The following is a 72,089-nucleotide window of genomic DNA, read 5'->3' on the forward strand; positions in this document are numbered from 1 at the left end:
TGACCTTCAGCCAAATATTGAATGGAGCTCAAAGAGTTTTATGCAAGAGTTGGGGGGAAGGAGTGAGAGACCAAGAAAGGATTTGACCTCCACAATGAAACCATCAGAGTCAACTGACCTGGACTCTTGCATGATGCCAGAATCTGAACCATAAACCAGAGAGTACAATGGCTGAATTTACCCTGGACCCTTGTACCTGCACATACATAGCAGAAGTGCAGCTTGATCTTCATGTGGTTCTCCCATCAACTGGAATGGAGGCTATCCCTGACTATGTTGCCTGCCTGTAGATCCTGTTTCTTTACTGGACTGACTTCAATGGGAGAGGAAGCTGCTCCTAATCCTGTAGTGAGTTGATGTTCCAGGGAAGGTTGGTACCGGGGGGGGGGGGGGGGGGGGGGGCGGGGGGGTTGTACTTTGCATTTTCAGAGAAAAGGAGGAGGATAGGGGAGTTAAGTGAGGAAGGGACAAGGATGAACTGGGGATTATTATTGGGATGTAAAGTGAAAAAAATAATTAATGGACATATTTAAAATAGAAAATGACAGGAAAACAAAACAAAACTAAAAAAAAAACAAACAAACTTGTTTACCAATATTTTATAGTCGCAGTTCACCTTTCCCTGGGCTTTGTGTTATTTCCCTCTAGTTCCTTGTTTGATGCATTTTTTTGAAATACGGTCACCCTGCAAAGTGAGAAATGAATGCTAGACTTCTTCTTCTCCTCCTCCTCCTTCTCCTTCTCCTTCTCCTTCTCCTTCTCCTTCTCCTTCTCCTTCTCCTCCTCCTCCTCCTCCTCCTCCTCCTCCTCCTCCTCCTCCTCCTCCTCCTCCTCCTCCTCCTCCTCCTCCTCCTCCTCCTCCTCCTTCTTCTTCTTCTTCTTCTTCTTCTTCTTCTTCTTCTTCTTCTTCTCCTTTTCCTCTCTTTCTCCTTCTCTGGCTCCTCCTCCTTTCCCTCCTCCTTCCTATTCCTCTTCCCCCTCTTCTTTTTTCCCTTCTTCTTTTCCTCCTTTTCCTCCTTTTTCTCCTTCTTCCCCTCTTCTTTAATTCCTTGTTTTTCCCTTTTATTTGAACTGAAGTTCTAGAATTTCACTATGGTAGTCACAGAGTTATTGGCAGTGTTGAGAGAACTGTTGTAGTGACAAGAGAAGACATCTCAACTCCAGGGTAAAAAATGATATTTTACAGGTTCTTCATCTGACTTGGAACCTTAAATTTAGAAAGCAACAGAGGAATCACTAGGAAGTGTGAAACCCTAACCTCTGTGTACTCAGAAACAAAATTGTTTGTGAATTCTTGAGTGCCAATTTTTGATAACTGAACTTAAATGTGAAATGGAGAAAAAGAAAAAAGAAAAAAAGAAAAAACAAAACAAAACAAAAAAAAAACCCAAACCCCCCCAAAAAACCCTTCCAAACCAAAGCTTCAGTTTGTGTGTTAGATTAGTAAATATACAAAGTTTCTCTAAAGATTCACTACTAAGCAAAACTACAGAAAAACATGTTTATATAAATGTAATCAAATAAACAAAGCTTGTATTGCTATTTCTTAGATAATTGTGCATATATATATTCATTACTTCTTGACCATTTGAACTAAAACTAAATTTCTTAACCTTGTATTTTGTTCCTAATTTGATTATTTAGGCAAATGAGTTCAAAATTCTGCATATATACTCTCCCTCTATGATAATTCAATAAATGACAAAGAACTTCAACATCAGTGAAGAGATTTAATTAGAATGGCACAATTAAAATAAAAGAATATATGCAATGTTATGCTATATCTAATAAACTTTTAAATACTTTTTGTACAGGGCATTTCACCTAGAAGTGAAATAAATAATATAAATATGTCAATTCTTATGTTATTTATTATCTGGGGCATTTCTACCTGTTAGAAAACTTGTAACATATAAAATGGAATAATTCAGCTATTACCTTTAATCTTCCATATTCAAGCAATTCATTTTGTTTAAATGTGAAATTATCATTAAATTTATAGCAATGCTCAGGGCAATAGAACCAATTTGTTATTTTTTAAGTTGAATAAACTACTAAGGATGACTGTTAGATATTTTGTTTAGAAATTATATTCTTGTAAAATACAATCTTGTTTATTCCAACAACATACTTTCTGTTTTACCCCCCTTGTTAATTGTAATGTTTACCTTTACAAAAGTTTATACCTATGTACCTTTGAGAGTGCATTTACTTTAAGTTGGTATTGTTAATTTACACTGAGTGGTTGCTCAATGTAAAATTTAAAAAATCATAACAGAAATTCTTAACAATAAATTTTCAAAATTTGTTGGACTAGAAACATCATGATGAACATGTATGAATTAAGAACACATATATTCATTTTGTAGAGCTTATCTTGTGGGTGTATAAACTGGAGTAAAGGGACCTGCTGTCAGTTGTTCTCTGCATTTTGACCAGTTCCAGTATGGCAGATAATTTTATGTCAGCTTAACACAAACTAATTTAATCTGAGAGGAGGGAACCTCAATTATAGAAAAATGCCTACATAAGATCAGGCTGAAGGCAAACCAGTTGGGCAATTTCTTAATTAGTTATGAATGGGGAAGGCTCAGCTCATTAAAGGTGGTATCATCACTGGTGTAGTGGTTTTAGGTTCTGTATGAAAGCAGGCTGAGCAAGCCAGGACAAAGCCCATAGGCCACACTACTTTGTGGCTTCTACTTCAGCTCCTGACATTATTTTCCTGCCCTGTTTGATTCCAGGACTGACTTCCTTTGAGCTTGAACAGAAACATGGCACTGTAAGCCAAATCAACCCTATCCTTTTTAACTTGCTTTTGAACATGGTGTTTCATCTCAGCAAGATCTAGACATTTAGGTTTATGTTTAGGTAGTGGTTTTCTTCTGCAAAATGGTTTTTTTATGGAGCATGAAATCTATGATTATTGCAGAAGATAGCAAGCAATAAGAAGCAGAGGACTATAAAACTGGCATAAGATGTCTTCCCTATCGTGTAAGGAAGCCACAGAATATGGCTCATTAAACATAATCTGAAAATTCATTACCATTACTGACAAGTTAGTGTCTAGGTGGGAAATATCATGAAGCCTATATCTAGATTAAGACCTATAGGCAACTGATGACTATCAAGAAAGAATTAGACTTCACAGGAAACTGAAGGCTGAGAAGAGAGAATTAATTAGTCCTAATGAATGAGCCTGTACTTGGTTATCTAGTGTTATGCAGCAACAATAGTATACTCAAAAAACCTCCACATACAGCCAATCCTCAATAGACTTTATAATATAATATAATATAATATAATATATAATATAACATAATAAAATAAATATAATATAAATATGTGTGTGATTATATGATGTAAATAAGAGGGCTTGAATATGAGGAGTCAAGTTCATGAAAGTTTTGCAGGGAGGAGTAGGCTGAGAAAAGCATTGCAAACATATTTTACTTAAAATTTTAAAAGGATCAAGAGATATTTTTCAAGAAAAAAATCTACTGGTCTTGTTGCACAGAATGAGTAATCAGAGAAAAAAAATTCAGACTATAGCTTGAGTGATTAGACAGTTTTCTGAACTGATTTTACCTGTGGAAATCTAAACGGACTGCAGACGGTGGGGGTGAAGCTTATTCATTCCACAACAGAGCTAGAACAAAGAGAGTGACTACACACTGCACTGCTTGGTCCATAGCTCAGCTGCCTTGGACAGCTTTTGATAGACTATCAATGTACAGAAAGATCATCTCATATCAAGTATTGAAAAGTATATCTAGACTTCTGGTTTCACAATTATATTGGGGGGAGAAAATTAAAGTCACATATTGATTGCTAAGTTTGTTAAGGTTTAGTTTAAGCCAATGGCAAACTTGGTAGTTATGAACAGTTAAATATAATGTCAATATAAGTCACAAGTCACATAGACCCATTCCACTGAAGATAGTTTTAAACAAAAATATTTTCCAATATCATTGTACACTTTGCACCATTAAACATGGGTACACATTAAACCATTAAACATTCCTCTATTACAAGCTTATATATCCTTATTTAGAATTAATTGGTTTGCTGGGATATTTTTGTTTATGCTTTTAAAAATTATTTTATTGAATATATACTCTTCTTTCATATGCCACATCCTAACAGCACTTTGCCATTCATCCATTTCTCCCAGTCCCATCCCCCTAACTGCCTTTTCTCCTAGACTTGCATCCTTCTGTTTCTTCTAAAGAAAAGAGAGGCTAAACAAGACAAAACGAGATGCAATAACGCAAGGCAAAAATCTCACACTGAGATTTGATAAGGCAACCCAATAGGAGGAAAAGACTCCCATGACAGTCAGAAAGTCCTGGTCTCTCCTATAACCCCACAAAAAAGTCAGAAGGAAATATGGTAGAAGTCAAATGGGTAGTTGACACCAGGAGAATGCACTGAACCCACTAAACCAATTAAGCAGGGCTCACATGATCTTGCAGAGACTGAAGCAGCAGCCCTAGGCATGCATGGACCTGCCACAGGTCCTCTGTATATGTTTTAGGACTGCTAGCTTGGTATTTTTGTGGGACTCCTAACATATTGAGTGCAGGAATGTCTTTGACACGTTTTATTTTTTCTTTCCTTAATGGTACACATGGAAGAAATATTCAATTCAAAATGCTTTACAAAAAAAAAGAGCTTACAATAATAATTCTAAATTGTCATTATTTTAGTTTGAGAATTTATTTTTTATTGAAGATATTCTTCATTTACACTTTAAATGTTAGACTCTTTCCCAGTTTTCCCCCTTCCCAGAAAACCCCCAACCGATCCTCCCTCCCCATGACTCCAAGAAGATATCCCTCTGCCCAACCCACTCCCACCTACACCCACTCGATTTCCTCATTCTGTGGCATCTACCGATATACCAAATATAACATATTTGAATCATAGACTTCCTACCAACTGAAGTTCTCCCATGTCACTCACTTCCTCACCCACCCTACTACTTTTGACCATGGGGACTTCCATGGACAGTGGTGAATATACACTCTGTGAACAAACATGATTTGCTCTCTTAAGTCAGTTGTGAATATCTCTTTGGCTATGGGTAGATCTTATGTATCCTTCCTCTCATCTCTGCCAGATCTTTATTTGGGTTGATCCTGTAAGGTCTTTTTTATGCTGTCAGTATCTCTAAATTTACCTGTTGATTTTCCCTGATGTATCAGCAAAATAATATTTCCCTAAATTTGTATCTGATATTAGTTTCCTTCATTATTGTTTTAGCTTTTCCTTCTATAATTATAAAATTTCCAATGTAAAATACAAACTCCGTTTGCTGCAGAGGAATGTACAGTGTACAGTTTGCTGCAGTTTGCTACAGTACTGAAATACAGTCTTTTTCTTGTGTCTATATGTTAAAAGGGTAATTAGTTTCTAGAATATATAACAAATAAAGGGAATACTTAAAAAAAACCTGGATCGATAAATGAGCACATGAAGGATACAGACAATTCTAAAAAATGGGCGAAGTACAAATGACCAATAAATATATGAAAAACATTTAAAATTCTTGCTCATAAGGATAATACAAGTTAAAATTACACTTACACTCTATTACTTCTTTTTCCAAATTGCCATTAAGAAACAATTGTTAAGAAATGCTGGCAAAGATATAAAGGTGGTATGGCGGAGGAAGCAATACCCTTGCTGGTGGGGGATAATTGAGTTCATTCACTATGGATCATCTCTGAAATTCTTCAAACTCAAAAAAATGTATATGAGGAAAGATTAAGATTAAGAAACTTTATCATGGATGAGCTCTTAACCCTGATTTTTGTGCATGTAAAACATTATTCTTATTTCCAGCAAGTCTACAAATAGAGAGATCTGCTAACTCCCTGCTTCTGCATAGCTAGGTCCTACCACCTAAGCAAGAAATAGGACATGTTTCATAAATGTTTTGTCATTAAGTTCACAAAAAGTGGTATTTCTGAATTAATGTCACTCAGCACAAATTTATACATCAGCTCTATCATAAGCATTATAGGTTTTTTTCAGAACATAGTTACAAAGGCATAATTGACAGAAATAAACAAAAAATCAACAATAAAAGCAATTTATCGTTCAATCCATCTTCTATCTACCTACCTATCTGTCTTTTATCTATCTGCCTATCTATCCATCTTCTTTCTTTCTTTCTACCTATTTCTCTATCTAGCTACCTACCTACATACCTATCCAGGTATCTATTATCTATGTATTTAAGATTTGTCTGTCTATTCTAAGAGCTTACTTCTAAGAATCACTGCCTTGAATCTGCAGCATTAATTCACCTGCACCTGGCTACTAGTTACACACTACTTTCAAATGTCCATTTCCTTCCCCTACTGATTCTTTCCTGTGGGTAAAGTAAATGTAGCCACTTTAACTTGGATTAATGACCCTTCAAAACCATACTTGAGCTTTGCCTTACATTTTTTGCTCCTTACAAACTGACTCTTGATCTTTCCTCTGAATAAACCTCGAGTTTTTCCGCCTGTCTGACTTCTCTTAGATAATAGGCTCCTGTAAACGTATTGTCATTTATTTTTGTTCAAACTACACCTTCTGACATAAGTTCAGACTTTCCATTTCTCTGAACCATTGTTTTCAAAGCTGAACTACAGTTCTCATGCTGTCCTAAAATAAAATTGCAATTGTATTGATAAGTTCATTTTAAGACAATATAAGTATGTGAGCATAAATAATCCCTGGTCTTATCAAATCTACTAGAGGAGTGGTGAATATTCCTGTCATTGAAAGTAATAAGTTTCCAGGGTCACAGTAATTTTTTGAGTGAAAGTAATCAACATTCCTCTTTTATTTTTAAACTTTTGTGTGTTTTAACTTTATAACTTTTTTACTTTGCCTGTGTGTATATGTATGTGTGTGTGTGTGTGTGTGTGTGTGTGTGTGTGTGTGCGTTTATAATAGAGATAGTGCTGGTTTATATATAGACATTATTATACATTATTATCTCTAAGTGTGTGCAGATGTGATTATATATGTAAATGTGATACATATGTGTAGCCACATGTGGGAAATTTAGAACACAACCGCATTTAGGCAGGCTTCTTCAATTGTAATTTAACTTGGATTCTGCAATCTAACTTCAGTCAGTCGGCTTTCTCAGCAAGGACCTTTACACATTGAGCCTTTTCTCAAGCTCCTATAATCACAAAAGAGAAGAAAGATTGTGCAGAAGATTAGTGAGTTTGTTATAAACCCATGTCTTCTGCGCATGAAAGAAGCTATACCCATGAATTCTTACCAACACAACTCATTAATCCTGAGTTGAACAAGGTCAGCAATATAGACATTAATGTGGACAAGAAAAATTTCAGAAGCACACCAAATCTGCACAAAGAACTACAAGAAAGCAAAAAATGTTGAGAGCAAAAGGAAAGAGCACACAAATAGAGTAACCCAATACCAGATAGTCAACACTGAAAACATACATAGGGGTAAAATTTACAGACTAAGAACTCTGAGTTTATATATTATGACTCTATGAATGACACATACATGCATATATATAAAATCATGAAATGTCCTGGAATAGATGCAGCAAATGCAGCTGGCTGATGACAACAGAGAGGGCGAAGAAACTATGTCTTTCCCAGGTCAAGGTGTTCCTTTTGGATGTATGCTCCCTCCTTGTGGTTTAACCAGTTGCTGTAAACCAAAAAGCTTAAAGTCCAAAATTCCTCTATCCTCTCATTTAATGCCGAGGCTTAGAAACGCCCACTTGCAGTTTTTTTTTTTTTCATGTATGAACCGCCATCAACTAGACCTTGTGCTTTACTTTCCTTCCTGTTCCATCAGGGAGGCTTGTGGTTCAAGCTCCAACTTGAATGAAATTCCTCCTGTGCTTACACCAGCATTGTGATTCCTGCTGGTTTATACAATCTGGTAAAAAAAAAAACACTACAAATGCAACAATTAATTAAAAAGAGGCCATGAGTTTGAAAGGGATCAAGGAAAGTTTGGAGTGAGGAAACAGAAGTGGAAAATGGTTTATATACTAATCCCAGAAAATGAAAATGAATTAAAAATAAAAAGTAAAAATAAGAACACAGACTTTTTTATAGAGTGTTTTAAGATAATTTAAAGTAATAATTAAATATTTGGATATTCATATTGGTTCTATGTATTGCCTATAATAAATCCTTTCTCCAATACTGGGTAAATATGTATCTGTACATACTGATAAAATGTATCTGTGTTTTAATATACATTTATTTCTCTTTTTATGGCCAAGTATTCTTAAATGTCCCATTTAATATTTTTTTCATAAATATCTAGGTAAACATTATCCAATACAAATGACAATACAGTAGCCAACACAAGGCTACAGCACACTCAAAAATGAAAGTAACAATAAACCAATTGCTTAAGAGTTTTATATTATTTATATATAAGATTGAAGAACAACTATATGGAAACTGGTTAGGAAAGATATATGTCTCTGAATAGACTTTAAAAGTTTTGAAGCACCATAGAATAAGGTAATGTAAATTAGTTATTAATGTATTCATAGATTCTGCCTATAATATATCATAAAATTATTCTATTTTAATCAGTCTGTGTTACTATCAAATATATTATTTCCCTTCAAATCTAATTATCTACAAGTTGAAAGAAAATTATTATTACTTTAGTAGCTTCCCATTTAAAATAAAAATTACTAGTTTTCACAATGAACTATAATGCTTTAGTGTAAATTCTTATAACATAGAAAGCAAAATTATTTTAACTCCTCTAAATTGATGATATTTTCTTAAGAATGTGGTTGAAGAAAATAAAAGTAAATGATGATTTTGAATGATATTACATATCAGATTATCTCCATTTCACTTTTATATTTTTATTGAATTTTTAAATAAAGATAAATGTTTAAATAATTTTCTATGTACTAGCCTGTTTATGATTAAATTATAGTATATTTTTCAAATTTTATAAATAGTAGGAATGATTATATAAAGAATACCCAGTATAAAAATGTTAGGGCATTTATCTTACTATCAGGTAAAGAAAAACATCGTTGAATCATCAATTAGATGGTATTTAAATATAAATAATGTAATATGTTACAGTTTTTCTCATGGATGTAGAATTGATTTAGTCAAAATTATTAGGTGACTTAATGAGTTTCTAGGATGACGTATTAGTTAAGTGCAATTGTTTGATTTCTTGTAAACATCATATAAAGAAACCTATTCTTTTTTATGTTCATAATAATCAGATAGTAAGAAGTTAATGTTTAACACAGATCACTCACTACTTTTTTCTAATGAATATTTTGGTAGTACTAAATGTAAAATTATTGTATAACAAGTCAAACACTAATTCATTGTCTTTGATAATCCATGTTGTAGTATAATTACTCTTCTAGAACCAGACAGAATGTTCACTTCGTTGCTATCTAGAAACAAAGAATAGCTTTTTCTTGAAAGGAACATATAACAAAATGAGCATAATATACTGTGGTACCATTTCTACTGTACATTTATAGGAGAAGCTAGAGAGTCTTATGCCACAGACTCATCATATACATCCTCAACGCTTTCTTTTTCTTGCTTTTCTCTAGTTTTAAGCGATCTTTTGAGATATTAATGCATATATGGAATATATTTAACTGTAGGGTGATTCCATGATACAGGTTTCATTACCTAATCATTCCTGGTGGCTTCTGCGGTGACACAACTACTTTGGATTGCCATATTCTCCAGTAAATAACCCTCATCTATGTTCTATAAATAACTTCAATCCATGCACTGGTTCATCAAGTTGTATACTGTTTGAGTTATACATCTGTCTGTATACATTTGTTCATGTCAGAAAATTGCACAAACACTGTGAGACTATAAACACACTGGTTTCCTGTCCAACCACTACTACCACCATCATGGTTTGAGTAATTGTCCTTCAATAGCCAATATCGACAGTTCAAAATATCATGATGATTATGAGACTCCTTCAGAATTGAGGTCAACTCCAGTATAACCAAGGAGTCCAACCCTTACTACCCCTGTTAGTCCCTATTTCGGTTTCTATACCTTTGTTTTGCTATCCCTTTTCATTTTGCCTTTTCAGGTGTAGTGATGCAGCAAGAAGTAGTTAACAAGATGCCAGTAATTTGATACTGGCCTTTCCAGATGCCATTCTTGTGAGCCAATCCATTTTGTTCATGATATATTATCCAGTCTGTGGTATTCTGAGATATAATTCCAAAACACAGACTAGCATCATCATAGGAACTGTCATTCCCACACTGAACATTTCACTCAGAGTGCCATTGAAAATAATATTTTTTCTAATCTTCACTGCAATCCTATGAGGACAGATAATCAATATCACACAGGGATTATAGGAAAATAATTTTCCTGAAGCTCCAAAAGTACTAGAAGATAGAAGGTTATTTTAAACCCATATGTATCCTACCCATCAACACTTGTTGTTCAGTCATTTTTTTCAGTCAAAACATTTGGTGTTTGCCCCTAAAGGCTTTTAGTAATATAAATGAACCCATATGTGATCCAAATTTATTGTTGGCTATTCTGTATAAACATTTGAACTAGTGGACACTTGTGCTTATGAATACCTTACTTCATCATCATAATCATCAACAACAATAACAACACTGTGCTTGTGAAATGCAAAAACAAATCAAAATATAGAAATACCAAAAATTGGAAGATTTCTTCTGTGTTCAACAACAGACTTATAGCCTAGCACAGAATTATTTCTCAGTAGAAATCCAAGTACCTGGTTGCATTAAAAAAAATTGCAATTGGTTACAATAATCCATACTGGTGTTATTTCTGGGAGCTACATACTGTTATTAGTCCAGGTGGTTCAGACAACCATTTTGTTGAGATTTCATAAGTTCACTTTCACCAGCATGTTTAGAGGACATTATCTGAAAGGAGTGAAATTGGTATTCTGGCTCTTCCTATGTTAACCAGCACAAACTGCATGTAAATCTGCAGGCATTAACTGCAAGGCTTATATGGCAGTTATATCAATCTATCGGGGTTGAACACCCTAAAGTAACTTTTTGTCTGAAGGTTAACCCAAAGATGGTTATATAAGCCTCTAAGCAAAATATATTATTTGTAATTATTAGACAGGCAAGATATCCTTAAGGATGCAATAATAATGCTCTGATATTGGAGATAACCAGTAATTATGTAACTATGAATAATAAATGCAATTTTAATAAGAATGGATTTATGTTTGGTACTTTAAGTGCAGCCATATAACCATGGATGTAAAATTCATAAACCCAAGAGGGAAAACTCCTACTGCCAATTTCTCAAAACAATATAGTTCCTAACTGTATTCTAAATATTTATTCATATACCCATAGACTGGCCCAGCTTGTTCTCTTCATGAAAGACACCTCTTTTTACAACCGACAGAAAATATTAAAGAATTATATTTTTATCGTTTTACAGATTGAATAATTTTCTGTTATTTTTGACTAATTTTTTATGTAAGTTTGTTAAATATGTATTAACACAGTTGAGAGTTTAGAAGAGGAGGGGGAGTAGCTAGGAAGAGGAGAAGGAGGGGAAACTATTCATATTATTCAGAAAAGTTCAAAACCTCATCTGACAGAGAGGTTATTTATAGTATCAAGGAATAATAATCTAAACAGTGACTACCCTAGATTAAATAATCTAAATAGTAACTATCTCAGATTGAATATAAAGTTGATAACTATGATGCTTAAGTTCCAAAGTCCTCTCTTATATTCTATTATTATGTTTATTATCAATTTGTTTTATATCTTCCTCATATTTCATGAATAAATTGTCAATAATTATTCGAGATTTGTCTTATGAGTTTACATTTTTATAAGTCAAATAAGTCAAAATAAAACTTTAAAAACATTTTTACATTATCTATGATTAGCTAAACTTGATACAATAGAAAGAATATAAACAAATGGTAATATATACAAACTACTAATAAGTATTACAAAATGTTTGTTTATAATACCGAAATGTTTAATTTAATAAAAGCAATATAATTAAAAACTGAAACCAAAGGGTCTATAAAGAACAATGTTTTAAATTAGTTACTTTTATTTATTGACATTTTGATTGAGATATTTTAAATACTTTTTCAAAAGTATACATGAAATAGCCTTCAATCTTCTATTCTGTACAGAGAGTTGTGATGTTTATAACATGGCCTTTAGAAGGTTAAGGTGAACAATTTTAAACTGCAGTTCTAAGAATGTTGTATGCAATTACTTTGCCAAATATTCATTTCTCAGACAGTTTATTTCTTTTTTTTGAAAAAAATTCATGCAGTCTTCATTCTTTTCAGTATTTCTGCAGATTTCATGAAGAAAGAAGGGTTGATTTTATCAGAGGTATATACATTCACAATACAACTATGCTTATACATCATTCTAAAAATGACTGTAGAGAATTATTACATGCATTTATAAAGATCTAGATAGCCATTTTAAATACATGATCAATAATTTGTTTAGGTCATTGATTCTTTATGGAAAGATTTGTGATCAAATTTTAAGATATTTAATTTATTTTTTAGATCAGCATATAATGTAAGTTACTGTTACTGTATGTCCAAAACATTTGTGGACATACATTTAGCTTTTAGATAAATTCTAAAAGAATTATCATGCCTAAGAACAAATTTATCCAAATAACTGAAATGTTTTTAGGTATAACTCCAAGATATTTCCTTGTATTTAACTGCAAATCTATCCATTATTGCTATACATTTACCAATATTGATAAACATTATTATAACTTGCTGATCTTTTCATTAACATATTCTGAAATATAGATATACTAGAAAAATGCATATTGTCAAAAGTGATAGTTTTTAGTCATTGAATAAGCAATGTAATTCAAAAGTAGTCGATCATTTCAACATTGATCCTTGCAGAATAGCAAGTGTGATTAAAACCTCTATTGTACTTGAACTCTGTTAATTTGGTGGCCAAGAGACTCCACAGGTCAGCATGCAAGACACTAGGAACCCAATTGGTTTTGATTGGTAAATGAAGTTGCCAGGAACCAGTGGCTGGGCAAGGAGACAGACATGGGACGTTCAGGATTCCCAAGCAAGGAATCTAGGAAGAGGAGGAAGAAGAGATTTACCATGTCAGGAGAAGGAGAACCTCGACACCACACCCGAGAGGTGCAGAACAGAGCCACCATGTAGGAACTAGGGAAACATAGCCAGAGACAGCTGCACATCTGCATCAGGGCAGCCAGGATGAAATATAGGTTTTAGTAATAATAACTTGTGAATATCAGAGGGATGTAGTTTAGTCATGTGACTATTAGGAAGTGTCCCAGACATTGAGCTGTTTAAGGCATATAGAAATATAAAGTCTCTGTGTATTTGTCTTTGTTCATAAACCCAGAACATTGGGGCAGGTAGTAACTAGCACTGTCACTACCAATGCAACTGCCACAACCACTACCACCACAGCCTCTTCTGACACTGCCTCCACTGCCACAGGAATCAGAAGTCATCAGTTCCAAAATATTTTAAGGGTTAATTGTTCTAGGGTATCATAAATACAGAATATATGCATATGCAAACAGTGCTAATTGAACAGCCTAAATATTTAATAGAAAATAATACAAAATAATGAATTTGACCAGATAAACAGTAAATTTTAGTAAATTAAAGAATTTTAAAATTTTAAGTGGATATATTTTGATGATCATAAAGGAAAGTATATAATTTCAATATTGATTCTGTTTTAAATTCTAATTAGCAACTCTGAGTAAATAAAATAAAATGATATATAATACAGAATTCTAAGAGACACATCTTTGTCACAGGAATGAGAACAAAACAAAACAGGAACAACAACAACAACAATAAAAAACAAGTTTGTACTGGTAAGGATAGTTCTGTAGTCCTACAAGTTCTTTTCTTTTCTTTCCATATTTTTATGTATTTCAATGAAGTATTTGATAAATTTTGGGTTCATACTTTTTATAGGGTATAATATAAAGATCTAAGTTCAATATTTTTCACATGGATATTATTTTTTCTGAACATCACTGAAGAAATTGGTAAACATGCATTTTCTCTTTTCGATAGCTAGCTTTCTTTAGTATTCAATTGAAACTTTTACAATGTTTCATTTCTCAGTTAATTTTATATGATGGTTTTATATTTCTTTTGTTGCTTTGGTTTGATGTTTGTGACAAATTTGAATGGAATGCATTTTATGTTATTTCTCAGAAATTAACATTTTGAAAGGCTGTCTTCAAGACTCAGAATGTGGTTCAACCTTCCAAAGCACTGCTGCTCATGGAGAGCCTGAGATTGGTTTCCAGCCCTTAAATTCAATGGCTCACAAGAACATGTAACAAGAGCCAGGGTGCATAGCACAGTATTCAGACCTCTGCTGGCTCTCAAAGGAACATGAGGAGAAACATGCACATGCATACACTCTTATACACACACACACACACACACACACACATACACAAAGAGAGAGAGAAACACACACACACACACACACACACGTGTATGTGTGTGTGTGTGCTTGTATGTATGTGTATGCCCATATGTGCTTGCAAACAAAAACATACAAAAATTAAAATAAAATAAAATAAAATAAAATTCTACACAAACTCCATTTTATCATGCTTACTTTGCTTCTGCTGTGCTATGTTCATAATTATCTCACAAACTTTTGGAAAATCATTCATGTTTCTATCTGCCTGGCAATGTTCAAGAATGAAGCCATTGTTCATTGCCAGTCTTAGTTGAAAAGAATCATTTTCTATGGTAAGTATAACTTAGAATAACTCTCTTTAATATTTTAAAATTCTTTCTGTGTGAGAATTTTTTACAGTTTAATGAAACATGTGTTCTGAGCACTTCATGATTATCTGGAGATATGTCACCCTCTATAATTCATTTTATAGGTTTTCTTAAATTAAATTTTCATATTAATTTATTAAGGAAGCATTCCAGTGCCATAACTTTTAATCATTCTATCTTTACATATATCAGTGATACAGATGTAGATTTTCTTTAAACTCTAACAACTACTTCTCCCCTCAATGAAGTTCTTTTAAAATGTTTCAATTGTAGTTTTCTGACTTCCTGAGTTATTCAGTTATTCATTGTCAAGGATTCTGACACTTAAAATATTTCTTTGGTAGATCTCTCATTTGTATTCTACATTTTCTTTCAAGTTTTGTTTACAGCACATCTGTATTCTCTTGGATTTCATTTAAGGAATTATCCTGAAACCTAGAGAGGACAGTTAGACACTGGTAGTTAGCAAGATACTGGTGGGAAGGTGGTAAGTTCATACTAGTGGTTTATACACACACACGGAGAGAAAGACAGAGACAGAGAGAGACTGAGCAAGATGAACAGGGACAGAGACAGAGACAGACCAACAGATATCGAGAGGCTATCTGTTGAAGTGACAGAGGCTTTAAAATCTCAAATCTAGTGATGTACTTCCTCTGTTAAGTCACAATCTGTGGACAACCCTGAGCATGTCCACAAATTTAAAAGCAGGACTTCTAAGCTATGGGTGTATGCAGAGGACAGTGTCATTCAGACCAGCATATTATCATTAAACTATAGTGTTATAAAACTCATCTCCGAATTTATATTTTCTGAAATGATTTGCTATTGAGGTCAAAAGAAAATATTTATCCTATTAGAGCTGTTCGCAGTAATGACAAAAGAAAGCATTTTCCATATTAAAATATAACTAATAAATATATTGGTAATATTTTATTTAGGCATCATTATTTAAAAACTTGAAAATAATATTAGTTATTATAGTCAAATTCAGTTTCGTAAGTTTTATACTTAAAATGAAAAATAATATATAAATAAACAAATGAAAGCACATTTTGTATTCTGATAGCAGTAAATGTTATAATTTTATAAAGGATTGCAGGAAAATTGGTAAAAGTCATTATAATAATAACATGCACTTCTGAACTGTTTTATTGACAGTCTCCTGGCATGGAGTTTGGGAAAGAGAATTACGTGTCTCTAATACCTTCTTTGTTATTGAGAAGATTTTTTTCTTTTCTCATAATTTACCTTTAATGAAGATTTTAGTGAACCTCCATCTGATGTCTGACCAAATCAAGGTATTGCTCAAGAACTATTCCAGTTTCACTGTTCTGAAAGGTATTGATGAAATAAAAATTATACTAACTGGTATAGAATATAGCTACTTTAGGGCCTTGTATGCTCCTACAAATTGTCATTGTTATAATATTCTTAAGAAGTTTGCAGAAAGATATTATTAATTATGATTTCACTTTTCAAAGATGACTTGAATAATGTTGATTTTACATAAGGAATTACATATTAAATATTGTTCAGTAATAATTTTCACAGTATTCAGCATTATTCTCTAGATACCTATAATTTCAGTTTAATTAAATACAATGAAGTTCACTATTCTATTCATCTACAAATTGTATATTCACTAAGATTATATTTACTCTGAATCTAATCTGACTTGGCAATATAATAGTTTTATTAAACCTGGCAAAATTTTTATTTTTCATAATATAAATTTTGATTATAGAACAGGCTCAGAGTAACTAAGTCTATATTTCAGTCAGTTATTTAGTTGTAATTGAGAAAAATGTTATAGACATTAAGGTGTTTAGAATTATTTAATATGGGTAATAATACCACATCAGAATCTCATAATACATTTTAATATTTTTACAATTTAAGACTTCTTTTATTGATGACTAGACATTAAAGAGGCAAGTAGCCTTGGAAAATCAGAAGAAATGCACATGAAATAAGTCAAATTGAGTTTTCCAAAGTACCAACCAGAATCATATAAATTCTAATTAACATGACTTGCAAAGGAATTTAAGACAAATCTTATTTCTAAAGCATTGTAATTTTAGAACATTAGAACACTATTATTTCCCTTCATATTATGTGTCTCTTCTTATAGAGGTAAAAAAAAAAAATACCAAGAGAAGTCATTGAGAAAATGAAGATAAAATTTATTAATCTAACTTGAGATGAATTCAAATTTAAGAACAGACAAGACTCCAAGGCTTAAGATTTGTGACATGTAGGAGAGAAGTCAATCATTGGAGACTTGTGACAAAAAGCAGAGAAGCCAAACATTCTTCTCTTACTCTTCCTCTACTCTCAAAAGAGAGACTATTGGCCTACTACATCTGACATCTAGATGGCCACAGTGGCTTTTGAATTCATCCAAACATGTCTTCCCCCAGGAACACACAGTTTAGATAGGAAAGTATGTTGAGTGTATGTTTAGAAAAATAAATGGAAGATAAGTGGCTAATCCATTTTTTTGCTCTTCAGCATTCTCTTCCTTTTTTTTAATTTTTTTATTCGATATAATTTATTTACATTTCAAATGATTTCCCCTTTTCTAGCCCCCCACTCCCCAAAAGTCCCATAACCCCCCTTCTCATTCCCTGTCCTCCCACCCACCCCTTCCCACTTCCCCGTTCTGGTTTTGCCGAATACTGTTTCACTGAGTCTTTCCAGAACCAGGGGCCACTCCTCCTTTCTTCTAGTACCTCATTTGATGTGTGGATTATGTTTTGGGTATTCCAGTTTTCTAGGATAATATCCACTTATTAGTGAGTGCATACCATGATTCACCTTTTGAGTCTGGGTTACCTCACTTAGTATGATGTTCTCTAGCTCCATCCATTTGCCTAAGAATTTCATGAATTCATTGTTTCTAATGGCTGAATAGTACTCCATTGTGTAGATATACCACATTTTTTGCATCCACTCTTCTGTTGAGGGATACCTGGGTTCTTTCCAGCATCTGGCAATTATAAATAGGGCTGCTATGAACATAGTAGAGCATGTATCCTTATTACATGGTGGGGAATCCTCTGGGTATATGCCCAGGAGTGGTATAGCAGGATCTTCTGAAAGTGAGGTGCCCAGTTTTCGGAGGAACCGCCAGACTGATTTCCAGAGTGGTTTTACCAATTTGCAACCCCACCAGCAGTGGAGGAGTGTTCCTCTTTCTCCACACCCTCTCCAACACCTGCTGTCTCCTCAATTTTTAATCTTAGCCATTCTGACTGGTGTAAGATGAAATCTTAGGGTTGTTTTGATTTGCATTTCCCTAGTGACTAATGAAGTTGAGCATTTTTTAAGATGCTTCTCCGCCATCCGAAGTTCTTCAGGTGAGAATTCTTTGTTTAACTCTGTACCCCATTTTTTAATAGGGTTGTTTGGTTTTCTGGAGTCTAACTTCTTGAGTTCTTTATATATATTGGATATTAGCCCTCTATCTGATGTAGGATTGGTGAAGATCTTTTCCCAATTTGTTGGTTGCCGATTTGTCCTCTTGATGGTGTCCTTTGCCTTACAGAAACTTTGCAATTTTATGAGGTCCCATTTGTCAATTCATGCTCTTAGAGCATACGCTATTGATGTTCTGTTCAGAAACTTCCTTCCTGTACCGATGTCCTCAAGGGTCTTGCCCAGTTTCTTTTCTATTAGCTTCAGAGTGTCTGGCTTTATGTGGAGGTCCTTGATCCATTTGGATTTGAGCTTAGTACAAGGAGACAAGGATGGATCAATTCGCATTCTTCTGGATGCTGATCTCCAGTTGAACTAGCACCATTTGTTGAAAAGGCTATCTTTTTTCCATTGGATGTTTTCAGCCTCTTTGTCGAGGATCAAGTGGCCATAGGTGTGTGGGTTCATTTCTGGATCTTCAATCCTGTTCCATTGATCCTCCTGCCTGTCACTGTACCAATACCATGCAGTTTTTAACACTATTGCTCTGTAGTATTGCTTGAGGTCAGGGATATTGATTCCCCCAGATTTTCTTTTGTTGCTGAGAATAGTTTTAGCTATCCTGGGTTTTTTGTTGTTCCAGATGAATTTGATAATTGCTCTTTCTAACTCTGTGAAGAATTGAGTTGGGATTTTGATGGGTATTGCATTGAATCTGTATATTGCTTTTGGCAAAATGGCCATTTTAACTATATTGATTCTACCGATCCATGAGCATGGGAGGTTTTCCCATTTTTTGAGGTCTTCTTCCATTTCCTTCTTCAGAGTCTTGAAGTTCTTGTCATACAGATCTTTCACATGTTTGGTAAGAGTCATCCCAAGATACTTTATACTGTTTGTGGCTATTGTGAAGGGGGTCATTTCCCTAATTTCTTTTTCAGCCTGCTTATCCTTTGAGTATAGGAAGGCCACTGATTTGCTTGAGTTGATTTTATAACCTGCCTCTTTGCTGAAGGCCCATACCTAAACATAGTAAAAGCAATATACAGCAAACCGGTAGCCAGCATCAAACTAAATGGAGAGAAACTTGAAGCAATCCCACTGAAATCGGGGACCAGACAAGGCTGCCCCGTTTCTCCTTATCTTTTCAATATTGTACTTGAGGTACTAGCTCGGGCAATTCGACAACATAAGGAGGTCAGAGGGATACAAATTGGAAAGGCAGAAGTCAAACTATCATTATTTGCAGACGACATGACATTCTCTTCCTTTGACGACATGAAATTATCCATTGAGAAGTACTATGAAAAGATGGTCTGAAATATTTTTGTGGACTAAGTCTCATTTCTTTCTAATATATAAAGAAATAACAATGATCACCATGATTTGCACACAGCACACAAAGACAACTATGTGGAAGACATAAATTTGAGAATTAAGTGCATTCACATATTTTTTGCTTATTTTCCACCCTTCTTTCCCTGTTGTAGATGTTGTAAGGTTTCTTACTCTGCACACAATTCATATCATATCAGTATAGGCCATAGATTGCAGAGCAAAGATGTCTCTCTCTCTCTCTCTCTCTCTCTCTCTCTCTCTCTTTCTCTCTCTCTCTCTCTCTCTCTCTGTGTGTCTGTGTGTGTGTGTGTGTGTATGTGTATTATTTTCAAATGTTCCATATCTCTAAATTCCCTGTTTATTTAAATAGAAAATAAATGCATGAATTAAAATACTATTTTCTTTCATGAATAGAAACTCTGTGGTTTTTTTCAAATAGTTTTTCAATTTATGTTGAGATGTTGGAGTTATAGAAATCTGACACATTTACATTTTTGTTTAGAAACATATGTTAGTGTATAAAAGTTTAAATGAGGCAGAACATAAGATGATGAAAAAGAAAGTAGGTATTGGACTAACAAATGAAATTTATAAGAAGAGACATTTCTGATCTGCATTTCCCTAATGACTAATGATGTTGAGCACTTCTAAAGGTGCCTCTCGGCCACCTGAGATTTCACCTTACACCAGTCAGAATGGCTAAGGTCAAAAACTCAGGAGACAGCAGGTGTTGGCGAGGATGTGGAGAAAGAGGAACACTCCTCCACTGCTGGTGGGGCTGTAAGATGGTGCAACCACTGTGGAAATCAGTCTGGAGATTCCTCAGAAAACTGGACATGAGACTTCCAGAGGACCCTGCTATACCTCTCCTGGGCATATACCCAAAGGATTCCCCGGCATGCAATAAAGACACATACTCCATTATGTTCATAGCAGCCTTATTTATAATAGCCAGAAGTTGGAAAGAACCCAGATGCCCCTCAAAGGAGGAATGGATACAGAAAATGTGGTATATTTACACAATGGAATACTACTCACCAATTAGAAACAATGAATTCACAAAATTTTTAGGCAAATGGTTTGATCTGGAAAATATCATCCTAAATGAGGTAACCGAATCACAAAAGAATACACATGGAATGCAATCTCTGATAAGTGGATATTAATTAGCCCAGAAGCCCTGAATACCCAAGGCACAAATTGCATAACAAATGACTCCCATGAAGAAGTATGGAGAGGGTCCTGATCCTGGAAAGGATTGATCTAGCATGGGAACGGAATATAAGGACAGAGAAAAAGGAGGGAGGTGATTGGAGAAGGGATGGAGAGAAGGAGGTTTATGGGACATATGGGGAGTAGGGATCCGGGAAAGGGGAAATCATTTGGAATGTAAACAAAGAATATAGAAAGTAAAAATATTAAAAAAAAGAGACATTTCTAATTATCTCAATTTGGATACTGTTTCTGTACCCTCTGCATAGTCTGGGTAAGTGTTTATTTGGTTGATTTTCTCAAAGAACCAACTCCTGGTTTTGTTGATTCTTTGTACAGTGAACTAAGTTTAAACTATGATAATCAATTTAAGTGGAATTACCTTTCATAGGTCTGCAATGCCCCTTGAAAGATAAATAGTTTATTAAATGGAAATCAAAGTGCAAGGTATGGATACTTTCCTGTGATTTATTAGTCAGGTATCCTCATGAGTCTCACAAATAACACAGACTATTGCTAATGTCATCAGAAATCTCTTATTGCTGAATGTATCACATTATTTTAGCTAAGGACTATAGAAATCCCAAAGCAACCATGAGACTTCTTAATTGATTTTATGGTGCTTTACAAACTAATCAGAGTGAAAAAATAACAATTGTCTTTTTTCAGGTTGGGAATTGGCATGCTACAGTATAGACCTGTCGTCCAAATTGTATTTCCTAGAAAAATGGTTGTGGCATAAATATCTGCTTTCTGATTGCATTTGATGCATCTTCCACAGGACAGAACTTTATGCCTAGTACTATAATGCTGATAAAATCCAAAAGCTGTTAGAAAATAGATAAAGTAGAAACTACTATTATTTGATTGCTAAATGGCCATTTTATCTAAATGCCTCCAAATACTGGTGTTAATACACACAGACCTGGGTTGGTGTCAAACTTTATTAAGAAAGCTTCTTTTGCAGTTGGAAGCTGTCAATGCAGAGACACATAGCTAGTCAACTGTGAGAACAAACAATGAGTGATCAGCAGTAAATGGGATATCTTCATCACAAGTCCTCTGCTAAGTCACAGAAATATAGCAGAAAGCTGGAAACAATCCAGATGCCCTTCAATGGAAGAATCTTTACAGATAATGAGGTACATTTACCGAATTCTGGACTACTCAGCTATTAAAAACAACGTCAAGAACTTTGTAGTCAAATGGATGGAACTAGAAATTATCATCTGGAGTGAGGTAACCCAGACTCGCAAGGACATGCATGGTATGTACTCACTGAAAAGTGGATATTAGCCCAGAAGTCGCAGAATACCCATGATTCAACACACAGACCATATGAATCTTAAAGAAAAGGAAGGCCACAGTGTGTATACTTCAAGCCAACTTAAAATGGAGAACAAAATAATCATGGGAAACAGAGAGACCTGGGTGGTAGAGTAAAGAAAGGGACAAGACCAGGTATTGGGGGTGGGGAACTGGAGGAACTGCTACAAACTCTCAGACTCCATGCATGCAAGAGGCTCCCAGGACCCAATTGGGATGACATTAGCCAAAATACACAACAGCAGGGTGGCAGAACATGAAGAGACCACTTCCAATAGATAGACATGGCTCCCAGTGAAGGAATAGGAGCAGCCACCCATATCAAAATTTTTAACCGAGAATTGTCTTTGTCTAAAGGAAATGCGGGGGCAGGGGGGAAAGGACCAGACACGGAAGGAAAGGCCATCCAGAGACTGTCCCATCTAGAGATCCATCCCATCTGCAGACACCAAACCCATATACTATTGCTGATACCTAGATGTGTTTGCAGATAGGAACCTGATATGTCTGTCTTCTGAGAGGCTCTGCCAGCACCTGACTAAGACAGATGCAGATACTCACAACCAATGTTTTGACTGAGCCCAGAGACCCCAATGGAAGAGTAAGGGGAAGCACTTCAGGAGTTGAAGGGAATTATATCCCCATAGGAAGAATAACAGTATCAATTAACCTGACCTCTTAGAGCTCCCAGTGTCTAACCCACCTAACAAAGTGTGTATACAGGTGTTTCTGTGGCTCCTGTAGTGGCTTGATGCTCCAGAAAAGGGATATGCTAGAGGGGTCAGGTAGGAGAGGGTGGGTTTTTAGGGGATCACTCTCTTTGAGGCAAAGAAGAGAGGGTTGGGTTAGGGGCATTTGTCAGGGGGAGACAAGGAATGGGGACATTACTTTTGAAATGTAAAGAAATAAACTTTTTAAAAGAGGAAAAAAGTGTCAGTATATTAAAAATAACTCCAAATAATTACCTAACATAAGCATTCTCAGAATATTCTAAGAAAGCAATGTTTTACTCAGCTTGGAGTCTTGATTATGGAAGCCTGACAGGGCTCAAAACAAAGCCTATAATACTGACCTGCCATGCAATATGTATTCCCTACAAGGAGGAGAATCCTTTTCTTTTCTGAGGGTGTGGTTGTACCCAGATTCATTTCCCATGTTTCAGTTGCTTGTGGGCAACACTTATTGGATTTGACTTGCACTTTGTAGCTTGTCAAGGAAAAAATGAAGAAGAAAAAAGAAAAGAAGTTGGGAGGGAATATCTTGGGGGACAAATGAGGGAAGATGGAAAGAAGATGGAGGAGATAGAACTGATCATATTTAAAGGCATTCAATCAAAATTTCAAGGACAAAGGAAAACTATTAAAAACTCCAACAAAACCCCCATTATTTTTACACTTTAAATATCTTGTAATATCATTTTATTGTATTGAAAGTACCATATGGATGAGACCTGGAATAATATTTACTGTTCATAAGCTTACGACGGCAACATTTCTGAGCTATATACAAAAAGCTTAACACATGAAGTCCATGTTCAATTTTTGTAAAATTGGTGTGATTTAAACTTCCAGAACTAAGTCAGTATTGTTGCCATATTACTTTCCAAGTGTATGAAAAAATTTACTAATAAATGTTTTACCAGTACTTCATGGTGCTGTTCTCTAGGGATTTTTCTATTAGGGTTTCATCTATACATAGAAATTTTAGTGAAATTCTAAAAATAAAGTAACAAATTTTAAAAGTCTAAGAACTGTAAGATAGGGAGGGGAGCTATGGGATTTTACTTCTGAAAATGTCAATGCTACTGTACATGAGAATTCTCAGCAGGACTAGTTTCCTGTAAATATATACATACATGTAAATATATATATATATGCATATGTATGCATATATACATATAAGTACAAGCATATGCACATGCACACATACATGCATACATATACTTATATGTATATGCATATGTATACATATATTCATAGAACACAAACTGGATTTTTAATAAATATTTTATTAGTCAATTTAAATTAAGTAGTAATTAAATATTAAATATATTCATTATATAAATTTGAATATTTGTATATAGGTATAGACATATTTACATATATCACAAAATGAATTTTTTTTTTAATTTTCTCTTAGTACTTTAATAATATAGCCATTAAAAGCTTTTTTTTTTATTTGATATAATTTATTTACATTTCAAATGATTTCCCCTTTTCTAGCCCCCCCCACTCCCCGAAAGTCCCGTAAGCCCCCTTCTCTTCCCCTGTCCTCCCTCCCACCCCTTCCCAGTTCCCCGTTCTGGTTTTGCCAAATACTGTTTCACTGAGTCTTTCCAGAACCAGGGACCACTCCTGCTTTCTTCTTGTATCTCATTTGATGTGTGGATTATGTTTTGGGTATTCCAGTTTTCTAGGTTAATAACCACTTATTAGTGAGTGCATACCATGATTCACCTTTTGAGTCTGGCTTACCTCACTTAGTATGATGTTCTCTAGCTCCATCCATTTGCCTAAGAATTTCATGAATTCATTGTTTCTAATGGCTGAATAGTACTCCATTGTGTAGATATACCACATTTTTTGTATCCACTCTTCTGTTGAGGGATACCTGGGTTCTTTCCAGCATCTGGCAATTATAAATAGGGCTGCTATGAACATAGTAGAGCATGTATCCTTATTACATGGTGGGGAATCCTCTGGGTATATGCCCAGGAGTGGTATAGCAGGATCTTCTGGAAGTGAGGTGCCCAGTTTTCGGAGGAACCGCCAGACTGATTTCCAGAGTGGTTGTACTAATTTGCAACCCCACCAGCAGTGGAGGAGTGTTCCTCTTTCTCCGCACCCTCTCCAACACCTGCTGTCTCCTGAATTTTTAATCTTAGCCATTCTGACTGGTGTAAGATGAAATCTTAGGGTTGTTTTGATTTGCATTTCCCTAATGACTAATGAAGTGGAGCATTTTTTAAGATGCTTCTCCGCCATCCGAAGTTCTTCAGGTGAGAATTCTTTGTTTAACTCTGTACCCCATTTTTTAATAGGGTTGTTCGGTTTTCTGGAGTCTAACTTCTTGAGTTCTTTATATATATTGGATATTAGCCCTCTATCTGATGTAGGATTGGTGAAGATCTTTTCCCAATTTGTTGGTTGCCGATCTGTCCTCTTGATGGTGTCCTTTGCCTTACAGAAACTCTGTAACCTTATGAGGTCCCATTTGTCAATTCTTGCTCTTAGAGCATACGCTATTGGTGTTCTGTTCAGAAACTTTCTCCCTGTACCGATGTCCTCAAGGGTCTTCCCCAGTTTCTTTTCTATTAGCTTCAGAGTGTCTGGCTTTATGTGGAGGTCCTTGATCCATTTGGATTTGAGCTTAGTACAAGGAGACAAGGATGGATCAATTCGCATTCTTCTGCATGCTGACCTCCAGTTGAACCAGCACCATTTGTTGAAAAGGCTATCTTTTTTCCATTGGATGTTTTCAGCCTCTTTGTCGAGGATCAAGTGGCCATAGGTGTGTGGGTTCATTTCTGGATCTTCAATCCTGTTCCATTGATCCTCCTGCCTGTCACTGTACCAATACCATGCAGTTTTTAACACTATTGCTCTGTAGTATTGCTTGAGGTCAGGGATACTGATTCCCCCAGATTTTCTTTTGTTGCTGAGAATAGTTTTAGCTATCCTGGGTTTTTTGTTGTTCCAGATGAATTTGATAATTGCTCTTTCTAACTCTGTGAAGAATTGAGTTGGGATTTTGATGGGTATTGCATTGAATCTGTATAGTGCTTTAGGCAAAATGGCCATTTTAACTATATTGATTCTACCGATCCATGAGCATGGGAGGTTTTCCCATTTTTTGAGGTCTTCTTCCATTTCCTTCTTCAGAGTCTTGAAGTTCTTGCCATACAGATCTTTCACATGTTTGGTAAGAGTCACCCCAAGATACTTTATACTGTTTGTGGCTATTGTGAAGGGGGTCATTTCCCTAATTTCTTTCTCAGCCTGCTTATCCTTTGAGTATAGGAAGGCCACTGATTTGCTTGAGTTGATTTTGTAACCTGCCACTTTGCTGAAGTTGTTTATCAGCTGTAGGAGCTCTCTAGTGGAGTTCTTTGGGTCACTTAGGTAGACGATCATGTCGTCTGCAAATAATGATAGTTTGACTTCCTCCTTTCCAATTTGTATCCCTTTGACCTCCTTATGTTGTCGAATTGCCCGAGCTAGTACCTCAAGTACAATATTGAAAAGATAAGGAGAAAGGGGGCAGCCTTGTCTGGTCCCTGATTTCAGTGGGATTGCTTCAAGTTTCTCTCCATTTAGTTTGATGCTGGCTACCGGTTTGCTGTATATTGCTTTTACTATGTTTAGGTATGGGCCTTGAATTCCTGTTCTCTCCAAGACTTTAAGCATGAAAGGATGCTGAATTTTGTCAAATGCTTTTTCAGCATCCAATGAAATGACCATGTGGTTTTGTTCTTTGAGTTTGTTTATGTAGTGGATTGTATTGATGGATTTCTGTATATTGAACCAACCCTGCATTCCCGGGATAAAGCCTACTTGATGATGGTGGATGATCGTTTTGATGTGTTCTTGGATTCGGTTGGCAAGAATTTTGTTGAGTATTTTTGCATCGATGTTCATAAGGGAAATTGGTCTGAAGTTCTCTTTCTTTGTTGGATCTTTGTGTGGCTTTGGTATCAGCGTAATTGTGGCTTCGTAGAAGGAATTGGGTAGTGTTCCTTCTGTTTCTATTTTGTGGAATAGTTTGAAGAGTATTGGTGTTAACTCTTCTTTGAAGGTCTGGTAGAATTCTGCACTGAAACCATCTGGTCCTGTGCTTTTTTTGGTTGGAAGACTTTCTATGACTCCTTCTATTTCTTTAGGCTTTATGGGACTGTTTAGATGGTCTAGTTGGTCCTGATTTAATTTTGGTATTTGGTATCTGTCAAGGAAATTGTCCATTTCCTCCAGATTCTCCAGTTGTGTTGAGTACAGGCTCTTGTAGTAGGATCTGATGATTTTTTGGATTTCCTCAGTTTCCGTTGTTATGTCTCCCTTTTCATTTCTAAGTTTGTTAATTTGGATACTTTCTCTGTGCCCTTTGGTCAGTCTGGCTAAGGGTTTATCTATCTTGTTGATTTTCTCAAAGAACCAGCTCCTGGTTTTGTTGATTTTTTGTATGGTTCTCTTTGTTCCTACTTGATTGATTTCGGCCCTGAATTTTTAATAATTATTTCACTAGTAAATTTAAATTAATTAAATATTATATACATTTATTATATAAACTTGATAATATTCAATATTAAGAGTCTTAAAACAAAGACATGAACCTCAAAGAAATTTGTATTAGGCAAAGTGGAAATATTTGGTGCAAAGTTCTTTGTGTATATAAATAAGGATACATTGTGCACATAAATGAAATTTTCTAACAATAAGTAAAAGAAAAATTTATGTAAGAATCAGTAATATATGTTCATAAAATTTGTGTCTATGTGCAGTATCATGCATTAATGATATAGCATGCAATAATAGTATATCATTTAGTGAATTTAGAGAATATCACTATGTTTAGGTACTACTCAACAGTTTTGAACATCTGTCAAATCAGTGTTAGTGTTAGAATTTGGAATAATCTTTTAATTCTAAGTGTGTAAACCATAAAATAGCTCAGTAAATGTGTCTTCTGTCAACTTTAAAGAGGTGTAAGTGTTAAAAGATTAGCTTTAAATTAATCTGTCAAACAGCATTCCCTTTGTAATATGTTTTTATTTGTGTTGCATCATTGCCTTGGTTTTTCCACTTAAAATTAGATAGGCAAAACAATATAAAACACATTTGAAATTGCAAATTTGGCTTGAGAAATTCATATAATAATTAAATACTGGAAAAAAGTACATTTTGTTGTTTATCCTCATTGGTTATTAAAGAAATATCAACAAAACAAATAGAAGACTGATATTTATAACCATGAGATCTAAATGATACAATGAAAAGTCGCTTAGCAGAAATCTTTGTTTTATCACAGTGTCTATAGACAGCATATGTGACACTGTTTAAAAACACAAATTAGAGGAACACTCCTCACTGCTGGTGGGGTTGCAAATTGGTACAACCACTCTGGAAATCAGTCTGGCGGTTCCTCCGAAAACTGGGCACCTCACTTCCAGAAGATCCTGCTATACCACTCCTGGGCATATACCCAGAGGATTCCCCACCATGTAATAAGGATACATGCTCTACTATGTTCATAGCAGCCCTATTTATAATTGCCAGATGCGGGAAAGAACCCAGGTATCCCTCAACAGAAGAGTGGATGCAAAAATGTGGTATATCTACACAATGGAGTACTATTCAGCCATTAGAAACAATGAATTCATGAAATTCTTAGGCAAATGGATGGAGCTAGAGAACATCATACCAAGTGAGGTAACCCAGACTCAAAAGGTGAATCATGGTATGCACTCACTAATAAGTGGATATTAACCTAGAAAACTGGAATACCCAAGATATAATCCACACATCAAATTAGGTACAAGAAGAAAGGAAGAGTGGCCCCCTGTTCTGGAAAGACTCAGTGAAGCAGTATTCAGCAAAACCAGAACTGGGAAGTGGAAAGGGGTGGGTGGGAGGACAGGGGGAGAGAAGGGGGCTTGCGGGACTTTCGGGGAGTGGGGGGCTAGAAAAGGGGAAATCATTTGAAATGCAAATAAAAAATATATCGAATAAAAAAAAAAAGAAAAAAAAAGAAAAAAAAATCACTTGTGTCCATGACACACTTCATATCATTACTTTTTGGGTTTTTTTTGCTATAGAAACAACCAGAAATAAACACAATCATTTTGAACAGAGAAGTTTAAGCAAAATTTTGAACAGCCTGCAATATATTTTTAGAATCATTTATACTGAATGCATAAATTTCATCATTTGGAGGACCATTGAACATGGTCATCACTTGATGCAGAGCAAGTTAGAGGTTAGCCTAACTTATAATGAATTACTATGTAAGAGTATTAATTTATTCTAAAAATTGAATTACTATTTTAATAAGGTAGTATAAAAACAGTGATATATTCAATACTGTATATGATAAGAAGATAGTGTTACTACTTTTTTTGATTTGTTGATGTTTTTAATCTTACCATGTTAATCTATTCTCTAACTTCTTTTTTAATTATTGAAGTTGAACATGCTAGATGACAATAAAATATGAATAATGTAATTTTAGTAAAAATTATAATTTTTGTTAATAATTTTCTATCATAAAATGTCTAAATGTATGAAATGTTCTATAAATTCACTGCATTATAGAATTTTTTATTTGTTCATTAATTTATTTATTCAATTTACATGTTTATTTTTTTATTTTCTATATTCTTTGTTTACATTCCAAATGATTTTCCCTTTCCTGATCTCCCCCTCCCCCTAAGTCCCATAAGTCCTCTTCCCTCCACCAGTTCCCGAATCAACCCCATCCCCACTGCTCTATCCTGGTATTCCCTTACATTGCTGCATCAAGCCTTTACAGGACATGGGCCCTCTCCTTCCTTCTTTTTGGGAATGATTTGATATGTGGGTTGTGTTTTGGGTATTCAGAGTTTCTGGGCTTATATCTACTTATCAGTGACTGCATTCCATGTGTGTTCTTTTATGAATAAGTTATCTCACTTAGTGTGATATTTTCCAGTTCCAACCATTTTCCTAAGAATTTCATGAATTCATTGTTTTGAATTGTTGAGTAGTATTCCATTGTGTAAATATACCACAGTTTCTGTATCCATTCCTCCACTGAGGAACATCTGGGTTCTTTCCAGCTTCTGGCTATTATAAATAAGGCTGCTATGAACATAGTGGAGCATGTGTCCTTATTGCACACTAGGGAATCCTCTGGTTATATGCCCAGGAGTGGTATAGCAGGGTCCACTGGAATTGTCATGCCCAATTTTCTTAGGAACCGTCAGACTGATTTCCGGAGTGGTTGTACCAGCTTGCAATCCCACCAGCAGTGGAGGAGTGTTCCTCTTTCTCCACATCCTCGCCAACACCTGCTGTCTCCTGAGTTTTTAATCTTAGCCATTCTAACTGGTGTGGGGTGAAATCTCAAGGTTGTTTTGATTTTCATTTCCCTAATGACTAAGGATGTTGAACATTTCTTAAGGTGCCTCTCGGCCATGCGAAGTTCTTCAGATGAAAATTCTTTGTTTAGCTCTGTACCCCATTTTTAATAGGGTTATTTGGTTCTCTGGGGTCTAACTTCTTGAGTTCTTTGTATATATTCAATATTAGCCCTCTGTCGGATGTAGGGTTGGTGAAGATCTTTTCCCATTTGTTGGTTGCCATTTTGTCCTTTTTATATCTTAATCACAGCTAACTAACTCCTCTCCTCCAATTTTCACTCTCATGTTTGCCTCTCCACTTTCCTCTTCCCTTTATTCTAATAGAACAGTAGGGTCTCCAAATTGGTAAACTTGCCCTGGCATATTAATTTGCAGAAGGAATAAGTTCACCCTCTTGCACTGAGGACAGACAAAGTAGCTTAGCTAGGGGCAATGTTTCCAAAAGTAGGCAACATAGTTGAAGACAGCCTCTGTTCACATGAAGACAAACCTACATGTCTACTACTTATGGATAGGGGTTCTAGGTCCATCTGAAGCATGCTCTTTGGTTGGTTGTTCAGTCTTTGTGAGCCCCTATTGGCACAGGTTAGTTTGCTCTATAGGTCTTTTATTTTTTCACTTTTTAATGGTTATTTTATTTATTCACATCTAAAGTGTTATCCACCTTCCCTTATTACCCTATACAAGTCTCCTATATCCCCTATATCCTACCTCGCACGTGCATCTATGAGGATGCTCCTCTACTCCTTGCCTGCCCACTCCTGCTCAGCACCCTATTATTCCCCTCTTTTAGTTCATCAAGCCTCCACAGGACCAAGGACTTCCCCTCCCAGATGCCAGATACGGGCATCCTCTGCTCCATATCCAGCTGTAGCCATGAGTAGTCCCTGTGTTGGTTGATGGTTTAGTCCCTGGGAGATTTGGGGGATCTGGTTGGTTGAGATTGTTATTCTTCCTATGAGGTTACAAATCCCTACATCTCATATAGGCCTTGCCCTAGCTTCCCCATTGACGTCCACAAGCTCAGTCCAATGTTTGGGATCCACATCTATATTGATTCATTTCTGGCAAAGCATCTCAGGGCACAGGTATAACAGGCTCCTCTCAGTAAGCACTTCTTGGCATCAGCAATAGTGTCTGGGTTTGGTGTCAGCAGATAGAATGGATCCCCAGGTGGATCAATCTCTGAATGGCCTTTCCTTCAGGTTTGGCTCCACTCTTTGACCCTGCTTTTCCTATAAACTCCCTAGGGCCACTTGTCAGTCTATGGAGGGTTAAATTTCTCTAGCTGAAACCAGACTTGGAATTCCTCTGCTGTATAAAGTTTGGGGACCTCATATCAGCTGGTATATGATGCCTGTTTGGTGGTCCAGTGTTTGAGAGATCTCAGAGGTCCAGAAAAATTTATACTGCAGGTCCTTCTACAGAGTTGCCCTCCTCCTCAGCATCTTCCAGCCTTTACCTAATTCAACTACAGGGGTCAGCAGCTTCAGTCCATTGCTTAAGTGCAAATATCTGAATCTGACTCTTTTAATTGTTTGTTCAGTCTTGAAGAATATATTCATGCTATGTTCCTTTTTGTGAGTCATCTATAGCCTCAGTAATAGTGTCAAGCATTGGATTCTCCCCTTGAGCTTGATCCCGCTTTGGGCCTGTCTCTGGACCTTATTTTTCTCAGGCCCTTCTCCATTTCTGTGCCTGCAGTAATTTCAGACAGGAATAATTAGGGGTCACAGTATTGACTATGAGAGGGATGGCAACCCCTTCCCTCACTTGATGCCCTGTCTTCCTGTTGAAAGTGGGCTCTACAAGTTCCTTCACTCTACCATCAGCCATTTCGTCTAAGTTCTCACCCTTTGAGTCCAGAATCTCTCTTCTCCCAGATTGAGGAGACAAATCCAGTTCTGCCTTCCTAGTGACCTCTGTCTTGTTTGATTCACAAAGAGAAAGGAAGAGTGACTTAAACTTTTCTCATAATTTTCTTTATTTTCATGTGCAAGACTGCTAAAGAAGGACAGAAACAAAGTCCAGCCAATCAGAAGCACCCAACAGACTGAGGCAGGAAAACATCAAGAGTAGCATGTACAGTGTATACTTGGTTTGGGCTACATATACACCCATCTTCTCCAGTGCACTTTGCTAGCTAGCACGCTTACATATACATGTTATGGACACACTTTTCTCTCTGTACTTTACACTTAATAAGAAAAGGCCATCATTTGCTTCAGCTGGAACTTGCAACCAATTCCAAAAAAATGGGAAAAATTTCCATCCCCCAGCAACCAACAACTAATGTTCTAACATAGACAGTTTCTATTCAAGTAACTCCCTGAATATATGCAAGTATAGGAAGAAGAGGTGGAATAAGGGTTGAAATGTCTTTTCAAGCATGTGCAATAAGGCAAACTGTCTCCTCTGAATAAATTTTAGGGAGAATCCTCTATTTCTTCTTGTACAGCTATGTATCTTTGAATAAGCTCATGTTTAAAACAGGTGACCATACAGAGATATGCAAAACAAAATTTTCATAATACAGTCCAAAGATTACCATTAACAAACTTTCTGTTTAAAGCTGATTTAACTATGAATTATCCATTAAACAACTTCTCTGAATTCTTAATTTTATATAATAAAATATTTTGATTAAAATAATTTTTATATATAGTAATAGTTATCTCCTGTAGGCAATCAAATTATAGAAATGTAAAAAATGAAGAAAAAACAATAATTCCAAAGAGAAAAACATGGTTTTAAAAAATAGTTATGTTTAAATTATATACTTATTTGCTGCTTTACAACTTATACAAATAAAAGAAAATTAACATCACACAAAATTCCTTATATTTTTGCAGAAAATCTTCTATTTTCTGATAGTATTTAATGATTTTAAAGACAAAATTAACAGCTACCTAATTTTCATTGATTAATAACTTGCCAAAATTACTATATGTATTACAAGAAAGTAAATATGTTTTTTCACTAAAGTATTATAACATTTTTCCTTTGAACAGCAAAATATTTTTAAACCATATCATATTCAGAGCATTTCATTTTAATTATTTAAGTTTGAGGATATTAATAAGGACCTATTATCATCCACACAATGACATTTAAATTTTTATTAGTGGCTTTAAATGATTTACTAACAATTCATATGTTTAAAAAAATCAAAAGATATTTTGTTTATTTCTCAGATGGCCTAAGACCATATGCTTTAAGATTCATGGAGGAGAAACAAGTGACTGACCATAAAACAAGTGTCTGTTTATGTGACTGTAAAAGGATTGTTGGACATCACAGGGAGTCTTAATAAATTTCCCTTCAGAGCAGAAACCTTTTAATCCCTGGGTCCTGTAAAAACATTTTTGCACAGCTAGAGAGTGATTAAATTCACAAATGGAATTAATTTCACAATTTCTAAGTGATAGCCAAATAGAAAATATTATGGGCATCCAGTTGTGATACTTTCTAAATATTGATCTATAATTTTATTTGCAGATCCATATTTATTAAGAGCTGAGTGACCTCTTATGACTGTGTATTTGAAATAGCATAGCTTTTGTTAATACTTAATCTTGTAGTCTAGTCTTATACTCCATTCTCTAAGAAACACACACACACACACACATATTATTAAAGTCACTCATTGATCTAAAGATGATTCTGTAGTTTTGAGCCGTTGCTGATCATCTGGATGGTGAGGATTTGGCCCCTAGCACCCAAATAATGTCTCAACTTTAATAAACTTTAGTGTGAGATCCTCTTCTTGACTGTATTTGTTCCAGGTAAATACAGGGTACATCCATACACATGTGCACACACACACACACACACACACCAAAAATAAAAATAAATATATGAAAATATTCCTCAAAAGATCAAAGGAGTCAAGTTCTAGGCACTGGGATGGTTTGTTAAAAATCTTCATGTGTGCACAATTCCAAAAGTTTGCTAGTTTCACATTGATCTCTTAGGTGATGTCCACTCATTGATGCTCAAACCTGTCAATATTAATAAGAATATTCTTAGTTGGAAAACATGCATCTGTGAAGTATAAAAAAAATCAAGGCATGTCTGTATTATGAAGTCTTTTCTAAAGAAAATTTGAACTTTTAAGCACTTTCTGTTTTATCCCCACAAAAATATAATTATAGTATTAGAATTCTATAATTTAGATAATTTTAGAAAGCAAACATTAATCATACATTAGGACTTCTTTCATGAAAAAGTATTTTTTAATATAGTTACCTAAAGGTAACTATATTAAACTCTTATTAAAAATAAGAGTTGCATTGTGTCTGCTGAAAAATACTGCTAGCAATACCTAGTCCTTGTGAAAGAATATTTGAACAAATTTGTAGAACTGAGAAGTTAATCATTTCAGACATGCAGATATTATGTTTATGCTTATTCCCAGATCAACTATCTTCACATTTTATAAGAGAAATACATTGGAGATGAGCACATATTACTCAATTGCATGTAAAATGACTTATTGGAATCTGACCGATTAGGGCAAGCAATCCTTTCTTGAGAAGAAAAAACGTCTGTTCCAAATTAAAGACTAGACTATATGCTTCAAAAAATATTATATCTACTCTGGAACTAATGCAAAAATCAAGAAAACTTTGAGTCATAAATAAAACTTGTTATTCATGCATACAGTATCTAGAGTGAACAAATTTAGGGATGGGAGACGTTTCACAACCTTTGTTGCTGGAATGTCAAAATTAAACTGTAGTCCTGTCTACTTGGCTAATAAACAACTTTGGGGTTGTTTGTCTGATTGCTTCATGTGGTTTTGTCTCTTACACGCACACAAAGATTTGCTGATTGAAATAGATTTTTAACAACTTCTCATCCTGAAAGAAAACCAAAGGGAAATCAAGTAAGGAGCATCTGACCATTCTCTAACAGACAACCATCCTCGAAAAATCACTGTAAGCATGAATAACTGACTCTCTAAGATACAAAGGTAGTTCTATGATACCCCAAATGACCTTTTGAACTTTTGTTTTCATTTTTTAATGCTTTCTTTTGATATATAAAAGTTCAATTCTTCAGACATCAGCAGGCCTCTATTCTCTACTTCCTAGACATTCATATGCATTAAAATTTTCTTATTCTATAAAACACTGTATAAATTCCTTTAAAGTTCTTTAAATCTGAGAAGTACTGCTGCAGTCTGTTTGATCTGGCCCTAAAATCCATGTTATGTCAAGATCAACCATGAGAGTAAAAGAAAAAAAAAAGGTGATAATAGATCCCCTTTTTCTCTCTCTCCTTCCCTTTTCTTCCTCTCTGTCTGTGTCTCCCTCTCCCTCACCCTCTCCCTTTCTTTCCACTTCATTTTTTGTTTTGTTTTTGTTTTAGACAGTCAAGACTGTCCTAAATCTCTCTTTGAAGAATAGGCTGACCTTGAATCAGAGATCTCCTGTGTCTACCTCCTGAGTGCTGGGACTGAAGATATATGCTATCACTGCCCAGCAATGAGGAGGTAGATTTTTTGAAGTCTTGTTAATTCATAAGTAATGTCCTATGAAAAGTTTTCAGGTACCTTGTTTAAACATTCTTTGCATATATTTATCTGATATGTAGTTTAATGAACTTTTAAAATATGTCAAAGGATGACTGATAACCTCCTTTACTGTGAGAGAAATATTGGTTATTTACTAGGAACCTATAAGTCTTAAATATTGATCCTAGACATGGCACTCTCTAAAGAATGAGAAATATATTTATTTTAATTAAAAGCCACTTCATACCTGATAGTTGTAATAGAAAAATACTAAAACAAATAAGCATCTAAAATTAATTTTAAGATAATTTGCAATGGTTCAGATATTCTTGAGTACTATAAATGAAACATTTAATGTAGTGACTACTGTAACTTAAGTTGTGATAATATCACTGTTAATTTTTTATACCACAAGAACATTTGAATGTTGCAACAATTCTATCAAAAAACGTTGAGAAAAGTGACTTTTTCTTGCTATATATTCTTAGCATTTAATTTTCTATGATTTTTGATGACTATGGCTGATATGTTAAGTAAATTGAAATTTAATAATATTTCTTTTTATAGAGCTATGGGTAAATCTTAAGTATATGACATTTATAATGACATAATAAGATTGTGTCACAGAAATTTAGCCCCTGAAAAATAACTTTACAAATAATAATATGTTGGAAATAGTTTTTGAAATCTCGGGCCCATTTCTATTATGAAAACACAACCACGAACTTTTTGAACTATATCAATGTTCTGTTATTGTAACAAAACACTTGAGGTTGGATTAATTTACCAGATCACTTTATTTTTCTGACAATTCCAAGAATTGAAGAACATGATAGGTTTATGGAAGATGACAGCACAAACTCATGTAAGTATAAAAGCATGAGAAGTCATTGCAGAAGGCTCTAAAGTTTTATAACTACTATTTTATAACTACTCTTTCAAAAGAACTAATTCAGAGCTCCCACAAAGCTACATCATTCACTTGGGAATGAGTGTCCATGAAGTGATAAGGTCTCTGCTCCAAGCCTAACTTCTTAAAAACGGTAAGAGCTTTCTGCTAGCACTTCCACTGGAAGACAAACCGGTGCCACATGGGCTCCTTTAGGGCACAGGAGATCCAAACCGGAGTATTGCTTGAGAAAATGTGACAAGTGGAAAAAGGGACATTACATGTATAATGACAATACAGTATTGAAAAGTAAGTACAGTAAGTTTGATTACATCTTGTGATACCATGGCTAACAAGGTTTCATATATGTCTCTTCCTTTCATTACAAAACAACAGATAATACTAACAATATGTGAAAGATCTGGTCTTTCTTTTATTGATGTTTGTGTTTTGTCTTAGCATGAAATTAGTAGTCCACGTTAATTTATATTAATAAAACAACTTAAATGATTTTTTCTTAGGTTTTACATTCTGGAGAACATACATTGATTGCTACATCACCAGTGTTTGCCCTCACGGTAACTGAGCTTATTTTCTTGACAATTTCTTTGTGTCTGATGCCCTTTGATTGGAAAAGTGTCTTGATCAATTAAAATTGTCTGTTTGTTTATCTTTCTAGCTTATTCTATCTATCCGAGACTCTAATTGACTGGGACTCAGACTCTGTTCTCTGCTTAAACTATTTAAAGAAGCAGCACAGAGGCCAGGTTTTTATTACAGTCAGGAAAGAGAAACTACTCATTTACCTTTAACCTTGGGTTTAGAACTATATCTTTTGGGAGTATGTCTTAGTCAAGGTTTCTATTCCTGCACAAACAGCATGACCAAGAAGCAATTTGGGGAGGAAAGGGTTTATTGAGCTTACACTTCCACATTGCAGTTCATCACTAAAGGAAGTCAGGACTGGCACTCAAGCAGGTCAGGAAGCAGGAGCTGATGCAGAGGCCATGGAGGGATGTTTCTTACTAGCTTGCTTCCCCTGGCTTGCTCAGCCTGCTCTCTTAAGGAACCTAAGACTACCAGCCCAGGGATGGTACCACCCACAAGGGGCCCTCCCCCTTGATTACTAATTGAGAAAATGCCTCACAGTTGGATCTCATGGAGGCACTTCCCCAACTGAAACTCCTTTCTCTGTGATAACTCCAACCTGTGTCAAGTTGACACACAAAACCAGCCAGTACAATTGACCCCTTGTCAACTTGATACACAAACACATCACTATTAAGCTTCAAACCTTACTTTCTTATTTATCCCCAAGATCTAAATTACTTTAAAGGTCCCACAGTCATTACATATTAAAAGTTCAATCACTTTAAAATGTCCACTATCTTTTAAAATTCAAAGTCTTTTAAAAATTCAAAGTTTCTTAACTGTGGGCTCCACTAAAATACCTTCTTCTTTCAAGAGCGAAACATATCAGGGCACAGTCAGAACCAAAAGCAAAACTCAAACTCCTATGAATCAGTGTCTGGGATCCAACTCACGATCTTCTGGGCTCCTCCAAGGGCTTGGGTCACTTCTTCAGTCCTGCCCTTTGTAGCACACAACTTGTCTTCTAGGCTCCAGCTGCCTGTATTCCACTGCTGCTGCTGTTCATAGTAGTCATTGCATGGTATTGGCATCTCCAAAATACTGCTATCTTCCACTGTAATTAGGCTTCACCAATACCCTCTCATAGGCTCTCTTCATGGTGACAAGCCTCTGCTCCTATGCATGACCTCTTCAAGTCCTGGGCCATCAATTGCAGCTGAGGCTGCACCTTCCCCAATGGCCTTCCGTGGCCTCTCACTGTGACAAGAGCCTCAGCTGCTCTTCATGACCCCTTCATGCCTTCAAAACTAGTACCATCTGGGTGACTCTTACACAGTACCAAGTCCAGTCACAGCACAAAATACCACTGTGGCTATCTCGGGAACACACTCTCTGTGCTCTCGGAAAACACTTCCCAGAAAATTTCACCTCGGTGATGCTGGTCTCTGCTTAATCACCACTAATTTCTTAGCTCCAGCTAACCAGCATCAATAGTCCCAGTAACACAAAGATTTGCTTTAGAGGTTCTGGTATCTTGTTAATCACAGCTGATTCTTCAGCCCCAGCTAACCAAAACCACAGAATTCTCACAATCAAAACATGGCCACTGTAAGAGTCTTTAATCTTCCCTCTGAAATTTCACAAGCCAGGCCTCCATCTTTTGCACTGTTCTTAACATTGTCTTCCAAGCTCCTAAAGAACTTTCCACTGAGTTCTTAATATTCTAATGGCTTTTCTAGCTCAAAGTTCCAAAGTCTTTCCACAGTCTTCCCCAAAACATGGTCAGGTTGTCACAGGAATACCCCACTATGCTGATACCAATTTGTCTTAGTCAGGGTTTCTATTCCTGCACAAACATCATGACCAAGAAGCAAGTTGGGGAGGAAAGGGTTTATTGAGCTTACACTTCCACATTGCAGTTCATCACTAAAGGAAGTCAGGACTGGAACTCAAGAACGTCAGGAAGCAGGAGTTGATGCAGAGGCCATGGAGGGATGTCTTTTACTGGCTTGCTTCCCCTGGCTTGCTCAGCCTGCTCTCTTAAAGAACCCAAGACTACCACCCAGGGATGGTACAACCCAAAAGGGGCCCTCCCCCTTGATCACTAATTGGGAAAATGCCTCACAGTTAGATCTCATGGAGGCACTTCCCCAACTGAAACTCCTTTCTCTAACCTGTGTCAAGTTGACACACAAAACCAGCCAGTACAGAGTAGAAATTTTATCTTAGGAACACAGTCTTGAACTAATAAAAATATCAGTAGAGTAGATATTCTCTTGTAAAGCACTTCTCTCTTCAATAAAATCATCCTTCAATTTGATATATTAATGTACACAAGGCTTACTATTTATTTACTTATTTTGTCAACTTCCTTTACCCTAATTGTCTTGTAAAATTCCTTCTCCTATGTTTTCAGTCATGTTAAAAATATTGTCTTTTAATCTTTGAGGTCCCAGAGACACTGAGAGTGGTGTAGATACATACAAGTTTCACTAACTAAGCTACAGTTCTGCCATTATTAATTCTGTCGAGATGATCATTGTAATAACTCCACTTTTTTAATGCTTATCAGCTCCAATCATACAGAGCTGAGCTCCAGGGAATCAAAAACTGTAATAGAAGTGGAATCACCTATATCAAAATAAATTATAGCTCAATGTTACCACAAAACATCACAAAGGTTGTCTTCCTCATATTTTTCATGTCTGCTGGAATTGTGTCCTAGGCTTTAACAAATAAAAATGAAGTACAACTGTGAGATAAGCATTTTCTTCCCAATTGATGGTGAGCACAAATTACTCAATAAAAGTGTGCATTTTCCATCCAGTCCAGTGAGAAAAGTTGTTTAAAATAGCACAATAGAAGCCTTGTAAATTATTTGCACCAAATGTTCCTCATAGTAATGCTGCTTGGAAATGCAGAGGTTATTTAAGCTTTACCATCATCTCCCTTGCTTGCACCATCCTCTTTTGAGGATGGCCAGTTCCAGCATGGTTTTATGTAACTCTTTTCCCTCCTACTGTCAGGTTTCTATCAACTTTTACCTTTAAGAGCAAATAGTAATCATGCAAAATTCAGAATGTATAAGCATCGTGTGCAAATTTCATTGTTTGAGAATTAACCTTACCTTATGAAATAAATATCTTTTTTTAATTGTTTTTTTATTCGATATATTTTTTATTTACATTTCAAATGATTTCCCCTTTTCTGGCCCCCCACTCTCCGAAAGTCACATAAGCCCCCTTCCCTCCCCCTGTTCTCTCACCCTTCCCTTCCCACTTCCCTCTTCTGGTTTTGCCTTATACTGCTAAACTGAGTCTTTCCAGAACCAGGGACCACTCCTCCATTCTTCTTGTACCTCATTTGATGTGTGGATTATGTTTTGGGTATTCCAGTTTTCCAGGCTAATATCCACTTATTAGTGAGTGCATACCATGATTGATCTTTTGAGACTGGATTACCTCACTTACTATGATGTTCTCCAGCTCCATCCATTTGCCCAAGAATTTCATGAATTCATTGTTTCTAATGACTGAATAGTACTCCATTGTGTATATATACCACATTTTTTGCATCCATTCTTCTGTTGCAGGACACATGGGTTCTTTCCAGCTTCTGGCAATTATAAATAGGGCTGCTATGAATATAGTGGAGCATATATCCTTATTACATGCTGGGGAATCCTCTGGGTATCTGGCCAGGAGTTATAGCAGGATCCTAGTACTAACTGTGGTGTTCCTATTTTCTTGTTTAAAAGGCTACCTGGAAAAATAAAATGGTTACTTTTCAGGAGTAATTTTTGTATTTTCCCAACCATTGAGAAAGGACACTAACTGAACAACTTCACAGAATAGTCTATGTGACTGCTCCTATGCAAAACAGTTACATAATTAACATTCTTTGTAACATCATAGTTTTGTATCACAATTAATATTACAGATAAGGAAGCTAAAGCATATAGACTGATAGCATTCTTACATGGCAAGAAAGTACTGAGTATGAAAGTTGTTTTAGCAGGAACCAGTTGGCTTCTGGTGATCTGACAGCACTCTGACTTTTAGTTAGTATATAAAATTGTATACAGTACATAAAAGCTCTATAGCTTATGTACATAATAAGTTAGCCTAGTTAAAAATATAAAAAAGGTTTTAACGTAGAGCATTTCTAGGGTAAAACAATTCGAGTTGTACAGGATGAATAAGTCTAAAGATAATGTGCAGCATGAACAGAGTTAATAGTATGATATTGTAGTTGGAAGATTAATTTATATGGCAGAATTTCTATCATGCTAAAAGAAACCTATAAATAGGTTGATTTACTTAAATAAGATTAATTACATATGTGTGTGTGTGTTTTGATTATGTTAGATAACAGAATAGAAGTTGTACTAGTAAATAATTTATGATAATATATTACATTTTAAATATAGAAAAAAATGAGGAATGGAAATATAAATGTTTATGGTTTTATTTGATGGACTAAGAAGTTGTTTTATATTAATTATATAACTGTGAGAAGTGGAAACTGATGGAGACAGTTACTTGGCTGTACAAGGATCAGAAAGGACTCTAGCACCTGGTGTCTGGTAAAGAAGACAAAAACGGGGGATAGGTGATGAGCACCTCTGTGGTGATGGTAATTAATGAAGAGGTCTTTCCTGAACATGGGCCAGTCTTCCTCCCGTCCTAAGAGCCTAAGACACATTTCATACATCTGTATATCACTCCTGGTTTGTCAATCAGAAGTCCTGCTAGAAATCGTCTCTTTCCCTACCCCACCCCCAGTATATTTGTATTTTTTTTAAAAAAAGTTTTACTATTTTATTTTATTATTATTGGGAGTTTTATTAAAATTAGTTATTTTAGTGCAATTCTTTAACATATTTCTATTTGATTGGCTTCCTAATAAACATTTTCTAACATCACTTAACTTTCTCCTATTGTAAGTCATTCTTTGAACTCAGTTCTATATTCCTGAATTTTTCAAATGTTCTTACCAATGATACAGGAAGCTGAACATTTTGTTTCTAAAACATTTATAAAAAAGGAAGCAATTTTTAATATTAATATGTTAATTTCATAGGTAAAGTACTGATATACTTTCAAAACTACATGCATGATTTCATATACTACCTAGATTATGCTTTACTTAGATTTCCAATACAATAAGACCACATTTTAAAGAATTCTGATTAAATTGAAACAAATAAAATACAAAATGACTATACAATAATTAGGGTTAATATTATTAATGTAGGGCTTGTCATTAAGGAGTGGAAAATAAATAATGGATATATAAATAATGTCTAGCATAGAATATGTTTTCAGGGCCATTTAAAATATGGTTGGTATGGTGTGTTGAATATATTGCTGCAGTGTTTCCTCCCAACATAGCAACACAGCATTCAGTGCATAAAAGCTCTAATTTTCATGTTGTGTTGAACTTGTATTTTAGAATGTGGTGGTTAGAACAAAGCTTGTTATAATAGAAGCAAGAAAAAGAGGATGCATATGACTGAGCCATTTCCCCATTTATTTCCCTAGCTTAGACTGTAGAAATAGACATTTACTGTATTTCACTGATCAGAGCAAGTGACTATGTCTGCCAGGATCCAAGAGGTGAAAAATGGATTTTGCTTGTTGATAAACGGAGTTCTAAAAATAAACTACACTGGGGATGGTTTCAGGGAAGAAAGAATAAGGCCTTTGTAGTATTTTTGCAGCTAACCTAGCAGTGTCAAGATGCTTGTTCACACTCGCCAAGCTTTCTGTAGGAAGATGTCAGCAAAGATGATTCATGTAGCTCTCTGCTAACCTTTCACACAAGGGGAAGAAATGATTACCAGGTTTGACGATGGTAACCAAAAGTGCCAGGTCCAGCAAAGCCTTGGTGGGGACAGAATGTCATGATTCCTTCCCTTGGGACAGAAGTAGTGGATGTGGGCCTGCACAATTGTCTTGAGTCAATGACTGACATAGGCATAAGGCTTGTTTGTATAATAATGTACATAATTATATTTCATTCCTCATTTAAGGAATGTCCTCCCTGTTAATATTAATGACTCCATGATAATGAGAGACAGCAGAAGTTCAGGGGCAAAGGTGTCATTAAATGTCTTAGCTAAATACTAAGCATTAGGACCTTCAGGATAGCCCTTAAGGCTGTGGAAAAGAAATCTAAAAACATGAGTTCAAAAATATATACTTTCTCAACAATGCAAAAATAAGGATGCAATAGGAATTATATGAGGGGCTTCATGAATCTAAAGGAACACAGCCATGGGAATTAATGATCCAACTTGTCAGAAAGATACAAATACGGGCAGATTCCTGATTCAAACTGAGCCTGGGACTAAACTAATTTAGGTCCAGATGTGGTAAAAATGATAATTTTAGAACAGGGTCTCACCCAAATCACATAGTTTATCATATGTGATAAACAGAGTCGGGCAGGTCTATGAATTCTTCTACAATGTGAAAAAAATGTGTGCATGTTGTTTATAATAATAAAGGGCCTGGAATCATAGGATAACAAAAAAGGAAACCTGGAGTAAATGACCGGATTGATATATAAAATAAAAGACTGCAAGAAATGAGCTATCCAGAGAATTTTTTAGAATATCAAGAGAGAACTACTTGGAGAATTGGCATGAGCAGAATATATATATATATATTCTGAGACAGACAGAAAGAGACAGAGACAGAGAACGAGGGAGAGAGACAGAGAGATATGTCTTGAAGACTCCAGAGAATGCAGATTAGAGAGATAAAATACTGATCATAGAGAAAGAAAGCAGAACAGAGAGAAATCAAGGTGGAAAGCTGTCTGGAGCAGAACATAGGTCACCAGTTTGGACTCACGATTTGATTTTGACTTCAAGTCTTTTATTTCACTGCTCCAAGACACCACATCCTCAGAACCCCTCTCTAAGCTGAGGCAGGTCCTTGGCACAAAATCATTGATGGACAGAGAATCTGTGAAGGTGAGGTGAGTAGGATAACAGTAATAAAACGGAAATGCTCAAATTCATCTTCTGACTCCAAAAGAGCTCTCCATGGGTACCTCACTATGACTCATTTTGTTTGTAACTGTAATAAATGCTGGTCAATTGAAATAAATGTACAAGTCTGGTAATGCTAAGGTAGAGAGAATATCAGTATTTACTGGATGTACCCAGAATAGTCAGAAGAGTATATGTTAAAAAAATTAGTCTATATAGTCAGTGATCTATTTATTGATATTAGGACCTGCTGTTTCAGACTTTGAGTAGTATAAGGAAAAAAACTTCTGCATTCAGGTGGTCCCCAGAACAACGTGAGAACATGAAAGTGATCTCTCCCTGCCTCTGAGAGCTTACAGCAAGGCATATTCTGCACCCAATTCCTTGATATTTAGTTCATCCAGAACTGTGCGTATATGTGACTAACAGAACGGTAAGAAAATGTTTTGTGTGTGTGTGTGTGTGTGAGTGTGCTGATTTTATTCACATTTGTGACCTTATTAACATCACGATGACAGGTAGAGGAGAAAGAAAGACTCAAGCTCATCCCTCCATCTCCTTTCTGACTCTAGACAGAGCACTTAATGATGACCTCATTCTATTTTGTTTGTTGTTTGATTTGTCATTGATAAGAAAAGATGCATCTGTTCTAGGAATCAAAACCTCTGGCTAGGATTGTATGCATTTTTTTTAAAATCTTTATTACAAAGTAAGTAAAGTAGTGAAGCCAGGCAATTAAAGATATATTCGCTTAACAAATAACTGAAGATACAAAATAAAATGGAATCTACAGGGAAGGAGCTTTCTGACACGAAATAGTGAAAAAGAAGTGTAAACTTTTATTTTAATCCTAGAATTTAAACATGAGTCTTTGAGTGTTTCATTAGGAATGCTTACCCTTATTGTAGTTCTACCTAGAGGATACTGAGACATGTGTTGTTGTGGTTATACAGAGAAACTTTGATGGAATTGAAGCAAATGTCATGAATGTAGACTGCACTAACTTTTCTTTCATAGTTGCATTTACAAAAAGGAATCAAAATGAAATAAAAATTATTAATGGAAATAAAAAGCATTAAGGAACTTGGCAAGCAAGGAGACTAAAAATAAATGTTTCCATGTAATTTATATTATATATTATTTCATCTAAAATACAACACCCCTGTCTTTTTCCCCTCCCCATATTTTGGGCATATGCCTAATAGGAATTCCTTAAACTATTCCAATTACCTGGGAGTTTCACATGTGATGGTGAAGCTCCTTGAAAATATTGAACAGAAGTAATTAGCTGGGATAACATTTGAGTGCAGAGACTGTAGCAGGGTTGGACTACAATGAGTCATAAATAGCTACATTAGAATTATTCTACTACAACACTAACAAGCAAGGAGGAGTCCAACAAAGCCCTGGAATAGGTGGTAAAGAATGTTTAAATATACCATGGTGAGTTCTGCACTCTCGATGCTGTCATGTTGTCCATATTCTTAGTGAATACGTTATTACACCATCCTTACATTGCTCACATAAAAACCCGTTTTATTTAAATTTATATTCTAGTTACTTAATCTATTTCCATTTAGTTAGTATATACCTATATATTATATTTAACATGTGGTACATAAAGTATATTAGGATAAAATATATATTATATGTAAGCAAACAGTGATATAAAGACAACGTCAAGATGGCCATTCCATTGTTAGCAAAAAAGGTTTTATTCAAGATGAGAAAGAGAATAGTCAGCAGCCTCTAGAGGATTTTACCAAGGCTACTTTTCAGGGACAGAGAAGACAAAGCTGTGAGAGAATCATTCTGGCAAGTACCAGAACTCTGATAGCAAAGAAGATAGCCAAAATGGTGGGAAAAATTGATGGCTATAAGGGGTTATATTGCAAAGGAAGGATAGTGGATTAGCTGGACCAGCCTGAGAACCCTGGTCTGTTGGAGGCTTGTTTGTGTTAACAGAAAACTAGATGCCCTTTCAGGAGTTTGCACATTGTAGCAGTTGATAAGAAATAGTAGTTTTCCTGACAAACAGAAAGCAAGTTTACATTTCTAAGGAAGAGTGAATGTGTATAGGGTTGGATTCCAGTCTGATCTGAGCCAAAATTGAGAGGCAAATTGTAATTTATTTGAACAGGGATGGAGCTGGCATTATATCAGTATATATCCACACTAATTTATAATTTATTATATATATATATATATATATATATATATATATATGTGTGTGTGTGTGTGTGTGTGTGTGTGTGTATGTATAATAAAAACACTAAAAGAGATTGATAAAAATTTCCATTTGAAATTATTGTCATCAGCCTAACTAAATTCTTCATCATTTCATAGTCCTTGAGTCAACAGATGTCTGCAGTACTTCCTAGTGATTCAGGTCAGTGAAGGGAATCCAGTGACACATATTAATATTGTGGGTTTACAACCAATCTTGTTATAGGTTCTCCTGGAGTTGTAGTGGTTCTTGAGATTTCCAGTGCCAACAGCTATTGTGTGGCTATGATAGCAGAGCATACTTTGAGCCTACAACCAGAAACATTTCACTTTTAGAGTCTACAGCCATGAGAACTAGGCTGGGCCCAGAATTCACAGGAGACACCTGCTACTGACATCTGTGTAGAAGTCACATATCCCATTCACCAGTCTTCTTCCACATATAGTATCTCACTGCATTGTGCCTCACAGGCATGGGTGAAAGAAGAAGCAGGGAATGTGAGAACTTAGTTTTCCTCCAACTTCACTGTGTCTTTCTTATTTATTTGTATTAGAAAAGTGCGGTAACACATCCAGATTCTTAGGGAAACATTATTATTGTGTGGAGTAGATTTTATACAACTGGCTCTTCTCAAGAGGTTGGGTATGTTGAAAATATTCACCAGAGATTTAGTAATGTAGCTCTTTTGGAAAGGTTCATACAATGGGTAATGTATTGGGTAAACAAACAAACAAAAAGATAACTAAATCAATTTCATGTACTTAAGTATGAAGTATTGTTAAATTCTTCTTTTTATAAGATATATTCTTTATTTACATTTCAAATGTTGCCCCCTTTCCTGGTTCCACCCTGCCCTGAAAATCCCATAAGCCCTCTCCCCTTCCCCATTCAACCTTTCCCTGCTTTCCTGTCCTGGTGTTCCTCTACACTACTGAAATAGGCATCAAGTGTTCCCAGTACCAAGGGCCTCTCCTCCATTTGTTGTCTTACAAGACCATCCTCTACTGCCTATGATTCTGGAGCTATGGGTAACACCATGTCTACTCTTTGGTTGATGATTTTGTCCCTGGGAGCTCTGAGAATACTGGGTGACTCATATTGTGATCCCTTCTGTGGCTCTTCAAACCCCTTCAGCTCTTTGGGTCCTTTCTCTAGCTCCCACATTGGGAACACTGTGCTCAGTTCAATGGGTGGCTGAGAGTGTCCCCCCTCTGTATTTGTCATGCACTAGCAGAGCCTCCCAGGTGATAGCTCTATCCAGCTCTGGTCAGCCAGCACTTGTGGATATCCACAATAGAGTCTTGGTATTGTAACTATATATAGGATGGATCCCCGGGGTGGGTTAGTTTCTGGATGGTCTTTCCCTCAGACTCTGCTCCACCCTTTGTCTCTATATTTCCTTCTGTGGGTATTTTGTTCCCTTTTCTACAAAAGACCCAAGTATCCATATTTTGTTCTTCTTCCTTTTTGGACATCCTTTGAAATGTGAAACGTGTCTTGGGTATTTCACAATTCTGGGCTAATATCTACTTATCAGTGAGTGCATACCATGTATGTTCTTTTGTAATTGGGTTACCTCACTCAGGATGATATTTTCCAGGTCCATCCATTTGTCTAAGAATTTTATGAATTCATTGTTTTAATGGCTGAATAGTACTCCACTGTGTATATATACTACATTTTTCTGTATCCATTCCTCCATTGAGGGACATCTGGGTTCTTTCCAACTTCTGACCATTATAAATAGTGCTATTATGAATATAGTGGAGCTTGTGTCCTTATTACATGCTGGAGAATCTATGGATATATGCCCAGGAGTGGTAGTATAGCATGGTCCTCCAGTAGTATTATGCACAGTTTTCTGAGGAAGCACCAAAGTGATTTCCAGAGTGGTTGTACCAGCTTGCAATCCCACCAGCAGTGGAGGAGTGTTCCTCTTTCTCTAAAACCTCTCCAGCACTTGCTGTCTCCTGAGTTTTTGTAATCTTAGTCATTCTGACTGGTGTGAGGTGAAATTTCAGGATTGTTTTGCTTTGCATTTCCCTGATTACTAAGGATGTTAAACATTTCTTTAGGTGCTTCTCAGCCATTCGATATTTTTCAGGTGAAAATTCTTTGTTTACCTCTGTACTCCATTTTTTAATAGGGTTATTTGGTTCTCTGGAGTCTGACTTCTTGAGTTCTTTGTATATATTGGATATTAGCCCTCTGTTGGATGTAGTGTTGGTAAAGATCTTTTCCCAAATTGTTAGTTGCCGTTTTGTCCTATTGACAGTGTCCTTTACTTTAAAGAAACTTTGTAATTTTATGAGGTCCAATTTGTCAATTCTTGATCTTAAGGCATAGGCTATTGGTGTTCTGTTAGGGAAACATTCCCCTGTGCCCATGTGTTCAAGGCTCTTTCCCAGTTTCTTTTCAATTAGTTTCAGTGTGTCTGATTTTTTGTGGAGGTCATTGATCCACGTGGACTTGAGCTTAGTACAAGGAGATAAGAATGGGTAGATTTGCATTCTTCTGCATGCTAGCCACTAGTTGAGCCAGCACCATTTGTTGAAAAGGCTATCTTTTTTTCCACTGGATGATTTTAGCTCCTTTGTGTGTAATACTTTTATAGATCTGCTTTAACAATGTAAGGTTTGGTATATTTGTTAAGATTATGAATGAAAAGCAGAACAAATATAGCTTTTATTGTAATAGTTTTTTCTTTTCTTGGATATTTTCTTTATTTACATTTCAAATGTTATACCCTTTCATGGTTTATTGTCCAGAAACCCCCTGTTCCATCTGCCTTCCCCCTGCTTCTATGAGGGTGCTCCCCCGCCACCCTATCCACCACCCCCTCTATTTTGGATTTTCCTTAATTATAAAGCAATACAAATTTAACACAAACCAACTTCAAGTGAATTTTCTCTCTCTCTCTCTCTCTCTCTCTCTCTCTCTCTCTCTCTCTCTCTCTCTCTCTCTCTTTCTCTGTGTGTGTGTGTGTGTTTGTGTGTATGTGTGTGTGTGTGTGTGTGCGCGCACATGCGCGCGCGTGTGTGTTGTGTGTTAGACTGGCATGGCTAATGTTTGAAATAAAGCATTAAAACATTAAATGTGGTTCATCTTAATACTTTATCGAGTAATTTGAGGTGATTCTAACAAAATAAAACAATTCAGATCAGAAATCTGTATTTTAGAAAGATCAGGTTGTTCTATTGATTCTTAGTAATAATATATTTTTAAATAAAATGAAAAGGCAAGGATTATGGAAAGCAAGGTCTAAGGATTGTGGCATGATCTACTCCATTGTATCATCAATACATTATGAGTGACAGTGCACTTGGCAATGAAGAGAAACCCTTTGCTTTGCTTTTCTCTGTTTTCCAATAGAAATGTGATACGGTATTTACATCTTTACTTGAGAAGACTTTCTTTCATTTTCTCAGTGAAGTCATATGAGGTGGAAGGGGATATCAGTCTAGCATTGCAGCTGTGGGAACTCACTGTTAATCAATGCAGAAGCATAGAGAAAAGCACATATGTGTGAGAGCTTTGATTCTTTCCCTTTTCACTGGTATTATTTTTCTTAAGTATGAAAAAAATTATACAGATGACTGTGATGTTCAAATCTAAAAGGCTTTTTATCCTTGTTTCTTAAAACATTAACTCTCTTTTGGCAGACAGGAGAGATGACCCTGAGGTCATGAAAGCTGGAGATCTGTCTCTGTCTCTCAATGTCTCCAACACTCAGTGGGCCCTGTACTTTGCCTGAGTAACACAGTAGAGCTGGCCTTGGCTGCTGGGATTGCAGTTAAGGTAGCTCCAATTGTCTGAGAGTCAGAGAGCTGGTCCAATACCTTGCCTTATTCACTACTCAGGAGAAGAGACCTGTAATTCTAGTGTGCAGCAAAATAGAGCTGGCCCCACTGGTACGGCTGCAGGTGAGTCTATCAGAAGGGCATGAGAGCAGGAGAGCTGGATCTAACCCATTCTCACTATGTCATTGGATGAGCTAGCCTGGAAAGTGCTAGAGAGCTCACCTTGCTGGTGTAGCTTCAGGAGTGCTAATAGGATTAGAAGTTAAAGAACTCCCTCTCTGTGCTGGTGTGGGTTCAGGAGAGCTTCTAGGCTTATCAGTTAAATAACTACCCAGCTTCAGGTCTGCTAGGAGCTGGCAGGAGGTGTTCTTTCTTCTTGTTGGTTTTTCTTGATGCAGCTGAGAGGGGAAGAGCGTCGGGGGTGGGGGGCGCAGGGGGGTAAATCTTGGTCTTTGGAAATTCTGGGGTAAGACTTTGTCTTATATGATATTTAGTGTTGCTGTATAATAAAAAAGTTTACTTATCTAAGTTACTATCCTATTGAAGCTGACCTGCCTTCTGTAGTCCTTTGAGTCCAGAGACTACAGTCTCAGAGACTTAGCACCTCATCTTAAAACAGACAGGATAGCTAAAACTATTCTCAACAGTAAAAGAATTTCAGGGGGATTCAATATCCCAGACTTTAAACTCTACTACAGAGCAATAGTGATAAAAACTGCATGGTATTGGTACAATATCAGGCAAGCGGAACAATGGAATAGGATTGAAGACCCAGAAATGAACCAACACACCTATGGTCACTTAGTCTTTGACAAAGGGGCTGAAAGCATCCGGTGGAAAAAAGATAGTCTTTTCAACAAATGGTGCAGGTTCAATTGGAGGTCAGCATGCAGAAGAATGCGCATCGATCCATTGTACCAAGCTCAACTCCAAATGGATCAAGGACCTCCACACAAAACCTGATGAACTGAAACTAATTGAAAAGAAACTGGGGAAGACCCTGGAGGACGGGCACAGGGGAAAATTTCCTGAATAGAACACCAATAGCTTACGCTCTAAGATCAAGAATTGACAAATGGGACCTCATAAAACTACAAAGTTTCTGTAAGGCAAAGGACACCTTCAAAAGGACAAAATGTCAACCAACAGACTGGGAAAGGATCTTCACCAACCCTAAATCTGACAGAGGGCTAATATCTAATATTTACAAAGAACTCAAGAAGGTAGAATTCAGAGAACCAAATAACCCAATTAAAAAGTGGGGTACAGAGCTAAACAAAGAATTTTCACATGAAGAACTTCAGAGAGCTGAGAAACACCTTAAGAAATGTTCAACATCATTAATCATTAGGGAAATGCAAATCAAAACAACCCTGAGATTTCACCTCACACCAGTCAGAATGGCTAAGGTCAAAACTCCGGAGACAGCAGGTGTTGGCGAGGATGTGGAGAAAGAGGAACACTCCTCCACTGCTGGTGGGATTGCAAGATGGTGCAACCACTTTGGCGGTTCCTCAGAAAACTGGGCATGTCACTTCCTGAGGACCCTGTTATACCACTACTGGGCATATATCCAGAGGATTCTTCAGCATGCAATAAGGACACATGCTCCACTATGTTCATAGCAGCCCTATTTGTAGTAGCCAGAAGCTGAAAAGAACCTAGATGTCCTTCAATGGAGGAATGGATACAAAAAAATGTGGTATATTTACACAATGGAGTACTATTCAGTCATTAGAAACAATGAATTCATGAAATTCTTAGACAAATGGATGGAGCTGGAGAACATCATACTAAGTGAGGTAACCCAGTCTCAAAAGATCAATCATGGTATGCACTCAATGATAAGTGGATATTAGCCTAGAAACTTTGAATACCCAGGACATAATCCACAAATTAAATGATGTCCAAAAAGAATGGAGGAGTGGCCCCTGGTTCTGGAAAGACTCAGTGCAAGAGTAGAGGGGAATTCCAGAACAGGGAAGCGGGAAGGGGTGGATGGAAGAGGGCTTATGGGAGTGGGGACCCAGAAAAGGGGAAATCATTTGCAATGTAAATAAAAAAAAGAGCAGGAGATTATGTAAAGTTTTAATTGCTAGAGCCTTTCCCCTTTCCAGGTGCCTCTTGCTTGTCAGGCGGAAGTTTGGAGCAATAAACTTCTATTGAACCAGGAGAAGAGAATAATATTTGCAGAAAGAATAACTTTTACATAAGCAAATATGCACAATCTCACATAAATTCATACACAGCTTCAAGCATGTAGAGTTCTCATTTATACAATTCCATACAAATTTAGTTGGGCCCAACTTCATTATCACAATTACATATTTATACACACACACACACACACACAATTACATACTTACACACACATCCATACTTACACATGCATATGGAGCAAAAAACCAAGCACCAGTACAGAAAGAACTCACTCATTCTGGATGAAAAATGACCTTTATTGCATAGAGAAAGAGAAAGCTTCCAACCTTTTAATGCTAAATGAATTAAAACCATGAATGTAAGAAAAAAGCTTTGTTACTTTTAATAAGACTAAGCTTGCCTTGTCCTTACCATGGGAACTGTTCTGCCCAATGGTAAGGAGAATCCTGCCTGCTCCTTCTGCTCTCTGCAGCATCTTCTGTTTTCCTCTTTCCCTCTGCATTCTGAACATTGCTCTTAGTTTTCTTTTTATGTTACCTATAGTTTCTAAGTTATTCCACACTGCATTCTAATCTTGCTCTCTTTCTGATTAAAAACTTCTAAGTTCAATTACGCTCTCAGCTCAGTTTTCACCTAGTTCCTCTTACCTCAGTTCCTCAGTTCTGACTCTTCTCTTTTTCCTCAGCCCTTGAATATCTTTCAGAATACATGATCACATGTTACAAAGTTCATCACAAGTTCATGCCAGGAGCCATTCTCACTTAGGTCTCAGAACCTCCTCCTTTCATCCAACTTACAAGCCTGCCTTTGGAAGGAGAAATATTAGCTTTCATGTTTGCAAATATCAAGGTGGTCAGCACATATAGAGCTCATGTTGGTTAGAACAAACAGAGGTCACCTGCAGCTAGGTTACTATAACAATCTCTTTCCACTTCACCTCCTCATGATTATTTTAGTTTGCCAGCTTCCTTGAAGGCCAAGCCAGTTTTGTCATAAGATTCTGAGAGACTACTTCCTAGAGACAATGTTTAGAGACAGTGCTTGCCCCTGAGAGACTGTTCCCCGGAGACAATGTTTGTCCCCTCATACCCCTCCCTACATTTTGCTTGCTTTCCTTTATATTGCAGTTTGTAAAACAATAAAGTTTGAAGCTTGATCAGAATACTGTCTTGCTGTCCATCTCTTGCGTCTCTTATCTCGTGTCCTCTTCTAGGTGGTCCAGGGACCCTGTTGACTGTCCTGTGGGTCGGGACAAGTTCACACAAAAAGTCAAATCATAAATTGAAATACCAGTTTACCACAGAGAATGTTTACATGCATATCCATTAGGAGTAATTATCTAGCTAAACATCCATCACCTGTCTTAGCTCTACAGGATCCCCTAAGGTTTAAAACCATAACTAAGTTATGAGTGAAGTTTTATATAGGTAATCCCAGTAATATTTTATCTTCTGTGCTAGCACCTATAATAAATCATTAGTTCCTTTTTTATAACATTTGTTAATTGTTTTACAACCTCTTGGAATGTGCTCTGAATAGGAGAAAGTCTGGTTACCATCTAAGAGTAATTGACAGGTGACACTTGGGAAACTGGCAGAGTTCTCATTGCAGTTTTGAGAAGAAAAGGACATAATAGCAGTCTCATTATTAAAGAGTTTAATAATCATGGATATGATTTTAGGAATTCTTATAGGATCATCATTAAAACTTATGTCATCTATTTGTCTACATAGCATCACTATAAGACAGTATGTCTTCAAGGATCTGCAGAGAACTGCTCCAAAGACGTGTGCTATTAATTACTAATTATCATATATGTTTAATAATGACAGGAAAAGTATAATAATAGAAGGAATCTTTCCTAAAATGCATCCCTCACTGCCTTGCTTAATATACAATATACAATAATCCAAAGCAGGCAATTTCAGGATGATCACCTGCTAGTTATTAACTTGTCCTATTATGTCTCCTGACACAGATCCAGGGCTTTGACTTGGATGTCTGCAATATCTACAACATCAGTCAACTCCTGGACCAGGTTAAGGGACTGATTCTGAAGATCCAAAGTTTCACGATCTCCGTAACATAGGGTAACAACAGTATATTGGAGTGCAGTCCTAATGAACATCCATTACTGGAAGTGTAGCAGAATCCAGAGGTCTGGAACCAGACCAAGTCTCATTGTAATGAACATTTAAAAGCAAAGATGTATGGACAAAAGGGTATATATAGTTTAGGACACATTACAGCTTCCACAGTGAGGTGTTGTTTTTGTTTTGTTTTGTTTTGTTTTAATTCTGAATCACAACTTTCAATTTCATGAACTTTTCTTTTTTTGTGATTTGCATTTTCTAGTTTTCATTTTTATTGTTTATTTAATTTATTCACATTTCAAATGTTGAGGTTTTATATTACTTTTGATGGGGAAATTGCAATGGTGGAGGGTATGCATGAAGGGAGAAAAGTAGATGAGCAGGATTCGGGTGCATGATGGGAAATTCACAAAATATTCAAGAAAAAGGTAAATAATCAAAAGTGAAAATGAAAATGGTAGAAGAAAATATATAACCTTCTCTTCCATCCCTGTTTATATATCCAAAGGGAAATATACCTTTTCAATTTTCCTATTACTGACAGTTTAAGTTGGGATGTGTGAAAAAGATATGTTATACCCAGTACATTGTGAGAAATAGAATAGCTACTACTCAAGGCCTTTTTTTTTTTCCACTTTCATGCTTTAGAGGGGCAAATTATCCCCTTTAAAACTTTCAATTTAGACACTTGGAAGGCTGAGGACAAAACATTGCTGCAAGTTTCAGACAGAAAAATTTTTAGTAAGTGGGCACTGTAGTCTATATGGGAGACCACTTTCAAATATATAACAAATGAAAAAATTATCTTTAGTCATGTTATATTCTGATATTTTATTATAATTTATCTATTAAAGCTTTTACAAATTTCATCTATATTATTTAAATAAATATGAAAGCCAAAATTTCAATGTGTTTTCATCATATCACTATGCAATTTATGAACCCTCTTTTGTATCAACATAAATAAAAATGTATGATGTTCCAAAAGAAATAAATGTTGGTAAGTTCTCTGTAACTGGTGTTTGAGGTATAACTTTCAGCAACAGGAAGTGAGATGCCATGTATCAATCCAGTGGTTTTTATTGATGGCTGTACGCAATACATGAAAAAATAAATACAAGCAACAACACTGTTGAAATGGTCACAGGCATTACCTTTACCTTCTTTTTAAAGCACACCATGCTTTCTTTTATTAGCCCAGTTTTATATAAGTTAATTTTCTCAGACTTTTTTGGAGCCAAGGATACTCATTTTTTTTATAGTTACTCCACATCTAAGGATGTTAACAAAAATATTTCGAGCTGTATTTAATTTTAATTACAAAATCTATGAGAAGAAAAGGAGAAAGAGGTGAGGGGAAAGACTCCAATTATGTCACAACTTTGTTGAATTTATACCACACTTTATATTATTCACAACCAACGCAGGCTTAGTATAAATTTGTACCTTCATCTTCAAACCATCATTCTATATATTCTAACTCACTTTTATTCTTATAGATGCTTTCCTTATAACTATCTAGCCTCATTTCTGGGAGCTGCAGGAGCATGAACCATAAAGTGGTATTTTCCTTCTGACTGTTACCTTTAACAGAGCAATCTTTTTAACTCAAGGCTTTCCTCATACTCAGTGCTTTGACATGAATAATTATATGCCAGCATAGCTATTTGAATAATTTCCTCCTTTTTCCTGTGATGACAGGAAGTTCAGCAGACACTTTGAGATTCTGTAGTAGTAACTGTGAGAAGAAAAGTCTTGAGAGAAGCACATTTATTAGAAGTCATAATTTGGGACTAAGATCTTCAACTTATTCCTAACTATATTCAAGAATGCTGAATTCCTACACTACAGAGACCAAACTATACTTTTGCTAATTCTCCCAAAAATCAATGCATAACAACAACTATTTTCTTGCCAGTTAGATTTCTTCTACTTTTGTCTAATGAAAAAATATACCATCTTTGGGGTGTGTGTGTGTGGATGTGTGTGTGTGTGTGTGTGTGTGTGTGTGTGTGATTGTATATGTGTTCTATGCACATGTACACACATACATGTATAAAGGCATGTGTCTCTTAGTGTGTATGTGTAAGGAAGAGTTGATGTTGAGCATTGTCCTTGATCTTTACATTTATTGAAATAATATCTGACTATTTTTCTCTAGGATTTTTCTGTCTTTGATTCCTCAGTGCTAAGATTACAGGTAAAGCGCTGAAATCAATTATCTATGCTTGAGAAGCAATATCTTTATTCTCTGAGCTGTCTTCCTAAAATCATCTGTAGTTTAATATTAGTCAAGTGTTTTTCTATCATCTGTGTACTTGTTCTTATCTTGTAACTGAGTATTTAGAGACTGGCCAGTGCTTGTTTGATTTTGCTTCCTCAGCCTGTACTGCTGAGCTTATCATGGTGCTTACTGTATGTTACATAAGAAAACATTGCCTCATTTCAGAAGAAAAGTAAAGCTAATGAATATTATTAAACAACATACATTTGTTCTTTTGCACAAAAAGCATTTGTTGATATAATAGTATAGTTGCATAAAAATAAAGAGGCTCACATTATTTACACATAAATAATGATAGATTAAAAGGTCTTCAATTTCCTCTTCTCCTTTAGCACAATGCTAAGAAAGGTAAGAAGGAATTTCAAGTGCTTTATACTTTGACATGGAAGTGCAATTTGATCTGCACAATTTACAGTCTGCACATATGTGAGAAACCCTTTCCTAAACCACCGCCTCCATCTATAAGAAAAAAAAATCTGCTCAACTTAACATTATTTACCCTTGACAAATTCACTTATGAACCTTCTCCACTTGCTGGAAAGTCTTATATAAGACTGTCTATAGCTGTTGGTTCATTTCTGTTATCAAAAACAAACTCTGATCTTGCTTAGGTTGTGTGTTCATTTGGAATCTCTGTGCTGACCTGACTATTACTGACATGTGCAGAAATTCCAGGTAATAATCACCACTGAACAGATCTTTCTCTTTTCTTTATCTTCATTTTCTGCTTGCTGGATATCTTGCTATTTGAACTATATTTTTGCCGGCTGGCTTCTGGAAAACTTAGCTTTAAAGTGCTACTTGTAGGAATTTTGTACATAACTGTGCTGCTTTGTTTTTCTACCATCTATTAAACTGCTCTTATAGATTAACCTCAGGTAGAATTGTCAATGCAAAATATGTATATATAGGATTATGGATTTGGGGCTTTGACATCATAGGTATGAATTGTGTGTCTGTGTATCTAACATTGTAGTGTCTTTATTCTAGGGAAACTCAGACAGATACTTCTCTGACAAGAGCAACTATTACTTTATCACTATAGTGTCTGTTTCTCAACTGGGTGTTGATTTCTAATATATATATATATATATATATATATATATATATATATATATATATTATATTTATATATATTTTATATAATATATTATTTTATATATAGTATTATTTTATATATTATATATTATTATATATTATATAATATATATATAGTGTTATGACTAAAAGTTGAATTTTTGTGTTATCTAAAGTCCCATTAGATGGTTTCATGTGAAAAAAAAGTATTCAAAATTTTGACTGCTGAGATCAGTACTTCTATGAAAGTACCTCAATGCGACACTTTAAAATGATTTCATTATTGTTTCTGCTTCCATCTCTGACACACATAATATACTAATAATTATGAATTGTGGGGAAAATATCCAATCTACCTCATTGGACTAGAAACCAAACATAAGGCTAGAGATATGATAATAGTTAAATTTGATGTCAAATTGAGTAGATTTATAATCGCTATGGGATTAATGGAAAACACCCCAGATGTAACCATTCAAGCATTTCCAGAGGAAATATAATCCATGAAGACTCTAACAAAAAGAGAGGTTTAACCTATCAGTGGATGTCCAAAATAAAAGTACCATTAGAAAGTGGTTGAACTCTAAGCCAGGTTGGGGAAAAAATAAAAAGAAAAAAAGGATCAATATTCTGGTATTTCCTTTTGCTACTTTTTAACTTCTTAGCAGCTATGGTGTAAACTATGTTGATCTTCTATGTTTCCCAGATATGATGGACCGAGACCCAGGGTAAAATAAATCTTTCTCTTTTTAAGTTGCTTTTGGTCCACAAGTTGGTATCCAAAATGAGAAAAGTGACTTAAACTATTGGCCCCATTTTAGGAAAAGATTGCATTTACTGCTATAACAGAACCAGACCATGTCATTTTAGAAATTTGGAACTGAACTGATTTTTGGAAAGAGATTGGATTATTATATTTTTGCAGAGCAGGCATGCCATTCATATGTCAATGGGAGATTCTGGCAGTATGTCTCAATATCAGCAAACTAATAACAACCTATACATTAAAGATCAGCTGTAAAATGAGTTACTCTTATTTTAATTGTAAGTAGTAAATTAATCACCTGACTATCTTTCTTTGTTTGTTATTCCCAAATAACCACACAGAGAAGCCAAGATTAATTTCAAGCTGCACCTCCATAGCTGAACAATTAAATTATTTATATTATCCCCTAATGCTAATCTTTTTATCTCCCATCCCAATCCTCATGATACTTGCAATTCAATATTGTTCTAGCTCTATCTGTTTCAGATGTTTCTTCCCAACGTTTCTTCTAGGACCCCCTCTGTAGTGGCTATTCCTGGTTGTCAACTTGACTATATCTGGAATGAACTACAGTCTAGAATTGGAAGGCTCCCCTATGATCCTAATTTGGAGGCTCAGAGATATAAGTTTCTGACCAGGATCTTGGTATGGAGATCTTGAAGCATAGTGGCTAAAACAAGGAGATCTCCCAGTTCAAGATCATTTGGGATTAAAGGCATGGATGCACACACATTTAATCTGGGCCACACCCTCTGCTGGAGACCCATGTGCCAATAAACTGAGCCACACCCTCTGTTGGACCTACAACCTTTTATATGGGCTACACCCTTTGCTGGAGATATATAAGGACATTGGAAGAAGGAAGATTCTCTCACTCTTCCTTGTCTGCTTGCCTCGTGGGATGGAGCAACTGCTAGATCCTTGGACTTCCATCCACAGCTGCTGCTGACCATTGTTGGGGAGTTGGACTATAGACTGTAAGTCATCGACAAATTCCCTAACTATATAAAGACTACCCATACGTTCTGTGACTCTAGAGAACCCAAACTAATACATTAGTTTAATACAGACTAATACATTAGTTTCCTCGTGGTCCTCAGAATCTTCCTTCCTCTCTCTCCTCCACTGCCTGGCAGAAGTTTCTGCCCTATTATTCTTCTGTCAAGCACTGACTGATCAGCAGTTATTATCATGCTGGTCATTGTGGTTTACAGGTTTCCTCACTGGGTAGAACTTTTGGTTGTTTCTCTCCTCTGAAATCATTCACAGAGGATTCTAGAAGGAAGATTTCATATCTGATCCAATTCAAGTCCTCTAGGTCTTGTGTCCAAGGTGTATGATCCTGATCAGAGAGCAATAGGTGATACTTTAGGAAATTGTGTTTGTCAGACCAATGATAGGCACACATTTATAATTAAGACATATACCACATTTAAGTACTGTTAATAAACTTGCTTATTTTAGATACCTCTTTCTAGGCCTGAACTTTTCTGTGGCTTCATTAAAGACACAGATTTATATAAGAAGAGGACCAATGAGGATGATGTTGCATGGATGTTTGGAGGAATGAATGAATTAACAACTATTTACCCAGGAAAAGGCACCGATGACAAACAAAGGAAGTGATTCCATCTAAGTCTAATTTAATATAGGATGGTAATGATAAGAACATGCAAGGCCAAAGGCAACTCTATCATTAGGATTCCCATCCAAGTGTGAACAAAACCACACAAAAGCTAAAACCTAGCTTTAAAGGCAAATCTCACTAAAATTTCTTTATGTCCTCACCTAGCTGTTTAGTATTTATATAACTTTGAAGGAGAGCTCTGTGAAGTCTGCGATTTGGGCTCCTTGAACCTAATAATTTTAACTATCTGAATTTTTCATTTTTGGTTTTGTTTAACTTGTACGATTATGTGAGTACATAAGTGTATACTTTCTACTTCTAGGTGCATGTGGATGCCAGAAGAGAATGTCAAATCCCAACAGAGAGTCATAAGGGGCCTTCCCTGAATGATGGAAAAGAAACTTGTGTTCTTAATTGTTCAGCCACATGGCTAGTCTCAAACTTCAGGTTTTTAATACTCATTCCATGTCTTGGGGTATGTTTCAATTTTGAAGAAATAGCTTGTAGCATTGCGCTGTGTCTAGGACTGCTACTGATAATATTCAGTGTTCAAATAAAATGTCCTTCAAGCACAATGAGCTGAGAAGTAATAAACAATACCTTTATATAATTTGATATACATTTAAAGATTTAATACTAATTATAAACAGCTATGGGTATCTAATAAATCAATAAATAGGCTATTCCATTGTTAACTAGCACAAATTATTTATCAAAACAATCTAATGAGTTTAGGATTATTACCTGGTTTGAAGTATGAAGAGGAAACATTCTCCAAAAGCATGTTCTTCATAGTGTAATATGACCATCATGACTGAAATTCAGTTGATGTTTCTTTGGCTTTAAATTACTGCTATTTTTCAAATTATATTTTAAATTGTTAGAATAAAATACAAATGTCTCAGAACTTTTCAGAGCAAATGAAATAACATAAATGATTTTTAAATGTGATCTTAAATTAGAATTAATTTAACATAAAACTTAGATAATGTGAGTTTATATTGAAGAAGAACAAGAAAAACGCTTTAGGGCTTCAGATTCTGTGACTGAACACTATGACAAAATTTACCGCTGGGAAAAATAGGTTTATTACATTTTATAGCTTAGAGTTCATTATCCAGGTAAATCTGGCCAGGAACTCAATACAGGAACTTTGAGGCAGGAATTGAAGCCTATATCATAAGGTTCTACTTGATGATTCTGTTATCTTATATCACTCATAACCAGCAGCCTAGTGATGAAAGTACCTACAGAGACCCAGGTAATCCCAAAACAATATTCTATTAGGAATACTCACCATATTTTTGCTTACGGGCTATTGTGATGGGGTATTTTCTCATTTGAGCTTCCCTATACCTAAATGGTCTATAGTTGTGTCAGCTTTACATAAAAGTAGTCAGCACTAAAAAATAATAAAAATTTTCCACTGTGGTATAATAGAATATTGTAAAAGCTAAATTTATAAAATGCTTATTTTTCATTACTCTAATTTCAGCAAATATGTAAATTTAACTTAGTGAACTGTAATCACTAACTTTGATAATTACAAAAAGAAAGCAATTCAAAAATTCCTGAACTAAAGTTAACACCATCTAACATCTTCATAAACTTAGATAATAAAAATATAAAGGGACAAATTAGCCATCTTATTTCTTCTTGCTTAATTTAAGCCACCAGTGAAGTGTAGCTAGCAAGGCAACACAATCTCAAGATGGATAACAGAAGTTAATTGTCTATGTAATGGGAAATAATATCCCCATTGGACTGTGCTGGTAAGGGCACAAATAAATTTATGCAATCAATTTTGAGTAACTTGAAATTTACTTGCATTTGTCTTATAACTACCAATAATTTGCTTTACATGGTTTTTATGTATTCTTTCACTATGGACTATGAATAACATGCATACAAGACCATGTCTTAACTAATTTTATGTCATTGACAACTACCAGGAAATATTACCATTAATATTTGCTTAGTAAAGCATCACATTCATTAAGGTACATACTTTTCCTGCTGGCCCCTTGCCAAATCATAGCTAGTTTTGCTACCTCTGTTGTCTTGTATCTGAGTCCCATCATCAAATAACTGAGGAAGCAATAGAACAGCCTCTCCTAAGTCAGACCCTCATTGACATACATTACATATATTAGTTTGACTCATTATAAATTTACATTGATAATTTTTAAATAAGTGAAAAAATATACTGCCCAAGTGAGGACACCTTAGTCCCACTTGGGAAGAAGAAAGCAATCACAAATGGGGAGGGAGGGAAGGCCCTGGGAGAGAAAGTTGGTAGGGCAGGGGAGTGGTGGAGAAAGGGGAGCCTGATCTGTTATTGAGTCTGGGAAAAGGACTGAAGCCCTGAGGGCCAGCAGAAAGAATGGAAACAGGCAACCTCAGGAGGTTGGAGGTTGGGGTGACCCTCCAGAATGCACCAGAGACCTGAGAGTTGAGATACACTCAGGATTCAAAGGAAGGGACCTTAGATGAAACACCCGAAAGTAGGGAGAGGGAACTTATAGAACATACCTACAGCAGGAAGACAGGGAATCCAATGAGGGAGGGCACATTCCACAGTCACAACTCTGATCTATAATTTTACATTTCTGAAAGAATTACAGATGGAAATGGAGAGGAGCCTCAGGAAAAGAAGGTCCAGTGACAGTCCCAAAATGGGATTCAGCTCAAGAGGAGGTCCCAAGGCCTGTCACTATTACTGAGACTATGGAGCGCACACCAAAAGGGACCTAACATGATTGTACTCGGGAAGACCTGATAAGTGGCTGAAAGAGTCAGATGCAGATATAGAACCTAACCAATGGACAGAAGCAGCTGACCCCTGTTGGTGAATTAGAGAAAGGATGAAAGAAGCTGAGAAGGTAGACCCTGTTGGAGGACCAGCAGTCTCAATCACTGTACCACCAAACAGGCAGCATACATCACTGATGAGGCCCCCCAACACACAAAAAAGCAGAGGACTGCTGGGTCTGTGTTCATTCAGAGATGACATACCTAACCCTCAATAGATTGGAGACCCAGCAAGTTTAGAGGACAGGTGGGGTTGGGGGTGGAGACATCCAAGTGGAGACAGGGGGTGGGGAGGAGGTATGGAATGTGGAGGTATGGGATCCTTCAAGAATGGATGGTGGAGGAGTGTGAATAAAATTTGGACTGTAAAACAAACAAACAATGGAAAAGAAGTAAATGTTCTTTTCTAGCAACAATCTATGAAAATTAATTAAATAGCAACCATATGATCCACCTAGTACTCCCAGAGTTCCAAGGGACAAAACCATCAACCAGAGAGTGCACATGGAGTTACCCATGGTTCCAGACACATAGGCAGTAGAGGATGGCCTTGTTGGACATCAAAGGGAGGAGAGGCCCTTGGTCCTGGAAAGTCTAAATGCAGCAGTGTGGGGGAATGCTCGGACAGGGAAGCAGGAGAGGGCCCATTGGGGAACAGGGGGAGGGGAGATGAGTTATGAGACTTTAGGGGAGGGGAACAGGAAAGGGGACAACAATTGAAATGTAAAAGAAGAACATAGCTAATAAAAAAAAGTAAAAAAAAAAAATTCTGATAAATACAGGCAGAAAGAAAGAAGCAGTCACAGGCATGACCAAGCTGACAGAAGTACATATAAGGAAAATGAAAAAAATGTAAAATAAACATTTCAAGCTTAAATAATATCGCTTAAACTGTTCTAGAGGTCACCAAGCTTATCAATCCAGCATTTAAAATGCAGAGGCAGATTGACATGAGTTTGAGGCCAGTCTATGGTATATAGTGAGATCAGTATTATTCAGTATATAAAATAAGACACTTCCCAAAACACAGTATTCCTTCCTTCCTTCCTTTTTTTTTTTTTTTTTTTTTTTTTTTTTTTTTTTTTGGTTTTTTGAGACAGGGTTTCTCTGTGTAGCCCTGGCTGTCCTGGAACTCACTCTGTAGACCAGGCTGGCCTTGAACTCAGAAATCAGCCTGCCTCCCAAGTGCTTTGATTAAAGACGTGTACCACCACCGCCCTGTGCCAGTCTTCCTTTATTAATGATATAATATATGTGTACATAATATATGTGACTGTATAAGTATGTATGCACATATGTACAATTTTATACCAGTTTATAAATTTGGAAAGGAGCATAGTTTTAAGTCAATTAAGAAAAAGCATATTTAGGTATTAGCTGAATATTAAATAACTCAGTAGAAAAGCAATAGTATTCAAACATAAAAGGCTATGACTCCATTGAATTATATCAGACATCAGCAACAATAGCAATTGTATGTAATTCATAAAGTACAGTAGCTACAAGCAAGCATGGGTCCCAGAAGGAGCAGCACTTATTAATTGCATTTCTGCCATATTATACTTTATGTATTATTTTTTAAGAGTCTCATGAAGTCCAGGCTTGCCTTAAATTATCCTGTAACATGAATATCCTGTAACTCTTAGTCTGCCTGCCTCCACCCATTAAGTGTCTGATAAAAGGAATCACAAGAGATGGCTGTAGATAGAGGAGAAATAAATATTAGAATCTAAAATTCATAATTTTCAGAAAAGCCTCAATATCATAAAACTGGAAAAGAATAACATTTTCTAAAGATATATCTGGGACAAATGGGAATCTATAAAATTAATGATATTAGCATCCCATTTCACAACATACATGTTAGTAACTCAGATTGTTCATATATATTCATATATATTCAAAATATATAAACATGAAACTACTAGAAAATGATATTAGACCACACCATTAAAACTTTCAATAGACAATTTTTTTCTTAAAGCAAACTTATATTAATAAGGAAATGAAAAGAGCAATTGGAGCCAGGCAGTGGTGACGCATGCCTTTAATCCCAACACTTGGGAGGCAGAGGCAGGTGGATTTCTGAGTTCAAGGCCAGTGTGGTCTACAGAGTAAGTTCTAGGAGGCCAGGGCTACCTAGAGAAACTCTGTCTCGAAAAAGCAAAACAAAACAAAACAAAACAAAACAAAATGAGCAATTGGTCCTTTTCAGGATCCATTCCTAACACTGACTGCAGGACATGAACTGAACATGAAGGCTAGGGAAGTAACAATCTCAAAATAAGGTTGTAAGTTGAGAGGAAGGAAGTTAAGGGGCAAGTTGGTGAAGAGATAAGAATTTGTTTAAAATATATTGTATTAATTTTTCAAAGAATTCATAAACTATTGTTGAAGACATGAAAATACAAATCCTAACATGAAAGGTGAAATCTCCTGACAACTTTATCATAGGCAAAGAACTTTTGACAACTAAGAAATGTTCAGATGAGGGTAAATCATTTGCCTACTGGGAAAGCCTCAAGTAGTTTATCTAATTGCAAGTGGTCAGCTCTGAAGTCATGTACATAAAGGTAGCATAATATGAACTGTGTAGGTTGTATACAAATATTTATGAATTCAACAATTAAATAATTAGGGCTCATGAACTTGAGGAATTCAGGATGAAATTCATGGAAGGGCTAGAAAAGGAAAGGTAAGGAAAAATGATCTAATGATATTTTAATTTGTAAAAAATATAAATGAAAATAGCTAAGAGATGTGGATACTGTACATGCATAAATCCAGGACTATAGCACATGAGATCTAGTGTTACTAGAGATACACTCATTGATAGACTGCTTCCTTATAGTTCATTGAGAACTTGATTTTGAACTTCAGCAATAATAGCAATAAAGTTTTTTTTTCTTTTTTTCTTTTAATATTTTTATTTTCTATATTCTTTGTTTACATTCCAAATGATTTCCCCTTTCCCAGATCCCCCCTCCCCATATGTCCCATAAACCTTCTTCTCTCCACCCATTCTCCAATCACCTCCCTCCTTTTTCTCTGTCCTTATATTCCCCTCCAATGCTAGATCAATCCTTTCCAGGATCAGGACCCTCTCCATACTTCTTCATGGGAGTCATTTGTTATGCGATTTGTGCCTTGGGTATTCAGAGCTTCTGGGCTAATTAATATCCACTTATCAGAGATTGCATTCCATGTGTATTCTTTTGTGATTGGGTTATCTCACTGACTCAGCAATTAGAAACAATGAATTCACAAAATTTTTAGGCAAATGGTTTGATCTGGAAAATATCATCCTAAGCAATAAAGTTAATAACAACAATAGAGAGACAAAGTTTGAAATGAAAATCATAAAATCAATAATGAGATAAAAATGATCAAGAAATCCTATAGAAGAATTTATCTTCATATGTGCAATATAAATTTAAATATAGCCTCCAGTGCTATATCTCATTGCAACCACTATAAGACCTTCCTTTAATATAAATAAACAATAGCATGTATAGGTAAGAGTATGACAAGAAAGATCTGAAACTAAAATTACTGATATAAAATAAAATACAATCATGGTGTGAAACAGCCTAGTAAGATTTTCAATATAATACAAACACTAAATTTATTAATTAATATGGTTAGCTTTGCATATATGTAGTATCTCAAAATATTTTATCATAGTAATAAGTAATATAAATAAAAATCAAATGTAGGATGTGAGTATGATCTCATTCAAGTACACAGATCACAGTGACCCTGTGGGTTTCACAAGTTTTCAGACTTAAAGTAAAAATTAATTGCACAAATACCAATGAGTGGAGCTTCCATCTTACTGAAGTCTTTTCTGTATTTCAGAAATAGCCACCATATTTCTTGTCTTAAATGCACTTTTGCTATTGTGTTTTTCAGATCCAATTTGTATAAGCAAACTTAGCTTTAAAGCACTCATCCATATCATGCATTGCTTGGTTGGTTTTGTTTAGTTTGCTTTATGTTCTCCCCCCCCCTGTATACACACACACACACACACACACACACACACACACACACACTTGCTGTCCTGGAACTGGTTCTCTAAACTGGGTTTCCTTGAACTGACAGAGATGTGAATTCTCCTTGCCCCCAAGTGCTGAGATTAAAGGTGTGTGCTGCCACTGCCTGGTTTCACTCAATTGTTTTACCAAGGGATGACATGCAATCTCAGGAAGTTTGTCAACCTCTGAAAATTAATGCCAGATATTTATATCTGGGGCAACCTCCTCAATGGATATGGAAGTAAGAGAGAGGTGCTATTTTCTTTTGAGATTATAATATAAATTTATCTCTCCCTTTCATTTTCTCCTTTCAACATCTCCACAATTTACCTCTCCCTGCCCAACTTTAAATTAATGACTTCTTTGTTACATTAATTGATATGAGATGCTCTTCCACTCACGCATATGGAAGAATTCTGAGATATAGGTCACTACATTGTTTATTGAAAGATGCCAGAAAAGAGCCATTTCCTGTAGCTGTAGTGACTTTCAGAACTATTTTTATCATTTCCCTTCCTTATTCTCTTTTAATTTCATTTCATTTTCTCCATCCTGTTGCAAATTTCTCTTTTTGATGTTTGACACTCTTTTCTTTCCTTCCATCTTCTCTCCTTCTTCAAAAAGTGGGACCTCCAAGCAATTTTATATACTCAGTTCTTTCTGAAATTCTTCTTTGGATTGCTTCTTTATTTTATTTTTTATTATTTTTTTTTCTTTTTTTTTTTATTATTCGATATAATTTATTTACATTTCAAATGATTTCCACTCTTCTAGCCCCCCCCACTCCCCGAAAGTCCCGCAAGCCCCCTTCTCTTCCCCTGTCCTCCCACCCACCCCTTCCCACTTCCCCGTTCTGGTTTTGCTGAATACTGTTTCACTGAGTCTTTCCAGAACCAGGGGTCACTCCTCCTTTCTTCTTGTACCTCATTTGATGTGTGGATTATGTTTTGGGTATTCCAGTTTTCTAGGTTAATATCCACTTATTAGTGAGTGCATACCATGATTCACCTTTTGAGTCTGGGTTACCTCACTTAGTATGATATTCTCTAGCTCCATCCATTTGCCTAAGAATTTCATGAATTCATTGTTTCTAATGGCTGAATAGTACTCCATTGTGTAGATATACCACATTTTTTGCATCCACTCTTCTGTTGAGGGATACCTGGGTTCTTTCCAGCATCTGGCAATTACAAATAGGGCTGCTATGAACATAGTAGAACATGTATCCTTATTACATGGTGGGGAGTCTTCTGGGTATATGCCCAGGAGTGGTATAGCAGGATCTTCTGGAAGTAAGGTGCCCAGTTTTCGGAGGAACCGCCAGACTGATTTCCAGAGTGGTTGTACCAATTTGCAATCCCACCAGCAGTGGAGGAGTGTTCCTCTTTCTCCACACCCTCTCCAACACCTGCTGTCTCCTGAATTTTTAATCTTAGCCATTCTGACTGGTGTAAGATGAAATCTCAGGGTTGTTTTGATTTGCATTTCCCTAATGACTAATGAAGTTGAGCATTTTTTAAGATGCTTCTCCGCCATCCGGAGTTCTTCAGGTGAGAATTCTTTGTTTAACTCTGTACCCCATTTTTTAATAGGGTTGTTTGGTTTTCTGGAGTCTAACTTCTTGAGTTCTTTATATATATTGGATATTAGCCCTCTATCTGATGTAGGATTGGTGAAGATCTTTTCCCAATTTGTTGGTTGCCGATTTGTCCTCTTGATGGTGTCCTTTGCCTTACAGAAACTTATTATTTTTGAATTGGAATTTCAATGTGGTATCCAGGGAGCTTTTAACTTGCTGTCTCCCACCATCAGCCTCCTGAAAAGGGGTTACATGCCTTTGAAACATCTTAGAGGATCACATGATGCTTTTAGGAAAACCATAGACAAAAGAATGACATAAATCCAAATACATAATGGCATGTCAAAATCACATTTATTATTTAAGTTATCTATGAGAAACATGAAACAATAGTGTTTATTGAGTTGATCTCCATGTTACCTTAGCTACACATTTTATTGTCCATTTCTTAGTGGATTGGCTTACTGCTTAATAGACCTGTACATCCAATGTGAGTAAGAGCTGAGACCTAAGCCATATTATGTTTTCTTGGCATACACAGCTTACGAAGAAGCACTCTGTGAAATGATGATGAATGTTGAATCTCTAGTGTCATGGCTTACATGTATTCTTTTGTCAGAGACAGGGGCAACTAACTATGGAGCCCAAAAACTGCTTCTTCAAGAGTATTTGACTGACCGACTTAAATAAAGATATTGAACAGAGAATGCAGAGCACATTTTCATGTTGGTAAATCACATTTGTTTTGAGATCTCATAAATTTTGAAAATGATGCATTTATACTCCTGATAAATCAGGCTAACTCTATAATAATTATCTGTTTTGACTTTCCAAATTGACTGCATTATAAACACTCTCATTGAAAGGTGAATACAAGAGTACCCAGAGGCATTTTCAATGGAGCTACAATTAGATGAAGCTATATTATTCTTTACCATGCTGTGTTTCCCATTAGTTGGTGATCAAAAGAAAAATTCCAAAGAAGATCAGTAGGATGCAAGATTGATTACAGGCTGATTCAACAGTGTAATCACTAGCTCATGCAATCTCAGCATGAATGGAGTCCCCAGAGAGCAGGTTGCTATCTGATAGCACTGCAGAGGGGAGAAATCAAATGACTTCTAGGATGTAGATTGGTTCAGGTTGCATTAAACAGGAAAGGGTTATATCTCACACTGTCATCCATTCTGGCATCCGAGAACAGTGCATCTAAAACATCTCATTTCCACAGAAGGTATACATCAACTTTGCTATAAAGCCTGATTCAGCAACTCCTGGGAAGAAAAGGAAATTGCATGAGGGCTGTGTGAAAATAGCTGCAATTAATTATAGTGTGCTTTCAGTGTTTCATGCCAAGGACATAAGACTAATTTTTCATTATTATTTAATTTACATCCCTTAGGTTAGTCACTCTCTTTTAACACTATAAATCTAAAATGTAGAATCTTCTTCCTATTACAATTATTGCAATAACTATTGAAGGGCATTGCAAGTATTAGTGTAAGTAATGGAAAGAGATTAAATTGTGTGAGATTGAGGACTCTCCCAAAAAATCTCCTGTGATTCTTGATATGCTATTTGATTTACTTCTTTTCTTTAATAGGTTTTTTGTAGGAATACCATGTTCAAATTGAGTTAGGAATTTTTGTGATTTATCCATTTTGAATTTTATGAATGGCCATGATTCTGAGTGCACACTTAATTTGTTGTGGAATATATTTCTTGTGGTATATCAACATTTTTCCCAGAGTGAATTGAATCATTCACACACACACACACAGAGATATCTGTGAAGGTATATGATGTATATGTGTATGTGTATATGTATACATTTTTATGCATTAATAAAATAACTTTATTTTGCTTTATATCAAGAAGTAATAACACATTCTTAGGGAAAAAATATGAAGAAATCCTGTCAGTAAACTTCAAATCCAGGCCCTACTGTTCAATCACAAAGAAGATCAGATAGAATACAGTTATTCAGTTCAATGGTTAGCTGAGAAGGTCCACCTCTGTATTTGTCAGGCACAGGCAGAGCCTCCCAGGTGGACAGCAATATCAGGCTCTGGTCAGTAAGCACTTGTTGGCATTCACAATAGTGTCTCGGTTTTGTAACTATATATGGGATTGATTCCTAGGTGGGGCAGTATCTGTATGGTCTGCACATTTACACAAAGGATGCTCTAACATATAACAAGGACACATGCTCAGCTATGTTCCTAGCAGCCTTATTTATAATAAGCAGAAGCTGGAAAGAACACACATGTTCCTCAACAGAACATGTGATACATTTACACAACAGAGTACTACTCAGCCATTAAAAACCATGACTACATGAAATTCGCAGGCAAGTGGATGGAAGAAGAAAATATCATCCTGAGTGAGGCAACACAGTAAAAACAGAACACACAAGGTGTGTACTCCCTGATAAACGGATATTAGAAGAAAAGCTCAGAATACCAATAATACAACTCACAGACCATATGAAGTTCAAGAAGAAGCTAGATCGATGAATGGATTCTTCAGTCCTACTTGGAAAGGGTAACAAAACAATCACAGCAGGTAGAGGGTTTGGAGGGACTTAGGGGGAAGGAAGGAGAGGGACAGGAAAAAAGGGGGCAGGATCAGGTATGGGAGATGTACAGAAGGGCAGGAAATTGAACAGAAGTGTATAACAAATAGGGAATGGGGAACTGGGGATAGTGACCAGAAAGTCACAGATGCCAGCAAAGCAAGATGATCCCATGATCTAACAGGGACGACATTGGCTAAAATACCCAACAAAGGGAAGAGAGAACTTCTAGAGACCATATTCAGAGGTTAGGCAACATCGCCATTTGAGGGATGTGGCCACCCACCGTTTTCAAAATTTTAACCCAGAATTGCTCCTGTCTAACGGAAATGCAGAGACAGAGAGTGGAGCAGCTACATATGTAGTAGAGGATGGACTTGTTGGATATCAATGAGAGGAGAGGCCCTTGGTTCTGTGAAGGTTTGAAGGAGCTGAAGGGGTTTACAACCCAACCAGACCTCCCAGAGTTCTCAGGAAGCAATCTATCAACCAAAGAATACACCTGGGGTGGCTAAGGCTCCAGCTGCATGTAGCAGAGGATGGCCTTATCTAGCATCAGTGAGAGTAGAGGTCCTTGGAGCTGTTAAAACTTGAAGGCACAGCTTAAGAGGAATGCTAGAGCAGTGATGTGGGAGTGGGTAGGTGGGTGGAGGAGCATCCTTATAGAAGCAGGGGGGAGGGCAGTGAGGTAGAGTGTTTTCAGAGGGACAACCTGGAAAGGAGATAACATTTGAATTGTAAATAAATAAAGTAACTAATGAAATAATTTTAAAAAGTACAAGACCTCCCT

This window comes from Apodemus sylvaticus, chromosome 11 (genome assembly GCF_947179515.1).
Source record: "Apodemus sylvaticus chromosome 11, mApoSyl1.1, whole genome shotgun sequence".
Lineage (NCBI taxonomy): Eukaryota > Metazoa > Chordata > Mammalia > Rodentia > Muridae > Apodemus > Apodemus sylvaticus.